We start from the raw sequence: 72,089 nt of genomic DNA, 5'->3' as shown, positions 1-72,089 counted from the left end.
CAATGACTGGATGTGCCTAATGAATAAATGTCTCTACTTTCCAAGTACTTTCCAAGATAAAAGCTTTTGAGATTTGATAAAGGGAGGTTTGACTCTTGAAAGCTCATACTTTGGAAATCTAGTTGGTCTTTAAGGTGCTATTGATATTACATATATAATACCCCATATAGAATTTTAATACGGTCTCGAATATAATATTCAGTGGAGTCAGTTCACATATCTAGCTACCCATCATCAAGTGTGACTGAGCTGTGAATCCTCTTGTAGGGATCCTACTAAAGCCAAAATCTGAGAAACACCTTTTCTCATATTTAGATCCACCAGAGAGTAAGTAGGCAGCAACCTCTGCTTCCATATCAATGTGCCCATTTTTTAAACCCTGCAATTTTCTGGGTGTCCATGCTTTCAGGGATAAGATTGATAGCTACCAGAGCAGGATCTTTTCAGCCATGGTGACCTGCTGGCGGATGACCTTCTCAGGATGTTGGCATAATGATTACATTACTGAAGTATCTGCTTCAGGTTGAAGTGGTTTTATATACCAGAGCTTTTAATGAATGTTAGTCTTTCTCTGCATTTACTTGTTTAATACATTTTAATTGCTGCTCGTTGGTATTTTTACTGTTTGAATGTGGATATTTGTCTTAGAGCAGTTTTATGGGGTTTTTTTTGTTGATTCTGTGAAGCTATTTTGTATGTTTCTTTGGAAGCCACCTTGGAAACATGGTTGGGTTCAAATATACAGGAAAGTGGTTGTCAGTAGCCTCTGTCCAGGTTGGCTGCTATTATGCTCATGTAACTTTCGAGAAAACCAGAAGCATGAGCTAATATCAGTTTGGCTTTCTAGGCAGCCTGAGGAACAGAGGCTTCCATTAGCTGTTAGAAACCCTCTACAATTGTGTGTGTTTTTAAGGGCTCTATACCTTATTCGAACCACATTCACAACGCACTCATTTTTATCGTGTGAACATACAGAAACAGTGAGGTAAAGATACGTTGAATAGATCAGTAATGATTGTCTGAAGATGATCTTTAAAAGGTGAAGGTTGCACATATGTATCCTTTATCTATTATTTATTACACTATCTTCCATTCTGTTCATTACACTATTTATTACATTATCTTCCAAGTAGCTCAGAGTGGTATTCACAGTGTTATCTTTAAAGGTCTGTGATGTATTTTAGGTTGAGAAACAGTGACTGGCTCACCCAAGTTACTTCACATCAGAACAAGCATCTTAATTTACATCTGCCTGATTCATGTTCAACAGGCCAACTCCCCTGATTCTTCCTGATTTGTTTTTATCAATGAAACACAGAAAGACAAAAGTGAAATGAATGTTGATTTTTGTGGCTTGAAATATAGTTGGTAAAGTCAAAAGAATGTCAATCTTTGCTATTCATATCAAGAACAGTTTACTTGGAGTTTATGCATTTACAGTTAGTTCCTTTAGAACACAAAACACTAACCCAATCGGTTCATTGTAAGGCAGACATGACATCATTGCAAATATGGCTCACTACTGCTTTACTAGGTTCAGGATCCCACTCTGCTATTTTATTACTTCAATTTATAAGCCACCCATCCTCAGGGGCTCTGAGTTTGCACTGAACGAAAGTATTATCCTATGCCCTTGGGGGGTATTTCAGGTAGAAGATTGTAATGAAACATGGATGATTATAAACACTTCTCATTTTTTCCTCTCTCCAGAAGCCACAGTGAAATAATAAAGTCGTTTTTGTTTTTACTATGTACAAACCTCTGAGAGATTTTAACCCCACAAAGCAATCAAAACAATTAAGAAAACAGTTTGAAATGTATAGCATAATTAAGAAATTGAAAAGATGTTCTGTGAGAGACTGGCTGGGTTGGGTGGGGCAGAATATTTATTTTAGAGACATAAGACTTCATGAGAAACAGGTTTTGATAAATGTGTCGGCAGCCAGTCAGATATTGCAAGCCACACCAAACAGTATTTCTTCCTTTTTAAAAAGTTATCTAAACTGCCACTGTTAGTTCTGAAACAATTATTCTACGAATTGCTGAGGGCCAGTATGTATGTAGGAAATATATGAATCATGCCAGGGTCTCCCATATACAATGAACAGCTCCTCAAAACCTTTCCAAGCCTAGCCATTGTGGAACTGGAGCCCATCATACGTTGGGCCGTTCAGGTGGCTATGTACAATCACACATCTCCCACCATATTGAAACCTAAACTTTTTTATATGAGGGAAGAAAAAGTGATACCACAGATTAGTGTGTAGCATTATAACAAACAAGTAACTAACTATGATTAAAACTCACTGGGTTTGCTCTTACTGTCCAATGATACTACTTTCATGGTTCTGATGGAATCTGGTTAGCACTGAAGCAGACAAAATACTGTGTCACTATAGTTAATGCCAACTATAGGAGCAACATTTTGCACAGGACAGAGGGGGGAGAGATTGCACCATGGTGATAGTTCAGGCAGGTAGTCTTGTTGATCTGCACTAGAACAGCAGAATTTGAGTTAGGTGGCACTTTAGAGACCATCAAGATTTTCAGGGTATAAGTTTTCCAGAGTCAGAGCTCACTTTGTATCTGAAGAAGGTAGTTCTGACTCCCAAAAACCTATACCCTGAAAATCTTGTTGGTCTCTAGGGAATGGGATTAAAGCAGACTCTGATCCTCTAACCAAAACAAAGAGCCTGGAAATGTTGAATATGCAATGGCCATATTATATTCTTTTCTAGTTAAACTTTATACACAGCCATGCATAAACCGTACAAAATCATAGCACAGAACAAAAACTTTCTGTTAGTAAACTTGCTTATATTCTGGAAAAGAGTTTCCATTGGGGATATTAGCTGGGTCTTGCTTACTTCCATTTGGGGTGGGTGGGTTAAAATCTTCTCTACCAGCTGATGGTCTTGCTTGCCTGACAATTCATACAATTGTTATTTATACTGAACAATATTCAAAAGGCAGATTCTGATTTTATGTTCTCTTCCCAGCCTCTTTAAGACACATGTAAAGAAACTGCAAGAAAGTCTTTGTAGTGTCAGAAACACACAGCCAAAAATCAGCTGCTGGTAAAATTCCTTTATATGGAACCATTCACTGAGTATCACAGATTTGCTCTGACCATTTTGATATTACTGAGAAACCATTTCCTTCCCATTTCTTCCCACACGTCTTAAATAATTGATTGAATCAGATTATAAAGTTCTGTCCCCCGCCCCCCCCCCCCCATTATTTAGCCTGCTGCATCCTTTTCCTCAATAAGGTATGCTGGATTCAAAGCAGTTTGCATAATAAATAACTACTAAAATCAATACAATTAAAATAACGAGATGAAATCTGCGACAGAGGAACAAAATTTAGTTTTAAGAAAAACTGTGTTCACTTGATGCTTCTGTACAGGCCGATCTGCAAGTCTCTTTTCGCCATATTGTTCAGTGATAGGCCATTGCACTCATATGCCACCTGGAGGAGATCTGATATAATGCCATAGAAGTATTGATGAATGAAGTCATCATGGGAGCTAGTAAAAGTTGAATATATTTTCAACCATTAATCTCCCAGAATTGCAACTGAACTCCAGACTATAGATAACAGTTTCCCTGGAAAAAATGACTGTTTGTAGAGTCTCCAGGAATTTCCTGATATGGATTTGGCAACCCTAGTATATTGAGTCGCATTTTACTTCAACAGTTGATAAAGCTGGTCCACATGTGCTTATCATCATCTTAAACACCAGAAGGTTGCTTAGAACAACTGCTCTAGGAAGACTTGTAATATATATGCTCAGCATTAGCTTGAAGTCACTCTCTGAAGTTAGGAGAGAAGAAAGTGGGAGGAGGAGACCAGCTGTCAGGGAGGAGACAGGTTCACCTTTTTGCTTCAGCCACTGAAAAGCTTAAAACTGGCCGATATGAAGCTGCCTTATACTGAATTAGATCGTCTATTCTTTTTTTAAAATATTTTTTATTAAAGGTTATCAAGCACATAGTCCAATTCAAGTCTTACTTTTACATTAGATCATCTATTCTGATAGGCAGAAGCTTCCAGAGTCTTTGCCAGAGAAGGATATTTCCCGTTTTCAATAGTCAGCCAATGTAAGTCTTTTGATAATGCCCTTCTTATAGAAATTAAGCCCAATATAAAAGCATGGTGAGACAGATCTGCTTCTTAGCTACAGAATTCTCTACCCTGGAAATGTATAAGGGGTTAAGCCTCTTTCAGAAATGTGATATCCTTATCTCTTGGACAGGGTTATTATTATTGGTGAAGAAGAATGTGTTTTTAAAATTGTCATTTACAGCATCAACTCACAGATCTCCATGTGTGACAGGTGGTTGACGCTGGAAATTTGTACAGTGGTAATTATCGGAGGTGAAAAATATAGATGTGGCTTCACTTTGAGGGAAGATGAGGCGGCTACAACATTCACTTACCAAGGGTTGGTTTATTTGCTAGGGCCTTCACATGAAGCCAATTTGAAAGGAAGTCATTTGGGTGCAGCATGTCAGTTTATGGTGACAGTCATTACACTGATATAGTTTATAGCAGCTTCTGAGTAGCAGTCCAAATCTACTTGTGGACACTATTTTAAGCCACACCATCTTGGCTGTTACATGACCACAAGCTGGCAACCCTATTAGGTTCCCCCAGAGTGTGGGAGCCCTCTGGATTTGGCTGGATTTGGGCCAAATCAGCTCCTGTGCTCCTGAATTGGGCTGCTGCGGCATGCAGGAACTTGCTGCACCACCTGGGAGCATGCCCCACCAGCCAGGTAAGCGGGGGCAGGGGGGGTGAGAGCAGGGGATCCCCCACCCTCAGTGGGGGACTGGCAACTCTAGACCCTACACCCCCAGTCTTTTGTAGGTGAACAATTTGAAGCTAATTTACTCGTTTCTGTCTAGTTTTTGGTTTTAATTCAGTGTTGTCTGTTGGCCAGGCTTTTTTGTAAACTACCCTAAGGAAAACAATTCGGAAATAAATATTTTAATAATAAATAAATAAATAAATATGGAAAATCTCCCCTTGGAGACTTTTGGAAATCTAAGCATCTTCCAGGAACCTATTTAAGGATTTCTTTTTTGTATTTCAGATTATATTTGACAGCTGGGTTTAAGATGGCAATGGACAGATGCATGTGCTATGATGCATTTACACAGATGCTGGATGATTTTAGCCAGGTTAACACAGTTCTCCATGTGAAGGAGATTCATTATGGTTCTACTGAGTCCCACATCAGATTCTCTGCCCTCTTCATACCCATGAACTTATGCAATGCATATTTAACATGATCTTATCTCAACCGTGCTGCAAAATTAATGTGGAAATGGAGCCTAAATACTTCTCTTGCCTCTCCTTTCATTCCTGCATTGATCATAGCATGGGACACAGGGAATATCCACTGTGAACTACTGAAAAGGTAGGGGAAGGCAGCACCCCTAGCAGCCAATGACAGGAAGTGATGACAATGGCACACTTCCTGATATATCTCCTGGTGCTTGCCCTATGTTTTCTGTCCCTCTTATGATCTGCTTTCGTTTAGCTGGCCTTTGGAGCTCATAACTCTGGCTCCCACTCTTCCTGTCCGAAATCTCTGTCACTTGACTTCCTGTTTCATGTTTGCATCTCAGTGCATTATAAGTCTGGAAAGACTGAAGACCACTGCTTTAGGCCATTCTTCAAAAACCGTTTCTTCAGCAAAGTTGGGTAAAAAAAGAACTCTCTGCAGATGGGCACATTCAGTACACAGGCTTTTCAAGATTCCCATTTATAAACTCAAATTGCCCACTGGATGGCAGTAAAGAGTAGCAAAATAAAATGGTGAGCTTTTAATTAACACAACAGAATGATTAAATTTTCTTTGAGCTGGTTTATATTATCTCTAAACAGAGATTATAGGTAGAGATATGAAAGCAAACATGTATTAGCATGTAATGGTAGGGAAGATACTGTGGGAAAAGGAAAGAAATGGGATTTCCATTCCTATCTCCATAGACAATTCTAACTTTAACAACTGCATGACAAGTAGAAATTCAGCAGTGAAGCTTTCTCTATCACTGCCTGTAATGCCATGAAATGCTTCACTTGCTGGATTGCTTTTGCCAGACAGCTAACAGTCCCAGGACCAAGAGCAGAAGGAAAATTGACAGACCTAGAAAGAAAGTAGTACATAAACTGTTGCTATAATTAAAACTGTGGTGATATATGGAATCTCTGAGGCAATGAGGGTTTTAATTGTTGTGATGCATTAAGTAAGCTTTAATCTACAATCAAAATGTATACCTTGATGGTGGAATTCTCAGGAACAGTGTAGTTGGCAATTCTTTTCTTCTTTTTCTAATGACTTTTTTCAATGACCTTTTCAAGTCATTTTTCGGTATATAGTCAATAGATTTCTTCTGAGGAAAACTTACAAGCACTTGCTCAGCAGCTTGGGAAGGTCTTTTTTGCGGTGAGAAATCCACCTGTGGCAAAAGAGTTCTTTCTTTAGGTAGGGTGCCAGCCCCTGACTGGTAATTCCCAGGAGAAAATTGGGATCAGAAACTTCCAGTTTTAGAACAGGATGTGACATCTCAGCATTGAACAACGCTCTGGGAATTTCCCAAATCTCTATGATTTTTATCATAGAGATTTGGGAAATTCGCAGAGTGTTGTGTGATATCACAGCATCTCCAACACCATTGTTTCACCCCCACCACAGTTTTTCTATGACTGCTCCATAGAGCAGCAGTAGGAGCATGGATCTTCAGGTGGGAGGTTGCCCACTATAGCAGGCAACATGGCAGACCTGCTCCACTGGTATATGATTGTCTTTAATCACAGCCCTTGCCATTTTCCTGCTTGAAATTGCCACTTAAATTGTATTTATTCCTGCAGGATAAAGCTGACAAGCACATGCATTACAAATGCTCATAATTTTTTCTCTGTTATGTAAAAGCAGCATGGGTGGTGGTGGCTATTTTGGATAGGAAAATAATCTAAAGGAGTAAGTTAAAAAGCCCTTTCTCCTTTCCTCTAAATTACAGTAGAGGCTCTATTCTTTTTAAAATTGTTGGGGAAAAACCCAAAGAGTAGTTCTCGCCTGCAGATGTGACGGTCCGGGAGAAAACCAGAAGTCTGAGAGGAGGGAAGGGATGCTTTTTCTGAGAACCCTTTTCAGTTTTTCCTGCAGAAAAGTTGGAAATTTGGGGAAGAACTGGAAAAAATTATTAAATAATTTTCTACTTAGGAAAGAGTGAGATGCTAAGACAAGATTTTATTCAATCAGAAGGTGCAATAATGACAAATGAGGAGTTCAGGGCCCATGAAAAACTCACGGGGAAATGCCCCGACTTTCCTCTGGCTTTTGACACCCATCCCCAGCCATTCTTTATGCTCCTGTTATACCCTTCCATCTCCCCTTGCCTCAACACTGGTCCCCACCTTCTCCTTGCCCCCTGACTGCCTCCTCTTTCCTCCGTCTGGCCCCCATCACTTCTTCACTACTCTACCCATCTATCCTGCCCCTGCTACTTTCCCTAGCCACCCATTTTCCTCCTTGCTGTTCTGTCACCCTGCCTACCCCCTTCTCACAGCTCTGCCTGCCCACTTGTCCCCCTGCTTGCAGCTCTGCCAATCCACACCCCACCCTCCACATTCCTTTGACTGCCTGTCCATCTCCCCTTGTCAATGCTCTGACAGTCTGTCTTCCCAATGCCCTCCCTGTCACTCTGCTCACCCCATCCTGTCCCCTTCAAGTTGCTCAGCGGGGCAGCCATTTGCCAGCAAGCCTGCCTGGCCACCACCACCTATCTTCCAGTGGACAAATGGGCAGGCTTGAATAAGATGTGATTTAACATGGGTAAGTGCCAAGTTCTCCACTTAGCTAACAAAAATGCCAAGCATGCATACCGAATGAGAGAGACACTTCTGGGTAGCAGTGTGTGTGAACAAGATCTTGGTATATGGGTGGATGGGAAGCAAAATATGAGCAGTCAGTGTGATGCAGCAGCAAAAAAGGCAAACACCATCTTGGGGTGTATCAACAAAGATATAACATCCAAATCACAGGATGTCATTGTCCTACTATATACCATGTTGGTTAAGTTCCACCTGGAGTATTGTGTGCAGTTCTGGAGGCCTCAGTTCAAAAATGATGTGGGCAAACTGGAACAGGTGCACAGGATAGCAACCAGGATGATCAGGGGGGCCTGGAGACCAAGTCCTATGAAGAAGTCTTAGGAATGTTCAGTTTGGAGAAGAGGAGGTTGAGGGGAGACATGATTACTCTCTTTGAGCGTTTAAAAGGCTGTCACTTAGGGGAGGGGAGGGAGCTGTTATTGTCGGCAATGAGGATAGGACTTGCAATAATGGGTTTAAAATACAGGAGGGAAGGTATCAGATGGACATTAGGAAAAACTTCTTCACGTTAAAAGTAATTCGACAGGAACAGGATTTTGGACTGCTGCAGGAAGGGCAAAGCAGGGAAATCGCACTCCATGAGCAGAAATCCTTGTACCCATGGGAGCATTAGACTGGATCGAACCCCTAGGCAGTTACTGTTGGAATATAGCAATGTCTAATATACAAAGAAGAGAAGATGCAAGATCTAGAAAGACAGTACTGTAGGGGGAGTGCTTTCTTTCTTAAGGACCTTTCCCCCTTGCCTGTTTGCAAAATGCTATTCTTAGGTGGTTCTTCTAGAACTCTTCACACACTTCACTCTCTCTCAAACCAGCAAAGCAATTTTTCTCTTTCCTTCCCAGTTTTTTAGTTTCACAACTAAACTTTTGGTTAATCTTTAATCAGTTCAGTGCCCTGACTGATACAAAGACGTTCTGCCAACAGTTACACTTTTTAAAGGCTGTTGCACTGCAAAGCATTTATATTTTACAAGTATGCCAAATAATACAATGGTATATGCTAAATTGTAAGTTATGCATTTTATGTTATTAAAGCAGAAAAATAATTTTAGATTTGAAAAGGAAGTACTTGATTCATTTCAGTTTCCCCCAATATTTTAAATTTTTTTTCTCTGAAAAAAATGGGGACAAAAAATATTTTTCTATGGCTTCAAAATGTCAAGAAATGTTATAACTACATTTCTGCCCTCATTCTGTTTAATGAAATGGTTTATGAAGGTTAAGAAGCTATGTAAGTTTAGGTCCCATGGCAGCTTAAAGTTTATAGCGCATCTCTTCAGTGTACAACCAAACACACGCGAAATGCTTCTTCTAGGAATGTATTTTGCCTTTGCTTCCTGGCAAGGCTGTTAACAGCAGCATGTAAGATAGAACTTTAACCTGATATTTCTGCCTTCACTGTGTTTGCATACTAAGGAAAGCACAGAAGCATCGCCTAGGGTTGCCAACTCTGTGTTGGGAAATTCCTCAAGATTTTGGGGTGGAGCATGGGGAGGACAGGGCTTGGGGAGGGGAGGGCCTTCAGTGGGCTAAACTGCCATAGAGCTCACCCTCCAAAGCAGCCATTTTTCTCCAAGGTTTTAACTGGAGATCTCTTGTAATTCTGAGAATCTCCAGGCCCCGCCTGGAGGTTGGCAGCCTTAGCATTGCCAGAAAATTTTGTTATCCTTGTTTTCTCTAAGTACAAATGGAACATGGTCAAAATGGGAAGCCAACTACAAAGAGTTTACAATTTATGATGATCTCTTTCAGGCATAGAACTTTTCAACGTTTCATTTTTATTTACTAGAATGGGGGTGACAATTCATTCACAGTGTGATATGGGAAGCTTGTGATGGTAAATCAAATTTTAAAAAGGGAGCAGGATGAGAGCATTTGTCCTTTGATTAAAATCAGGGTAACTCAAATCAGTGTGCCTTTCAGATGATGTAAACTGAAAGTTACAATTATCTTCAAGTGTTCTAGGGAATTTTCACAGGCATAAAAGCAATTTTGTTTTTAATAACACTTTGTATCTTTACTGCTGACTACCAGTAAATTCAAGGGAAGGAAAATACTAAAAATGAATATTTTCATGGTAAGGTATTTTATTTAGTCTTCCACTGTTAATAAAGAAAGGAGCACTATGCAAATATTTTTTTTGTTCAGTTACAGTTGTAAGGAAAAGAAGCAATGAGTCTCCCTGGGTATTCCATATACTTTATTTACCTGAAAGGAAGATAACCCTGTTTGTAAGACAATACTACTACTACTACTACTACTACTACTACTACTACTACTACTAGACTTATATATCACCCATTAGGACAGTCATAGGGTTGGAGGGTATCGCTAGGGTCATCTAGTCCAACCTCTGCACAATGCAGGAAATTCACAAATACCTCCCTACCCCCCCTCATAACCAATGACCCTTACTCCATGCCCAGAAGATGGCAAAATACCATCAGGATCCCTAGCCAAACTAGCCTGGGGAAAATTGCTATTGGACCCCAAGGTGGCGATCAGTAAGAAGGTGCATGTAAGAAGGTGCCACGAGAACTAAGCACAGATGTAACCCTTCCTGCCCTCCCTCTCATGATCTGCCTAGGTTCACAGAATAAGCACTGCTGTCAGATGACCATCCAGCCTCTGCTTTAAAACCTCCAAAGACGGAGAGCCCATCACCTCCCAAGGAAGCTTGTTCCACTGGGGGACCACTCTAACTGTCAGAGAGTTCTTCCTAATGTTTAGCCAAAAACTCTTTTGATTTAATTTCAACCCGTTGGTTCTGGTCTGACCTTCTGGGACAACAGAAAATAACTCTGCATCACCTCTCCGTCATCTCCTCTCCAAGCTAAACATACTGAGCTCCTTCAACCTTTCCTCATAGGACTTTGTCTCCAGACCCCTTGCCATCTTCATCGCCCTCCTCTGGACACATTCCAGCTTTCTATATCTTTCTGAAATTGCGGTGCCCAAAACTGAACACAACACTCTAGGTGAGGTCTAACCTGAGCAGAGCGATACCATCACTTCGTGTGATTTGAACACTGTTTTTTTGATACAGCCCAAAATTGCAAATGGCTTTTTAGCTACCACATCACACTGCGCTGACTCATGTTCAGTGTATGGTCTACTAAAACCCTGAGATCCTTTTCGCACATACTACTGCCAAGAGAAATATCCCCCATCCTATAATTATGCGTTTGATTTTTCCTACCTAAATGCAGAACTTTCCATTTATCTCTACTGAAATTCATTTTATTTGTTTTAGCCCAGTTTACCAGCCTGTCAAGATTATCCTATATCCTGCTCTGTCTTCTACCATATTTGCCACGTCTCCCAATTTAGTAGCATCTGCAAATTTAATAAGCATTCCCTCTATTTCTTCATCCAAATCATTTATAAAAATGTTGAAAAAAAAACGGTCCCAGGACCAATCCCTGAGGCACTCCATTTGTCTCTCTGCTCTGAAAGGATGAGGAACCACTAACAAGCAGTCTCTGGGCACGATCTGTCAACCAATTACAGATCCACCTAACAATAACAGGATCCAAACCACATTTTACCAACTTGTTGACAAGGATATTATGTGGAACCTTATCAAAAGCCTTACTGAAATTGAGATAAACTATGTCTACAGCATTCCCCTGATCCAGCAAGGTAGCAAGTTTCTCAAAAAAAGAAATAAGGTTAGTCTGACATAACTTGTTCTTGAGAAATGCATGCTGGCTCTTAGTAATCACAGCCATCCTTTCTAAATGCTCAAAGACTGGCTCTTAGCAATCACAGCTGTCTTTTCTAAATCCACAAGGACTGACAGACTGTGACACTGAGAGATCTCTGTCGTTTGGTGCTACACCTCTGAAGATGCCAGCCACAGCTGCTGGCGAAACGTCAGGAACTACAATGCCAAGACCACGGCTATACAGCCCGGAAAATCCACAACAACCATCGTTCTCCGGCTGTGAAAGCCTTCGACAATATATCGACTGACAGACTGATTATTTTTTCCAAAACCTTTCCAAGTATGAATGTTAAGTTGATGGGTCTGTAGTTACCTAGATCCTTCTTTTCCCCTTTCTTGAAGATGGGGACATATTCTCAAATATTATAGACAGATATTTTGCAATTACCTTAGCAAGTTCCTTTAGTAACATAGGACTTGATTTAGGCCCCGAGGACTTGATTTCATTTAAAGAAGGTAGGTGTTTACATACCACCCCTATATCTATCCTAGGCTGTAATTCCCTCTCTTCATCATGTGTTTCCTTTTTGCCAGACTGAGCACAGTTTGCCTTGCAAGAGAAGACTGAGGTGAAGTAGGAATTCAGCAGTTCTGCCCTCTCTTTATCCCCTGTAAAAATGTCACTTTCCTCTCCCTGCACTGGGCTTATCACTTCCTTATTATTTTTCTTGCTCCGAACATAATGAAAGAGCATACCTATGGAACTGCATCTCACCATATGTGTCCCAGAAAGTGCTGAGATCAGGCACTCTGGCTCTGGTTGAGGCCAGTTTTGCACTCCCTGGGGATGCAAGGGAGGGAAAACTGGCCTCAGCCAGAGCTTTTTCAGTCCTGGCTGCAACCTGGTGGAACTCTCTATCAAAGGATACATTGGCCTGCTAGGACCTCTTACCATTCCGGTGGGCCTGCAAGACCAAGATGTTCTGCCAGGCATATGGTTGAGGCCAGATCAGCAGTCATCCAGAAAGCCTCTCAACCAGCCTCCTGGTAGGCGGCCATGTGATCATCTGCCTTCCTCATGAGTTATTGCTCTCATATGAGTTTCCATCTGATCAAAAAGGTTTGTTCTGCCTCTTTTTACCCACCCCTTTGTGTTTTACTGGCAGGGGGTGGTTTGCCAGGCCACTCTCTGTGGGTGGTGTCATTGGGAATTCTGCTGTTTTATTGATGTTTTTAAATGTATGTTTTAATATTAACCTGCCTTGAACCCAGTCGCGGGGAGGGCAGGAGAGAAGTCCAACCAACCAACCAACCAAACCAACCAACCAACCAATAAAATTGTTGTGTTGTTTAACAACTCTCACTAGTCTAAATTCATATTGAGCTTTAGCTTTTCTAACACACTCTCTGCAAGCGCTGGCAATTTATTTATATTCATCCTTGGTTATGCAGTCCTCTACCATTTCTTAAATGTGTCTTTTTAAATTTTCAGGTCTTTAGAAAGCTTTTTATGGAGCCACCCTGGCTTCTTTAGGTTCCTCTTATTTTTCTTCTCATTGGAATCATTTGTGATTGTGCCTTCAATATCTCACTTTTTAAAAATTCCCACCCATCTTGAACACTCTTCTCCTTGAGTATTTCTGACCATGAGATTCTACCCAGCATAACTTGGAGCTTGTTAAAATTAGCTTTTCTAAAATGCAACCTATATGCCTGACTTCATCCAGCTTTTCCTTTACCCAAGATCTTAAATTGCAAAATCACTACTATCCAGGGTGCCCACCACTTTCACCTCACCAACCAGCTCTTTCCTATTTGTGAGGATCAGGTTCAAGATAGCAGGCCCCCTTGTTTCCTTCTCCATCTTCTGGGAAATTAAATTGTCAGCAAGACAAGTTAGGAATTTATTAGCCTTTACTTTTTTAAGCAGAGTTCTACTTCCAACAGATATGAGGATAATTGAAATTTCCCATGACCACTATGTCCAGTTTCTTTTAAAATTTTGTAATCTGATCTAGGTGTGTACCATCCAAGTCCTCTGCCTGGCTTGGTGGTCTATAGCAGATCCCCACCATAAAATCACTATTATTTCTTTCTCCTTTAATTTTTACCCAGAGGTTCTCAACTGAACTTCCATGCTCAGATTCAAGTATTTCCTCACAAGTATATACATCCTTGACTTGTAATGCTACTCCTCCCTCCTTCTTTATTATTCTATATCTTTTAAGCACTTTTTACCCCTCAATCCTAATATTATCATTGTGCATCTTATCCCACCAAGTTTCAGTAATGCCTGTTCGGTTATAGTCCCCTTCCTGTATTAAGACTTCCAGTATTAAGACACTCTGAGCATTAGCATAGAAACATTGGAATCCATGGTTTATGTGCCCCATATGCTTCATATTTGTCCTTATGGGCAAATTAATAGGTCCCTGCACATGTGCCCCTCTTTGTTCATCATTTGTGCTCTTATCACCAGTTACTGGTATCATGTTAATTTTTATGTTTTTGTCTCCCTCCCCCACAGGATTTAGTTTAAAGATCTCCTTAGGAGAAGGCTCTTGCCAAACACATTTTTCCTACCCTCGCGAAGTGCAAACCATCTCCTCCTGACAGAAGTGCTTCATCCCGAAAGCTTCGTCCATGGTCCAGGAAACCAAAGCTTTCATGATTACACCATCTTCATAGCCAGTTGTTTATTTCTAGCATTCTTCTCTCTCCTAAGCTATGACCCTCAACAAGAAGAAGTGACAAAATCTCAACTTCTGCTCCCAGGTCCTTCAGCTTTTTACCCAGAATTTCATAGTTTCTTTTAATACATTCTGGACTGTAGTATCATTTGTTCCTTCCTACTTGGATGAGCAAGATGAGCAAGAAGGGATAACAATCTGTTGGCTTGATGAGTCTTTCCCACCTTTCTGTCACATCCTGGATGCATGCAGCTGGTAGACAACATACTTCTCAAGATGACAGGTTTGGCTGGCACACTTTCTTCAGTCACCGCCACATATCTCTTCCTGTTTTGGGGGGCAGAAGCAAAAGTCCTCTCATTCACAGAGGCCTGAGAAACTTCCTTTGAATTCTGTGGAGAATGGGGTGGTAGTCCTTGTTCCAGTAGATCAGCTCACTGGTCCAGAGGGTCTGAGAAACTGGGAGGTAAAACCCAGAGAATCCCTGCACCCAGCGAGGGTAGTTAGGCTGCCACTCTTTAGCCCAACTAAGCCCTAGCACAGAGACTGGGGTAAACAAGCCTCAGGCTTTACTGGACTTTACCTGAGAGTTAGCTGTGCTGAATCTCTCCAAAGGAGTTACAAAGGTAGCTTGACCAAACCAGGTCTACGCACTGGGTTAGAGGGAAGCCAGAAACCAATGAACAACACACATCTATGAAAAATATTTTCTTTTACTAAAATTGTGCATAAAAGATTGTATTTGGAAAGTGTGCAAAAAGAATAGGTAAAACAATAAAGCTAACTAAAACCTACACTCTGCTGGCAGAGACTTTGCCAATGTAATCCCTGATAGGCAAGCTAAATTAGCTAGGGCACTTTGGTCTTGCCTCCCCCAGCCTTGAAGACTTTTCCTTCATTACCAGCACCTGTGCTGGAAAACTGTGGAGTCATTCTCACACTGGCAGGGTTTATCCATAATGTCCGGGTTGGCCTTAATTCTTATGACTAAAGATACCAGTTTCTCTACAGTAGTGTGTTAGTTTCTTGAAGCAAAATCAATCAGGAGTCTGGAGGCAGTGTAAAGACTAACATAATTTATTCTATCATGAACTTTTGTGTGTCAGAAGTTCGAACGTACTTATTCAGATGCAAGTGATAAACATAATTACACAATATATTCTCCATCACATAATTAACCAAAGATTTTACAGTTACACAAAGTCTTGGGAATGTCTTCAACCACATCTAAGAAATAAAGGACTTATAGTGAAAACATAAAACAAAGTTATGGTAGTCTTCAAAATCCATTGAAGTCAATGGGCTTAGAAGGGTGAATTGTATGCAAATCTATTGTAAATTTTTTTACAGCTTTTGTTTCCTTAAGATACCTGCCCTCTGGTAATTTTCAAGCCAGTTCTGATTTAGAAGAGGGGAAGGCATCATTTAATCAGGGGAACTACCTCCTGCATTCCATAGATCGATCTGCCCCAGGGAACAGAGGAACTTGTAGGAATATCCTGAGGTAAGCGGCATGCATTATGAGAACATGTCTACATTCCAGTGACATTCCTGAGACAAGATCCAAAATAAGGGGCCACATTTTAAATAAGATTTTCAAATGTGGCCTGAATGCATCTAACATGGCAATGTGACAATTGTGACTGTATTAACATGCTTAGGAAAAAACGGAACATGGATACTTAGAAAAGCTAACTTACTGTTTTTACTGTGATGCCTTAGGACAAAGCTATACATTCCATGACCCTTTCAACCATTTTTTAAAAAAAATTATCATCAGATTGAGGTGCCCAGGCTGCAGTTTCAAGTGAGAAATTGACACAAAAAGAGGCTTTTAATAAACTCTTTGCACTTTGGGCCATTCCCGGATGAAAAGACCACCCTCCCTCCCGCAACTGATGTTGATTGTCTAAGAATTACTTTTACCCATTGGAGTAAAGGTGGCTTGGGTCAAGGAATGTCCATGAAGTGCTTTGCAGATCTTACAAGGGACAGCCAAGGAGGATTGGACTACCACACCTTTAACAGTTGAGCAAAAGATGAAATTGCAGCAGCTGTTCTCACCTTTTTATGAGATTTGCTCATGCTGAAATTTCCTGTTTTACATGGGTTAAATGTGCAGGAGCCCAATCCTACGCCAAATCATGGGATTAGATAAAATGGTCATTTTAAATGACATTTTATAATGCAAAAATAGGAGTGGCTTAGTTGAGAAAAGAGAACATTCCTAATGAAATTCTGATCCACCAAATGCCAATTGGGAAGCTTCAAACTGATAAGAAAACTGCAAAGACTTGCGCATGCCACTGTGTGTATTAACCAGAACAAGAAGTGTGAGATTTGTGACTGGTTATTCAGGTAGCTTTAATTCCCTCCAAATCAACAGCTGGGTCCCTGATTTGGATCCAGGCCATAGTACTGGAGGAGGAGGATTTTAACCTTCCCTCCCATATGCCATTTCCTTTGGAGAAACTGGCACTCCTGAGTTGCCTTAAACTTTGGTAGGGGGGGGGAAGACAGGCAACCTAAGGCACAAACTAGGTGTGATGCTTGAGTTCCATGACTGGAACTTTTTTCTGATGTGTCTGTCTTTTAGTACCATAAAACAGCTGGGCTAATATGGACTGGACATTCTGTCACTGCAAAAGAGAGGGGTTAACCTCCCCCCTCCACAACATTTCTCCAATTGACAATGGGCCAGCTTAAGTCTCAGTATGGAAAAATGCAGGTACTTATATTACATCTATCATTTTGCCCCTTGCTGAGACATAAAGAAGACTGGCATCAGAGGCATTTTCTATCAGAGAAATGTTGCAGGAGCAAAGGAAGGGTTAACCCTTTCCCTTCCTTTCCCCCTCTGTGCAGCTGCTTTTTTGGCTCAAAAGGTGCATCAGGCATATGAACTCCAATGGCATATAGTCTGGCCATGAGAGAAAAATTCAGAGAAGAACAAAATGAGCTAGGCCAAATCCACACTTCCCTACCTTCCGCTTTTCATGTGCATTATCGTGCTGGATTCTATCCCGCATTGTCCCGGTCTGTGTTCACATCCCTTCTCTTACTGCTACTGCCTCGCGCTATACTTCGTCCACATCCCTGGTAGAATCGCGCAATACTGGGCGGGTTTAGATCCGATGTCGCCGATGATGACATCACGTTCATTTTTTCCCCATTTTTTCATCAGATTTCCGCTATAGCATTATTTTGCTAAATTGCTATGGCGAGGCCACGCCCCTATGATGCCTGTGATTGGTTAATGTTATTCTATGCCTTCTTCTTTGAAATCCATTGGACCATTATTCTGGCGGGCTAATTTGAACGGATATTTAAGGTGGGGGTGATCCAAACTCTCCAAACGGGCAGACTAATTATTTGACGCTTGAATGTAATGTTAGAATGACGGATTTCCGCTATAACGGTAATTTCAACGGTTAAAAAAAATTAATTTTAACAGCCACCAATATTTCCGACTGTTTGGCATCCTAAAAAGGATGCAGAAATGAATGACGCCACCCCTTGATGTCTCCACGGGGATTTTGGAGCACCCCGATTAAGATTTATGGCCGGGATTGTGCAACAATGCTGGGGAAGTCCCCTTTAAAAAAGGGGGGGGAAGGGCGGGCAGGCAGGCATGCTGCGGAGAGAGTGGAAAAGCTTGATAATTGCACGGCAAGAGGGATGGTGTTCCGGAAAGGCTGCAAACACAGAAGTGGGGTGGTTTGAAGGAGGCGGTCTCCTTGTGAAACACTTCTGTTTGTCCACATCCACGGTGAGAACCGCGCAAGAGAAGCGTTTGAACGCATGACAAATTCGTCTGAGGCACAACGCGAAAGATGCGAGAGAATGGCGGGATTGAGGTAAGAGTATGTGAACAGCCCTCTGAGAAGCGAATAATGGGCGGTAAAAAAGCAGAAAACATGAGACGTGTGGATTCGGCCCTAGTTGGATACTTATACTGCCAGCAGGTGGCATAAAATATTTTGAGGGCATATGTATCCCACATCCTAAAAGCAGATCCACAAAAGTAAGGTGGGGAGTCAGGAAAGTGACACTGAAGGTGGAGGTAAGGGTTGTGACTTGGATCATGGTTTGTTAGCAGCTGCAGCAGCAGGAATTTTGTGCCATTTCAAGTTGGGCCCAATATTGAGAAAGTCAGTGTTCAACTCAAAAAATAGCACAAGGTTTCCAAGCAGGGAAAATTTTATTTTCACGCTGTTCCACGCAAGGTTAATCAGCATCACTAGATGTAACAATATCTGTGAAGTGCTCTGAAGACTCTCTGAAGTGCTATTGGAATGCTAAGGGGAAGCACAGCCTTGGAAAGTCTATGAGAATAAATCCTGAGATTTCCTGAAACAGTCGCTCACAAAAAGTAACTAACACCCTGCCTTCTTTGTTATTCTGTACTTCTCCAGGATACATATCCCATTCTCTCAGTGAAGTGGGTGAGTATTCTCTTTTCCACCATTCTGTAAATGAGGGTGGGTATACACTTTATCATCATCATCATCATCATCATCATTATTATTAACAACAACAACAACAACAACAACAACAAGTCAAAAACAAAAATGCTGATTTGCTGCTGCTGAACCACTTAACCACTGTGCTACAGCAGCTCTCACAGGTACAGTGGCAACAAGTATATGGCTTAAGGCCTTATCCCATTGCTTTAGGTATAAACTTTAATAGATGCCCATTCTGAGGTGAATTGTGTGTGGCTTCCTCCCTGCTTTTGCTCTAGATGCAAACTTCTGTATCTATGAGGGGCCTGTCTCTTGTGCCTGCCACACAACTGAATCTCCAGCCCAGTAGTATCTGAACTGGTATATAACAACAACAACAGTGGCTCTCTGGACAGATTAGTGCCCAATTCATTACTGTGAGCAAAGTTACTGTTATTATTATCCCCACAATACAGCTGGGAGCTAGGGCTGAGGGGAGTGGCTTACCCAAGGCCACCTGCTGAGCTCATGGCAATCATGGGAGTCGAACCAGCAGATTGCGGATTCAAAGCCCAGCCACTTAACCATTATGCTACAGCAGCGTTGTTTGCACTGCCTATGTAAATTATAAGGAAAATTCATGGTGGATTGGTATCTTGGAGGACCACTAGTAGTCAGGAGCAAGCACAGCCAAATCCTAGCAGTTCTGTCAGCACCACAAGTTTTTCAGAGGCAACAATTATGGGTTCCAACTGATCCATTGCCTCTGGTGACAATGCCCACCTGTAGCGTTGCTGACCAGGTCTTAACGGAGTTTCCCCCGCAGCACTGAATCAGCACTGCAGCACTAAATCATAGTGTTATGAGGGAGGGGGGGCACTCAGCTTGGCTTGCTCCTGAGCCATTTTAACATCCCAGCCTGTCCTATGGACCTTGATCATCCATTTGTGTTAGTTTTGTTCTCCAAGGAGGTCTGACCAAAGTTTTCCCCAGAGCAGCTTGCAGTGAGGGGGGCAGCACTGTGAACTGGAGTGAGAGCACAATTTGCTCAAAAATGCCTTCTGAGTTTCATAACTGAGCAGAGATTTTTTTTCACTCCCCTGTCAGTAGAGCCAGCCCAAGGGTCTCTGGCACCCTAGGCCAGCCACTAGCCAATGTCCTGTTGCTGGGCACCCTCCCCCCTGCCTGGGCACATGTAGAGCTGCCATGGCCAGAGCCAAGACTCCATGCCCCAATTGCTGCACCTGAGATAGGCATGCAAAGACTCAGGGTAAGAGAGGGGAGTGTTGCTTTGCTGTTAGCCAAGTGGGTGTGTGAGAGGTGGCAGTGGCAAAATCTGTGGCTGCTTGCTTATCTTCTTCCTTGGGGGTGGGGGCAGGGAAGACAGGCTAAGCTCCTTATCCACTCAAACATCCCTCAGGCTGCTGCACTCAAGGTGGGTATGCCCCCAAGCTGGGCATGCCAGGGCTTGGGCAGAAGAGGAGGTACTGCTGTGCTGCAAGTCAGGTGGGTGGGGATCCTGGTGGTGGTGGCAGAGCTGGTGGTGACTGCTTGGCCTTCCTTCCTCCTTCTCTCCTTCATGGGGTCAGGGGCTAGGAAGACAGGCCCGGTGACAGCTAGCACTAAGTCCAGGGGTGCCACTTGCCCACTCTGGTGCCCTAGGAAACTGTCTATGGCTGCCAAGTGGGTGAACAACTGCTGCCTGTCAGATTCCCAACATTTTCCCCACTATACCCAATAAGGCAAACTGTTAGAGAGCAAAGAACTAATACCATCTGTTTACAGTAAGGCATAGGCCCTTAACCATCCAAAATGAAAACTCCCTCCTCCTCAAAGTTCAGGAAAATACCAACTTATTTAAAATGCTTGATTTGCAGTTCCTTCAAAAGTCTTGCTATTTGCATGAGCTGCTGTGTGACATGGAGACTCTTGTGACTGACAGATATGAGTAACAGCTTTTCAGGGCTTGGGAGACAAGAATAAAGGAGATTTGATGCAATGAACATTCTTTCAGGATTAAATAGCTCTCTTTTTTTATTCAACATCACACGCAAGTGGTGCACTGAATGTATTTGACTGGTGTGTCATTACGTGATAGCTTATGGTTTTCTGGAACTGGATTTTGGTTCTGTTGCTTTACTTTCTTACATTGCATGGCTGGAGTGGTTATTTTCAGCAATGGGTTAGAAAAACAGAATTCTATAGAAGACTGTGTTCAAGACAACCTATAAATAAATAAATAAATAAATAAATAAATAAATAAATAAATAAATAAATAAATAAATAAAGCTGCCTCTAAGAGTTTACACAAGGTGCCTGGACACGTGTTCGTCAAGTGCTGGGAGATGCAATGTTAGCCGGGAAGTATAGTTTAAAAAGACAGAGCTGGTGGAGATTGCTCCGGAGGGGATGGATTCTCTCACGGCCCTACTCTGCCTCTGGCGCGCTGGACTGTCTCCCCTTCCAGAGCCTTTACCCTGCCACCGTCATTGCTTAAAAGTTTGTATTAACTGAGCCTCGGCAGGAAAAAGGCTCCAGGAGAGACAGTCCGGCATGCCAGAGGTGGTGGAGGGCTGTTAGAGAATCCATCCCCTCCAGAGCGATCTCTGCTGGCTCTGTCTTTTAAAACTACGCTTCCCAGCTGACATTGCATCTCCTGACACGTGAAGAACATGTCAGGTTTTGTGTAGACAGATTCTCAGTGTTTGCATAAGTGCTTGATAAGACCATTGGTGCCACTTTAGTGGCTAGGTATAGTTCAGACATAAAACTAAGCTCAGTTTAAAAACCACTATTTAGCCATGTTTGTCCTTACGTTTGAATCATCCATCTATGGTTTGAAGGCAGAAGCCAAGCCAGCATCTCAAGTGATTTTAAAGTGGTTTGCAAACCACAGTTTGGAGAAACTGTCCCTTGCACTTATGTCCTAATTATCAAACCATGGTGTGTGACTCTGCTCTGCCCCTGAAAGCTGCCTGACTGCAGAGAAGGCAATTTAGACCAAGTAGAAAACTGCTTTAGCAGCTCTTGCAAGCACTTCTCAAAGAAAGGCTGTACAGTCTGAACTTAATCAAGATGCACTTGGTACCATACAAATTCTTCAACATCACAAATGCTCTAAACCAGACAGAATTATTTTTGACATTGTGAACAACGGAAAAAATGTGTCAGTTATTTTGGCACCATGCTACCTGGCTTCAGTTTCTTTAGTAGTGGGAGAAGCAGCAAGAGGAGTGATTTGCCTCTGAACCATGCTACAAGTGACGCCTGACACAGGTTGGACACTTGTCAGCTTCCCTCAAGTTTTGAATGGAAATGTAGGCGTCGTGGTCTTGCAGCTTGACTCTCTGACTGCTGTCCAATGGACTTTTCAACTGTCACTTGTCCAACATTCCGCCAAGCTGCCTACATTTCCCATCAAAACTTGAGGGAAGCTGACAAGTGTCCAACCTGTGTCAGGCATCACTTGTAGTTTGGCTCTCAGAGATTCTATTCTCTGGGGCTTGGGCCTGTCTGCTAAACTGGGGCAAAGGTGTTGCTTGTATGGATTGGCCTAGGAGGAGGGATGGGATTACACACCCCTTGAAAAGTCAGGTTCACAGCTTAGAAGTACCGCTTGATACAGCAGTCACTTTCAAAAGCCAGTTTCAGGTAGGTGGCTGTATCGGTCTGCAGTAGAACAGCAGGATTTGAGACCAGTGGCACCTTAGAGACCAACCAGATTTTCAGGCTATAAGCGTTTTAAGAGTCAAAGCTCTCATTCAGGTATCTGAAGAAGGGAACTTTTGACTCTCAGAAGCTTATACCTTGAAAATCTCGTTGGTCTCCCCAGAAAGCCAGGTGGCTGCAGTGAAGCTGCAGCTAGTGCAGAATGCTGCAGCTAGATTGCTGGTTGGGATCAGCTATCAGGAACATGTGGCCCAGATATTACAGCAACTACACTGGCTACCAATCTGCTCCCAAGCCCAATTCAAGGTGCTGGTTCTATCCTTTAAAGCCCTACATGGCTTGGGACTGGGGTATCTGAAAGACTGTCTTCTCCTGTACGTTCCTGCCTATAGGAGTTAAGATCACAGGGGGACGTTCTCTTGACTGTCCCATCACCAAGAAGCTCAATTGGTGGGTACATGAGAGAGGACTTCTTTCAGTGGCAGCCCCTGATTACAGAACCATCTCCCCAAGGAAGTACAACTGGTCCCCTCACTCTCTAGCTTCAGGAGGCAGCTGAACTTCTTTATTGAGGGTGGCTTTCGTTTAGCCACTTTTTAACATGTTTTTGTTTTATATTGTAAGCTGCTGAGCTTCTCTATGTGGAAAAGTGGCAAATAAATAAATAAATGAGCTCAAAGCAAACATGACTTATTGCCACACCAATATTCCATAACTTAAGAACACTTTAATTGTAAGTTCTGTACTTAGAGCAAGTATATGGTCCCAGGCTGTTCTGTATCTTAAGGCATTTAAAATGTAGCCTCTCTCACAAAGCAGCTGAAACCATCAGGAGTGTGGAAGTACAACCTCCCCACATCCGCTTGTTCTGTTCCCACAGTATAACACTGTCCTGTTCTACCCTTCCAGCATCCCTATTTGCTTCAGCCAACAGATACACTAAATTTCAAGTGCTTAAAAGCTCATTCATGCTCATTAAAAGAAAGACATTTTTGGCCCATATATATGTGGAAACCCCTGGATCCATTCTTTGTTGGTAGACTCAGGTGAATTCCCTCTCAATGAAATAAACTAGAGAATATGGCTATTTGTATACCCTACTTCTCATCCCTAGGTTGTTCTATTGGTTCCAAGTGTTTTGCGAAGCAGATGATATTCCAGTGTGTGCAGGATAGTCCCAATGCTGGCAGGAGCACATCACCACTTCTCTACCCTAGGAATCTCCTGTAGGAAGGGCCCAATGGACTAGAGTTCTAAGCTTTAACCACTATAGTCAATTTGGTTCCGCCAGCACTTGAGACTGATCCAGAATGTTTTGAAATAAAGAAATTCAGATTGATCATAGAGGTTAAAGTATTCTGGAACACAATTCTCTTTTTATATTTTAGTCTTTTTTTTTTAAAGATACTGAAGAAATATGATTGAAAGGAGATACCACTTAAAGCATTGAATAGGATTAATGGGAGAACTGTGAGGCACAGACTTCATTTTCCATTTTAAAATTTAGAACAAGGTTTATAAAAGCATTGTTCTGAGAAGTGGGCCAGGCCCTATCCTCATCTCTTGTCATGTAGTCTTGTTGCCACAATCACTGCTTCTTCTAGGCACATACTCTTGCTTCTAGGTTGGCAATCAGGGAGAAGGAGCTGGTATTCTTGAGGGGAACAAATCTGGCTTAAGTCCTCCACTTGCTAATCTTGACTTCAGAGCCTAAATGAGGGAGAATCACTACATAACTGAAAAAGGAATATATTTTCAATTGCAAACCCGTGGTCTTAATCCAGAGGCACAAAGAAGGCTTCATGGTTACTGCTACTACGAACTCACACATACCTCACCTAATATGAGCAACCCTACAATCTCGGGCAGGTCAGAGAAAACAAACAAGGTGCTTCAACTAAATCCTTTACCGGTTTAACCCCTCTCCCTTCTGCCACAGGTGAATGAAACTTTTAGACCCAGCGTTATCAACAGCCTCTTGAGTGGTGGTCCTGCTGTGTGCTCGGTGCCATGTTCTGCTTCCCGGGCTGGTCAGCTGCTTGATCAGAAACATGCAGTCATTTGCTGGATGTAGCTAATTGTTCTTTCATCACAATTGTAAAAATAAAATAAAATATATCTTAAAATAATTTATTTTCAGTACTGGAAAATTCTCCTACTTATATACACTTACAGAATTTCGGGCGGGGGGAATGAAATAAGTCTAAATTATTATACTAAAAACCTTTAAAATGTGCAAAGTTCAAATCATACTGTTGAAATAATATAAATATTTTAACCTGTTCACATTTGATAAAATTTCATGATGTTATATTATTTAAAGTCCAACAATTGTGGGATTTAAGAACTATTTCATAGACAGCTAATAATGAATTATATATAAGATCTGACTTGTGTGTGTTGTTTTCTGCAAGCCATTCTCCTAGAGGAAAGGAGGTGGGGATTACAAGGAGCAGAGGAGAAGGGAGGATTTTTAGAGAAGGGCTCATAATATCGATTCTTCTGTTATCTAACACAGGAAGAGGTGCATCGATCTGATAGATAATACAGTCTGAGATAAATGGGGACCACCTCTAATGAATGCTGAGCACAAATATCAGTGAAGTGGAGGGAGTTTGTGCAGAGCTTTGCAAACTGCACTCAAAAGCTCTAATCAGAAACAATTTTGTGCCAGGAAGTCACGGCCATTCACATCCCAACATCAACACACAACTCTTTATGAAGGACAAAGCGTCTGCATGAAAGAAAACAGAAGAGAAGACTGGACTCACCGAACACACTAGGAAAGTAAAAATTAAACAGTGAAAACTGAAGACTTTGGCCAAATATTTTCTAAGCAAAAACAAATCCTTAAACACAAAGGGAATTCACTTTAAAGGCTCCACCTCTACACTCAAGTTTAACTTTCACAACATTGGAGAAGAGTTCAGCATTTCGAGAGGCAGCAGCCTTCCTGCTACAAGACAGTTGTCATGCAACAAGCTCTTCGTCCTGAACAATCCATCAAGTTTCTTTGCACTCGGATGGGCTGAAAGAGCTACCAGTGAAAAGGGTGCACAAGGAATGCCATCTCCATTCATCTCTTAAGACGGCATGTTCTGCACACAGCCAATGTCTGCAAGGGGACTGGAGACTGTAGTCAAGTATTCAGTAAAAACTTCCTGTAGTTCTGAACTGCTCTGAAAGCACACTGCTTTTCTGTTCCAGGATTCTGGAGCACACAAGTATTTATTCTGTGTGCCCGAGTGTATCTACATATTATGTTATATATCTACATATCTGTACAAAGGCAGCTTATCGTTTTCCCCACAAAGGCCCATGTCTTTTTCACACCTAGTGAAAAGACCATAGCATGGTAGGGCTAGTTGAGTGTTTTGGATATAGCACCATTTCCCTTCTTTTTCTCGCAAGGGCTTTTATTCTGTTTTCACTCTTGCTAACCATAGATCTGTTTGAACTGGTAGCATTCGTTGCAGTAGCCACTGCACTTGTTGTTGCCATAGTGATCACAGGCAGGGGCTCGGCAGCGCTGTTTTGGAAGCTCCTCGGAAGAAGGTTCTCTTCGAGGATGGCCAGATCGCACACGCTGACTGGCCTGCAGGCATTCTCGACACAGTTCCCCAGTCCTGGAGGCTAAGTTGTTCCTACATGAAGGTGCGGCACATTTTCGCTTCTGAGAGCTGGCAGCTGGCTGGGATGATTCTCTGTGTTGTCCTGTTTGCTGAAAATGTTAAAAGACTTGTCAGTTCTAAATCTGGAAATAGACCTTATCTTTAGTGACTCTGGCTGAACTTTTGCTAGCGCCACATCAATACTGGGAAGTTTCTAAGCTAAAGCAAGCAAGAGACCCACGTAGCTGCAGTTTTCTGATCCTTTTAGTTAGAAAGCAGCCATGTGGGGCTTCTGCCCACACTATGTTACACAAAGCAGAACTCTTACAAGACCTGCATAAAACTAAATGATAGATTATTCTTTTTCACTGCAAATGGAAAAAATACGTATCTAGAAATACGCTGGATGTTGAAATTCCTTATGGCTGCAAAATGAAGGGGAAGAACAAACATATCACACGGGCTAGGTTTTCCAAAGGAATTCTGCAACAAACTCAACAATTCAGGCTTTCCAGTATCTGCTATAAATTAGGTCTTCCCACCTGCATAAGGCATAAATTTATATTTTTCTATCCCACTGTATAGTGACAGACCTATACCAAAAAATGGGGCAATTCATGATTACTAAGTTGTAACATTAAAAGGACTAAGCCGTTGTGATGATTACCGAACATGTCCCTATACACTTTGGTCAGATTTTTTTGATGTTGTAGCCATCACATTACATCATCCTTATGACTCCTAGGCATTGCTCTGTTGACATGACCGGCATTGCAATATTAACTCGTTTTTAAAAGTTAATGATTTTCTAGGAAGAAAGACGTATGGTTAAATTTTGGTGAATTTTACTGACTTCTGGTTGTCTCACTAGTTGGTCTTCAGTTCTTCTGACTTCACGAAAACGCTTGTTCTGTGCTTCAATAAAACAATTTGGACAGTATCCCTCAAGCATTGTGCTCCCGGTGGTGCCACACTCTTGACCAAGGCAGAAAACAGTGTTCTGGTACACAGCAGCCAAGGTTCCAGAATGCTCAGAGGTAGGGGAGTTCTGCTGGGACCTTCTGCGATGGAGCAATGAAGCATCTATTGTCACAGAAGAAGAAGAAAATGGTCATAAGCAGTCAAGGCAACTATGAAGACAAAGACTCCAGAAGACACAAGGCATATTCTTCTCTTCTGCTCTCCATGCTGCAAGTATCACCAATGTACAGTGTTACCTGAACAGCAGTAGCCAAAAAGAATTTCATTTTGAGACATAATAGTGTTGCCACCTTTTAAAAATCTGAGCATTTTAATATATGCATGACAAGCAGATATGTTCAGCTGATTATGCTCTTCTTTGTAAGGACTTGTCATGAGGGAAAACGTTCTACCTCCTGAATTTGCCTTCGTCACGCAGCTGCTAAAAGCAGGTTTCAGCTTCTGAAAAGTGTGACCAATTCTTTTTCAAAGCAGCATTGAACAAAGCCACTAAGCTAATAGTTACTATCTACCTATCTGTCACCCACAACCAGTATTCCCTATTCCCTTACTACCTATGTAGCATCAGAGGGTCAGATCAGTAATAAAAATCCACACAAGGCAGTCTAGAATACATGTGGGATTCCTTCATATCCAAGCCAGGCTTACGTGTTTACTAGTAATTTACATTATAACATTTGAGCCAGAAGTAATTTTTATCCTTCCTGTGCAGCAACTTACTAGAGAAGGGAAATGTGGACTGCCCGCCCCCTCCAGCACGTTCAATGCTTGTTGCTTTCTGAATTATGCCTGAGTGTTTAAGTAATTAGGTTGCTCCTCTGGAAAACTGCACAGGACATTACTATGGTAGGTCTCTGGACTAGTCACATCTTGAGCTCTAGCAACATTTTAAAAGCTAGAATCTCTTTCAAAATGTACATCCAGTCCCACAGGTGTGTCCCCATTGGTTTGGTTCTTTCTCTTGGATACATCAGCAAACTCTGATAGGGGCACTGGAATTGCTGACGTGATGATTAAATCACTAATGCAGCTTGAAATAAACCGGCCAGTTTCCAGCACCTTTGCATTCCTCCTTGTGATGCAGAATCATAAATGCTCCAGAATTTAGACTTTGCCCCACTGTTTCATTCTGTCTGCACTTGCACTTTTGGACTGAGCAGAAACTACCTTTAGTTCTCTTGAGTCCGATGGCAGAATAATCCCCTTACTCACCTTTATTTTCCCTGTAGTCAAAATAACATATTGTACAAAAGCCTTCATTCTGGGGAGTGCCAAAAAAGCTGCAGCCAGGTTTCCTGCATTTACTGCTTCCCTTCCGTTCTTCAGTCCTCTGAGGTGTGTGTGGCACCTCCACCACATTGCTGCTGCTTGTTGCGTGGCAGGAATGCTGATGGAGGCTCTGACATAGGTGGGACGGATCAGAGGATGATCTCTGATGGCCCGAACTGGTGTGTGGCAAACGGTCTCTTGCTCTTTTGAAACAAGCACTGCACATGCCGTTGAAGGTCCTATTGGTATCATTAAGGCAGAACGTACACGTCACACAGTCCGAATGTTGGGGCTCGTCTGGGTTCCTGCAAGGGCTGACATCTCTGGAGTTGTAGCAGCGTTCACAGAGTCCATTGTATTGCACATTCATTGTAAAAGGACAGTCTGGGGTCCTGCATTTCATTGCAGTGGTTTCACTGTACAGAAAAAGGCTTGGAGCTGTAGGGGGCGCGGAGTGAGGCCCTGTCACTGGGTCTACCGATGTCCGTACAGCAGGGTTACACGGTTCACCCTTAGCTGAACTGGATCCAGTTGCCTGGAATTTCTCAGAGCCTGCTCGGAAGTTCTGCCTCCTTAGCTTATTTCCTTTCTTCTTCTGTTCAAAGCATTCATGGCAATAGGGCTGGGTACTCACAGACATGTAGAATGGGCAGTTTGGTGTCTCACATTTCACTTCCACAAGAGAAAGCTGAGAGAGGGACATCTCCAGCCTGTTCCTTGCACACGTTTCCCTCCCAAAAGGTTCCACATTTTCTTGCCATTTCTTGTATTCATGCTGTACCAGCCGAAAGTAATCTTCTACTAGATTGATGTTTTTAGGCAAGTTGCCTTCATCCAACCTTTAAGACAAGAAAATAAGGAAATGGCATCACTTGCTGACAGGAAATCAACAAACAGATATAGAGAGGAAACCAGCAAGCAGGAATAGCCTCTACAGTGCATCATCAGAAGCGTATCACTAAAAGCAGCACTGCCTACATCATATTTAAAACAGGGTACTGAGCAATGCTGTGTGACATTTGAAACAGAATGGGAAAGGGTGTGGCTAGGAGAGGAGAACTGTCTCCAAGCTTGTGGGAAAAGAAAGCAATTGACGTCAGTCTTTATTATCTCTTTGAGCAATTCCTATAGGAATATTTACTGATAATGTTTATAAATTCCAGTGGATATCTTGGAAAACCCATGAAAACAAAACTCTTTTGGTTCCTTTACACATGCCTTTCAATGGTACATAACTCAAAGAGGTCCTGAGAATGAAACAGGAACTAAATAGTCTGTTTCTGGTCTGCTCATTCAAGAATTGTTTTTCAAAACCGTTTTAGCCTAGAATTGGCAGTATTACAATCAGTACCAGTATACAATCAATATCACTGCTCTGTGCGTTGCTACTTTAAGAGGAGACCAAAGACAGGGAGCCTTTTCAAAGGTGGTGTTTCATCAGGAACTTTCTTCCCACAGTTGCTAATCTGGTGCCTCTCTTAACTAGTTTTAGGCACCTATCAAAGACTTCTTTATTCACCCAGGCTTTAGGTTGGCTTTTTTCTGACCTGGAACTGATTGTTTTAAATGCTGGCTGTTTGTGATTTTGTGATATTTCTAATGTTTCTAATGTTTTACTGTAGATTATTATTGCATTAAACTGCTTCAAAAAAGTATATCTAAAAAGCACATGGAAAGCATATTGCTAACTCTCTGAAATAATAGGTGGCTTCCAAAAAAAGCCATGAAAACAATGAAATAGTAATTATAAGGTCCATGAAACAACATTAATATAACCACCAACTAAAATACCAACATACATAACTAAAATAAGGCAGTACATAGATCAGGCAATACATAGATACAGAGATCAGGGTCAAATCCTTAGTCAGTCATTAAAATCATCAGGTGGCTGACTGATTTTGTGAAATTGTGGATTCTCAGCCTGATCACCCTGCTCCCTCCCCCTGTCTTTTACTGACAGAAACCAAACCTGGAATACTGGCTGAACTCTTATGGTTGCTTAGCAACAGCGACTGAGAGCATCTGGTTAAAGCTACAGACATTCCTTTTATCATTATGGGTTTTTTAAAACTCTCAATGTATTTTTTTTTGCTTTTTTGGCAAACCTGGGGTATTTTTAGGTATACAGGAAGATCTTTGTCTGCTCATGGCTCTAATCTCTGGATTTAAGTATCTTCAGATATTTGCCACTTGGCTATTAGTTTATAAGATAAAACAGAGATCATACAACTGGAAATGAGAAACTCAATAAGATTTAACAATATCAGATGATGTTGGAGAAAAAGAAAAGTCTGACTCACTTTGCAGCATTTATAAGATGCGTTGTCCCTGGGTCCCAGCCTTGCACAGGAATTTCTATCACCAGTAAGTATTCTCTTAACAGCTTTTCTTTCTCCCTTTCTTCAGAGTCAGTTAGAAAGTGGACCTTCACGTCTTCAAACCTGCCTCTTTCACAACTAACCAATGGGACTGCCCGGATCTCTGTGGAAAGGAAAACAGATTGTTACCATAAATCAAATTGGAACTTACATACATGACCAAATCCCAAGGACCATTGACAACAATGGACTGGAATTAGAGCAGAGAAGGCTAAGGGCTGTACAGAATATATTCTGAGACATACCAGGGCCACTGTCCTTCAAAACAATCAGCGGTGTGAAGTGCATGCTATCATAGCCAAGGACGATGGGATAACGGTAACACTCTTCTGCGGGCCAATGGAGGGGCAAGTAAATTCCACCAATATTTAGAGGGGAAAAACTTGAGCCTGATTCCAAACTTCGAAGCACCTTGTCTATTTAAGAAAAAAATAAGAAAAAGGTTTAGCCAAGGATAAGATTTCTATCTATAACAAATAATTATTGTTTTAATTTCTTTAACTACCACTTAACTATAGGGACCATGCCTCATTGCTAAAGAATCTGCTTGGCATGTAGAAGGTCCCATGTTCAACACCTGGCACCTCCAATAAAAACATCAGGTAGTAGGTGATGTGAAAGACCTCCATTTGAGACCCTGGAGAGCTACTGCCAGTCAAAGCAGGCAATACTGACCTTAGCAGACCAATGATACAGACTTGGTACAAGGCAGCTTCATGTGTTTTCAAAAACAGCAACAATTTTTGACAATGAAACCAAAAGGCTCTTACTGTGCCGAATACAGTTTTATTTTTCTATCTTATGGATACAGGTAACCCAGGAGATGACTGCCACTTCCAGTACCTATAGAGCCATAGCAATAAGGCCAAATGATCTGAGACACACCCAGTGATCAGCCAGGCTCATCAAGCTGGGATTTGCTTACTTCAGTGTTCCCAAGGCATGACCCTTGTCATGAGAGAACATAGGAGTTCAGACCACTGGGTTGCCTAGCTCTTGTTGTCTACTCTTCTAGCAATTCTCTATGATCTCAAGCAAATAAAAGTTTTCTGCAACACCTGTTCCCTCAGATCACTTAACCAGAGATGCCATGCACTGAACAAGCAAACTTCTGCATGCTCAGAATGTGTTCTACCACTAAGCCATGCCTTCTCCACACCCCCACAATTTTGGTTATCCATAATTCAGGTACACCTGTGTAAGATCATCATGCAGATGATGTGGGAGACAGAAAAAACATAATATATTTGTGTCTGTTAAAAACATGGCTTAAGTGTTTATCTCCAAATCTACAAGTGCCTACCTGCAACAATGATGATTGGCCTTCTTAGGATGTTAACAAGGACAAAGATGTGGATTTCTTCTAATGATTTATACTGAAGCCCATTTGGGGCAACTGATGTTTCTGCAGATGCCATTTTGATGAGGTTGTCCCATTCATCGTCCCAGTTCTAATGGAATACAAAAAAAGAAGACTGATGTGAACAATTATCAGTTACTATGCTGGACCAAAACCTGGATGCAGCCAAAACTTTCCCTTAAAAGTATTTTTCTTTACTGCTTCTGAATAAGTGAATTCACATTATAAACATTCTAACTGTATAGCACTTGAAGGACTAACCGATGAGGGAGATGACTGCAGATGGCTCAAAGCTGTATTTTTAATCAGAGCAAACCACTTGGACTTTCCCACCACCTTTGTAATAGCCTTACAAAATAAGCTTACAATTATTACTGACAGGCCCACAATTCTTTTTCCTAGTCTGCCTGCCCACTTGTATCTCTGTTAGTCATTTGTGGCATACTGATGGCTTGAATAGGAAAAAGACTCCAATCTTCTCCAATCTGCAAAACTGGAAGCTTGGGGGTGACTCTTACGCCTCTCAGGAAAGTCGTTATTTGCAAGGCTGCACTATTGTGATCTATGAAACCAGTCCATCATTTGATCCTCATTCCCTCTTTCTTTAAAAGTCTGCCAGATGAGAAAGTTTACCGTTTGCTTTGGTTACTGTTTTGAGGCAGGCAGTTAAGCTAGTGAGATCAGAAGGCTAAACACAAAGAGGCGGATTTTCCTTGCATCCTCCAGTACGGAAAAGACAAAAATTGGAAAAAGCCACAGGCTGTGTGGATTTCTTGATCAGAAATCTGCACCTATCCATATATGTTTAAATAAGAACATGATTCCGCCCCCCCCCCCCCCATATTTTCTGGAAGGAGTTTTCCTAACAGTTCCCCTCCTCTTTTTTTCTAACAGGAAGGGATATACCAACTTCGGGAGATGTGGGTGGTCTGTGGAAATAACCCATCTCAGGGGAGGTTACTTAATTTGGAAACTCCACAGTAGTAAAGCTCTTTGTTACTAAATTGGGCAATCCAGTATAGTTAATGGACTAAAATGTTTTAATTGGGTGACAGCCCTGCAATTTTACTTTCTTAAGCTTGTTTCCATAATTGCCTCCCATCCTGTAATTATACACAGGAAATCATAATCAACCCAACCATACCAAAGTTTGAAGCATTCTTTGGAACATAAATCAGACTGACTTACCCTGGTATCATAGCAGAGCCCTGTTGCCACAAACTCCTGTGATTTAAGAGTCTCCCGTTGCCAGCGCAGTTTAAAGTTGCGTGTGTCGACTTCCCGAAGTGCACTAAACAGGGTTTTTCTTAGTACTAGATCAACATCTTGGATGCCCCACATATACTGGGATGCTGCATGCATGAGGCAATTTCCATCACCTGCAAAAATGAAAGAAGGTCAGGGCGGGTTAAAGATAAATTCAATAATAAAAATATTTCAAGTGAGGAATGTCAACAGTTCTGTATAGACTGCCCATACCCTTGGAGCTCCCCAAGGAACAAATTAAAAATTGTTCGGAAAACCCTCACATGGAACAGATTACAAGGTTATCTATTTTAACTTCTCTGGCACTCTGGTGCTGGTGGATATATATCTTCCACCTGCATGTCACAAACTGAACACAGGCTTGAGCAATTCACAATTATGAAAAGCCACTAGATGGTTTCAATCTAATGCTCTCATCCGAATGAAGCAGTGATCTTGCACAAGTGAAACTGTTCTACACGCATCATCCCAATGGGATCCTGCTATATGTAGCAACCCATGGGGAGCACTGGAACATGGGTGATAAAGGACTCCCATGCCGTTGGCAGAACAGATACAGAAATGGGCACAATAAGATAGCTGGATTGCTTTTCTCAGACTGGCTTTCTTCATCTTAATGAATAAGTACCCGCCTATTAATGCAGACACAAATGCCCATTTTGTTCATTCATATATTTGTACCTATGGAGCAGGCACAACCAGTTTAATTTCCCAATGGCTAATATGCTGCTTACTTTGTATTCACTGGGGAAAAACACCTAAGCTTTGAGCACAACTACAAAGCTTAGGACAATCTACCCCTCTTATGACAGATCTAGGGGGATTTCCCTATTCAATTGCCGTTTACACTTGTTTAAGATCTTACGCAGCAGGTAAGAACTGAAAATATTCTAGTCCAATTTGGAGGGGGGGGGTGTTACCAAAAAGTTATAGCTCTTTCCAAAGCATTCAAAGTCAATGTCAATCAACACCATTAGCACTGAAGTTTACAGGCATGGCATTTTTTCTTTCTGGAACAGATTCTTATGGTACAGCAAAAGAAAGTGATTTATAAGAAACTGTAATTTAGGAATTTTCTTGGATGTATGTTAGCCGCTACAAATATGAAAAACAAAATTATCTGGGAGAAACATGGGCCTATACATTTTTTTAAAGGAACAAACTTACAAATATTCTTTCCTGATAGTCTCAAAAATTGATATTTTTCTTCTTGATAGTTAAGGTTAGTGTACGGGAATTTGACAATTTCAGTGTTCTCTTTCTAATATAACACACTAGCCCTTATTACTGCAGAGAAAATGGCCCAAATAATACTGCAATGTGTATCCTAAGTGACGTTCAGATATGATGTCAAGCCACCATTGAGCCTGTATGTATATGAGTTGGCTTGTTCCCAAGCTTCAGAGCCTTTCACAGAGCGTGATGAAGGCCCCCTGCTTTAAAAACCTGCTCTGGTTACCCATGATGTAGGCAGGGCCGGCACGCCCATTGCAGCTGGGCCAGCAGCTGCCTCAAGTGCTAAGGCGCCAAGGGGGCACTGGGGGTGGGGGCGTGCACCACGGAGCTCAATTGCCCCATACTGCTGCTACTGCCGCCACCTTCGGCACACAGCTGCAGGCCAGGCGTGCGGCAGGTGGCCGGGGCAGTGCGTGGAGCAACTGAGCCAGAGGGAGGATGCACACGAGCCACCCTGGCTGCCTGCCACGCCTGGCCTGCAGCTGCTGCGCCCGGCCAGGACCGCGTGCTGGCGGTGGCAGCATTGGGCAGCTGAGTGGGCAGCCTCCCAGCCATCCGCTCAGTTGCTCTGTGCTGCTGCCGCCACCGCCGCCAGCTGCGGTCCAGGTGCAGCAGGTGGCCAGGGTGGCATGAGGCAACTGAACGGGAGGGCTGGGAGGCCACCCATGCACTGCCCCTGCCCCGTGTGATGTCACACGCAGTGACGTCATCACACAGTCCAGGTGTGTGCACGTGCACACCAACACCCCTGAAGCTGCCAGAAACACTGGCGCCCCTCCTGGATGTAGGAATGCAAAGATATGGAGTCAGTTTTAATTCGGGATTCCTTCATTAAGCTTTACGCAAAGAGGGAGGCCCACAAACATGTTGACAGGCTAGGCTCCTGCACATTTAGGCTTCATGTCAGGTTGTTATGGTACGTGAATGCATACTGTTGCAGCACTGTGTGCTCATTCTAGAGTTCCAAAGAAACCCCGCCAAAGAGTTCCAAACACAATAGTTTGCACTTCTGTCACAAAACTTCTCCAAGAAAGGATTGTCTGGAAAGTGATGGGATAGGCACAGGGAACTGGGATTTCAGAAAGCAACAAGCCTACAGAAAGACTTATAGAGAAGATGCTTTGGAGGAGGAGCAGGCCCATATATAGGGTTTCCAACTATGGGCTGGGAAATTCCTGGAGAGTTTGAGGGTGGGGCCTAGGGAGGGTGGGGTTTGGGAGGGGAGGGATGTCAAGCAGATATAATGCCATACAGTCCACCCTCTAAAGCAGTCCTGTTTTCTGCAGGGGAACTGATCTCTGTTGCTTGGAGATCATTTGGGATCCCAGGAGATCTCCAAGCCCCATCTGGAGGTTGGTAACCCTACCAACATAAGGGTCAAGAACAGAAAGGGTCTTTGTTTCGATTTCTAGGTCTAGGATGGCCAAGAACAGGGAAGATTCATTTTTTTGATTTTTAAAAGTCATTTTGTTCCACACACACCCTAAATACTACACTAACAAAGCTTCATACATCTGATGTGTGTGTTATGTACCATAAAGTTGCCTCTGCTCTATGGCGACCCTATGAATGAAAGATCTCTAAAACATCCTATCATTAACAGACTTGCTCAGATCTTGCAAAGTGGAGGGTGTTGCCTCCTTTATTGAGTCCAGTCATCTTCTCTTTTCCTAGCATTATTGACTTTTCCAGAGAATCTTGCCTTCTCATGGTGTGATCAAAGTATGATAGCCCCAGTTAGCTTCTAGGGAGAATTAGGGCTTGATTTGATCTAGAAACCACTTATTTGTCTTTTTGGCCGTCCATGGTATCTGCAAAACTCTCCTCCAGCATCACATTTCAAATGAATCAATTTTCTTCCTGTCAACTTTCTTCATTGTCCAATGTTTACATCCATACATAGTAATGGGGAATATCATCATTAGGATTATCTTGATCTTGGTCCCCAGAGAGAGATCTTTATCTTTAAGGATCTTTGATAAGACAGTGCATTTTCTTCTTCATCTGGCCAAATGTCTGAACAGCAACCCTTCCTTCTCTCCAGCAACACCAAAGAACCATCTAGCCCAGAATCAAGACCAAAACATATCCTGTAATGGGTCAGATCCCTGCTGTACCGAAACAATATGCAAGCCTACCACACTTGAGCGCCTGCCCTTACAAAATCATCTCTAAGCAATCACTTAAAACAAAACCAGTAAATAAAATAAATGCAAGGATTTTTTAAAAAGTTTATGACATTGACTCCAGTGCTGAATTAGAGCCCCCTGGAACAGCAAGAAAAAAATTAGGACAATTATTACATCCTGTTAAAATTTTCCCTTTGCAGAATCTAGAGCAAAGATAAGAGGGTTTTTTTCCTTCTTGTGTGCACTTGCTTTCAGTTCTTTATTGAGAACCACCAGTTCAAAATTCCCTAAGCAACACTTGGAATTCCCCAGTGTTAAGATATTTGACTAGCAATTGAGTAACAGCTATTGTACTTCTTGTTCTGATACAGACATTTGAACTGTAAAGTACACACTGCTGGACTTTCCAAGTGGGTGTGGTTAGGCCAAGCTGGAATGTCTATTCATTACAGAAGCGAAATCGCTTGTCAGTGGATATTGGAATTTTTTTAAATGACATGGTTTCAATCTTTTTTTTTTTTTAATCAACAACAGTGTTCCCTCCTTGTATCCTCAAACTTATGTTCAGGACATGAATCACTCTGATTTCTACAATTGCCTGTAATCTTTTCTATACCTTTGTTCAAATTCTTTAGATTGAACTCATAGAAACATTTATTTCTTGCCTCTCAAAAATGCCAATCAAATACATCTCCTCTAACAATACATTTCTGACTGCAAGAATAGCCAATGGCAAGCATATTGACTAAGTGAGAATTGTTTTTGCAAGTTCTCCTATTTTATCATTTCTTCACGGCACAAGCTATTCCCTCCCATATGTGCAGAACCCTCTGACACATTTCTGCTTGTATAGTGGGGATCTCCTATATCTCAACACTTCCCCCCTCCTTCCCGGCTCTCAGCTGAGCTGGGCACACTGCCACTGTGCCAAAGATACTGCAACAAGCTCATCCATTTCCCATTATGTGAGACTCTCCTTTTAGCACTCAGAGAGGAGTCAATCGGGAAGGAGCTGGTCTATGTAAAATGCCTAGAAAGATACCCTCTGTGCTCACCCAGCTGCACACACTGAGCAATTTATATGCACAAAGGGAGGAGTCAGGGTGTTCTCTGGAGTGGCATTCTATATGTCACAAGGTGTTGCTGCTAGAATGAAATCCTCCGCCCCACCCACCAAAAAAGCAGGTTACATCAGTTGGACCATCTGTGATCACTACCCTGTACTGTACACTACTGCACTATTTAACAGATTAACAATGCAATTCTAAGAACACTTTTCTAGCAGTAAGCTTAGGAGTGCACTGTAAGATTGATAAAGTCTGTTCATGCAATTACAGTAGAATACATTCATGCTCGAAAAAGATATGGTCCAAGGTTTTGAAAGGAACTCAGAAGCATTACAACTGAGAACTGTTAAACTGGCATCAAGATCTGACATAGAACAAAATAGGGTTGTCCCAGATAGAGAATGATGACTCCCACCCATTTAAATAAGGCAAACCATTAAAAAAAGTTCTGCCTTTGTTTGGGACCCCTATGGCAGTTCTAACCACTGACATGGAAGTCCTCTGAACTCCTTGTGCTCCATTCTCCTTGACAACAAGTGACCCTATCATAATGCTTCCACAGTCCAATGAGAAGGTCCTGATCCACTACTTGAGAACTAATGATGGGTGCCTATGCATTCTCTTCCCTTCATGCTTTATGACAGTGCGCTCATTTAACTTTGTTTTTTGGTAAAATTTAGCTCATATTAAATACAAGTTACAATTTTTATTATTAGGATTCTTGAGAATTTGGGACATAAGAAAACACAATAAACTACACTGAGGACTGTACTTGTGAGTGACTACAAGAATGTAAAAATGGGATATGCAAGTGATTTCCACACCATCTTTCCATGCTTCCAACATTATGCCTGAAGCAGGAACTTGTACATGTGCATTCCAGATGTGCATTTATCTCATGTGTCTTCCCAAAGAGATGTATGAATTACTGTTTCAGAAACTGGAAATTACTACAGCATTGGAAATAAAGTTCAAGTTTTGAAATCAGTTCAGAACAGATATTGTGAACTTTGTCCTGCAGGAATCCAGGGAAATATCAATGAAGGGAAGAAAACATGGGTATAACATTTACTGTGGCTAAAAACTATATTAAAATTCAATTTTTATTGGAATAGATTCCAAAAACTTGTATATACCCAGGAAATACTCCACAGCAAGTATTTGCTGATAAACATACAGCTTTACAGGAGTTATCTAACAACCTGAATAATATCTGTATTAAAAAAATTATACAATATTTGCAAATAAGTTGTAACATCCTCTGCAAGGCTCTTCAATAATGACACTTTCAAAAGCAGTTCTAGAAGTCACTTCCAATCTGTTTAAATCTACCTCAAAACTAGCCGGCATAATATATGCCTGGTGGGATTTCTGCTTTTAAACACCAAAGCCTAGTGCCACATTACAAACTGCTCCTGAAACTCCCATCTCTCTAAACAGTGATTTACCATAAAGCATGGTTAATTGCTGATTGAAAAACACCAGCCTGAAGTCTCCTTGTCCCCAGATCCTATGAACTTAGGCTATTTTTGGATCACCAGGATTTACCTATTCTAGGCTACTGGCTATGAATGACCCAGTTTTCCCATTTACTGTGTCCATCTGTAAACTGCCTAGGCAGGGGCCTTGTCCTTTTTGTGATCTGCATAGTTCTGAGCACAATTAATATTCAAAAGCAGTGATAATAGAAATACTTTGCCTTTAATCATAATTGTTGGAAAATCATGCATCTTGATAAATGCATCAAATTGTCTTTGACGGACTGGACTGATTTAATTGGAGGCTATTTTAACAAGCAGAGGCTGGAGAGAAGAGGGAAGCCTTAAGTACCATAACAGAAACCCACATATCTGGATAAACAACCTAGTTATACCATAAATTCCTAACAAATGGAAACAAGTATGTTCTAGCATTACAATATATCTATATGAACCCATTTTTTGCACACTTCTAAAACTGCTATGAGAAACTGTCCTATCTGGATAGCTATAATGATAGCATTTACTACTTGAAATTTGAGATTGACTCTTCTCTGCCAATCTGAGATCCATCTAATATAAAAAAAAACTCCAAAACACATCTACCCAATGCATTTCAAGAGGAAGCTCGTTCCAATTCATATTTATATGACTCATCTATTTTTTCAAAAAATCTTCTTTGGGCGTCTCCATTTATTTGTGTTAAATTTTATATTTTGCCTTCCAAACATTTACTGTCAAGCTTGTTTAAGCAAATCCAAATATGCAAGTATACATGAAGGGTTGTGCAAGGTCAGCTGTTTGTGTGGTATGGATCCACATACAGTCATGGTGATTTACTTCCCCTTAGCAAAAGCCACTTGTATCTACGACCCACCTCATGTAAGCAGCTAATCACACAACAACTGCTACCATGTAGAGTAATTTAAAGTGGCCTTCATAGGGTGTGATAAAGTGCAGGTGAGCTCTTGGTTTTTATGCTGGTTTTAAAAGTTGCTCTTTGGAAAATAGGCTCAAATTAATTTTAATAGCTCTCCAAAATGAGATAATCCCCATGTACTGATATCCTTGGAGGATGAGCAGAGTACATAACATAAATTCAATAATAATGGACTAAACGTAATGCTAACAACCCGCTGATTCCTGTTTTCAGTTAGACTATCTGGGCAGTTTTGGATAGGGAAATGCCATGAATGGCCATGGAGAATAAACCAAAGATGTCAATCCAGACACTGCACCAGAAGTACAAAAAGAGGAAGCTGAAGTCACTTCCTCTCTGTATGCGTCACTGCAATATTCACAGCTCAGCTGGGAACTCATAAAGACATTGCACTTTTCTGCACAGCTGTTCAAATTTCCAAGAAACAGCCCCTTCTTAATTCTAAAGGTGGGAGAAAAGAATTTTATCTAAACAAAATCCACACAAATTCCATTACTCACCATCAGAATGTTCTGGGAATGGTGGGGAGGGGAAGACATTTAGTTTGCATTTTAAAGTGAGGATCTTATGGTCAAAATGCGAGTGATAAATCTAAGAAATTAAATAAGAAAAACTGTTATCTATCAAATAGCATAATAGGCTCACTTACCATTGGTCTTCAATGGCACAAGTTTCTTAACCTCTCGACACCAGTTCAGCTTCCTCTGTCGTTCCAATGAGGTCTGGGTCGCTTGGTCAATAAGGGCTTTCTGAAGTATCTTTTGGAACTGAGGGCAAAACTGGCACATCCTGAACAACTCTACAGTATACCTGTGCATACTCTTAAAATGAATGATTATTCCATTGGTGCACTTGATGAGGTCTTCAGGCATGCTCTCCCTTATCTTCACAGCTTTCAACATGTTGCTCAAGTATAAAGCCTGAGGAATGGTTTGCGGACCAGCCATTTTGCAAGGAGGAACCTATGAGCAGCAATTGAAAGAATGCAAGTAAGAGAAGGATTTTTAAAACCCTCATTATCCCTACACAGCAAATAATACAAGATTTTTTCATTCACAGTTTTACTTTACAGTAGGAAGCTTGTTCTCTTAGTGCTTTTTTCAGTGCAAGTTCTAGAAAAGGACAGTTCCTATGAAACAGTAGTCACTGAACTGTTATAAGCATCAGTCACATTTGATAATGGCTTGTAATAAATGCTAACCAAACAGGCTCCTACTTCTACAAGAGAAATCTGTGTCTGAGGAGCACCCTTTAGAATATGACAGTCTAGAGATATTACACCAGGGTGTGTGCCCAGCAATGCAGAACAGGAGACCCAGTATTACTCAGCTGTAAATCTATCTAGATGACAAAGAATTTCCTCAGCTTAGAATCCCCCCAATATGTTTCCATTCCATATTTCCCGTGTGATCAAACTGAGAGGTAACTCTGGGGATTTTTTTTGTCTTTTTACATGGTATAGCTTGCTTGCTTCAGCCATGTGCACTTAACTACTGCAGTTTACAATATGCAGCACAAAGCACCTTCTTTGATCTGTCTCTAATTTTGAGGGCATGGATAATATGCTAGTGCTTGGGTGTTTAACTGAATCAGATATTCTCCAAGAACATTCCAGTTTATAGTTTTGCAGGCCAGGCTTCTAGTTTGTGGATTAAGAAGGAAATCCAATGAAAATAAGAAGATCTATGATCTTACACTTGATGTATCTGCATTTCCTGGACTAAATTATCCCACCCCACACTCACACCAAGTGTACAAGTAAAACTGCTTCAACATGAAGCTGCATTATACTGAGTCTATCAAGGTTAGTGTTGGCTACTCTGGTAGCAGCTCTTCAGGATCTCAGGGCAGGCTTTATCTAAGCAAAAATGTAGCAGCAATCAACTTATTAATGTTTTCAAAATATATATCTTGTTTTCGCAGTGTATGCAACCACTAATTAACAATAATAATAAAACATTTACTAGGTTGTGTGTCTGTGGTGCCCTCAAGTCATAGCTGACTTATGGTAACCACTGATGGGGTTTTCATGGCAAGAGACTAGCAGAGGTGGTTTGCCATTGCCTGCTTCTGCAACCCTGGTCTTCATTGGAAGTCTCCCATCCAATTACTAACCAAGGCCAACTCTGCTTAGCTTCTGAGATCTGATGAAATCAGGCTCACTTGGGCTATCCAGGTCAGGGCACTAGGTTATATAGCATAGTACAATTCCAAGAGGGATACCTGCGTTGATTCTCATTGGCAGATGGTACCAAAGCTTTTCTGCCACTTATGCTTACCAGACCGTCTCCATGTAAGAATTGAATACAAACCGGATTTTAAAAATAAAAGAAACTAGTGCAGAGTTCAATCTTTCTGGACACCTGGCAACAAACTTGAAAGCTGCCATACTCCATCCAAAAAGTTTCAAAGGGAGGCTCAGTTGGAAAGCTATTCCAATGGAATTAATGGGCAGATTTGAAGCTATCTGATTTGGGTTCAACAGAGACTGGGCATGGCTAAGATCTTCTGAATTTTTCGATTGGATCTCGTTTCCTTCCCTGCTCTTCTGAATGATGTGACAAACCTATCTTTTGGATCGCAGAGCCCTTGGCTGACTTTGTAATAACATCGCCTCTCTCCGAATTTTCTTCATGCATCTAGCTTATACAATAAATTTAAAGTGCCACTATAATTTTTGCTACAATTCCAATGTTACTTCTCTTTCCAGGAACATTTTCTTCCAGGAACAGTCATGGTTTTTCAGTATTCCATGAACATTTAGGCCTGCCAAACTGCAGAAGTGAGCACATATATGTGATCTGAAAAGATCTGTACGTAGGTCCCTGTCTTCAAAGCAGAGGTCTGATCGTCTAAGCTTTTAGTCTGGAGCCAGTGGGAAAATTCATATGAATTTAGCGTAATTGCATCAATGAGAAAAGCATGCTAAGGCCTACAACGGGTTGTTTCCAGTATTAAGTAACAATGGAATATCCATTGTTAAACTCAATCAGAATGCCAATTAAAACTCCTGCTCTGCCAACAGCAACCGTTCAGTTCCACACTTCAACAGTCATATGAGAATAATTACACTTACTCTGGAGTAAATCCCATGGATTTCAGCTGAAACAACCTCCCAGAAAAGTATGTTTAAGATTACAACTGGTGAATTCTCCATACATGCATTTGGCTACCAATGTTTTTGTTAAGGAAGTCAACCAGAATTAAATTTTGGTTAACTTATTTAAATCTTCATTTGTTGTCTCTCACCTTAGTAGATATCCTCCTGCCTTGCACTAAACTGCCTCCACTGCCTATGGCTGTCATGCTGACGACCTACATAGATCTTGACCCCACAGTTTAAGAATTACTGCACCGAATCTATCACCATGAGGAAGATGCTCTGGTTTTGATGCAATTGTTCACATTAGACAAAAATGTATACCTTACAACCTCATCCTATGAAAGTTTACCTGGACTTGTATCTATGTAGGTGTTCCTAGAAGCACACAGCCGATTGGCTTACAAGTGTTTTATGAATGGGAGCTCCAGATGGAATTGTTTTAGGAGCAATTCTGAAGGTTGCTTCCAGCATGGCATTTCTAGGCCCATGACATGAAAAGTATGTATTGAGCAACAATGTACTTCTCTGTAAAACTGAAATACATGACTGGTTCATGTCATACTTGTATCTGACCCCACTGCAAACGCATATGGGCCATTTCAAAGAAATACAATTAGGGAAATGTAAAAGCTCCCATTTCCCACATTTAACATAGTTTAAATTTCTTTGAACTGCAGGCCCCTAAGGCTTAGTTCCTGCTGTAGCCCACCATCCAGGAATCACTGATGCAGGATCAAGAGAATCTTGACTTTCTTGAATGAAGAACTGGATATTCATTCATGTAATCCTTGCTGGTAGGTATTAAATAATAATAAACTGGAGAGAACAGTTGATGTTAGGGAATTGCTTCATGAAATGTATGACGTGTCCAGATAAAGAATTCTTAACTGACAAGTCAACAATCCAGTGTACATCTATCTCAAAAGGCATTTTACCAGCAATCTGATATGAGTGTTGATGCTTTTCTTCCAATGTTCATTTGCTGTGGAATAATCAATCATTCTTAATGAGCTCTTGGCTTTACTTAGCATTTGCTGTTGTGTGTGGCATCACACATTCCTCCAAATATCTTACGCAAACTTCTGTTTTAAAAATTTGGAATAATACATATTTCATAACTACTTGTACCAGATGACATATAGTTATGCAACTTTAAGCAACAAACAAGTATTACTTGTGTGCATGTGTGTATCTAGGGTTTATTGCTTGGAATTAATTTGTGACTGAGTTCAGCCCTGGAATCTGTTTTCAGAAGCAGATCTAAATCCTGGGCTGCTTCCCCACTGTGCAGACATTTGCAGTGACAACAGGACCTTTCAGGAAATATCATAGAAAAAAGCATTTTGAGGAAAAAATTGAGCAAAGCAAGAGGAAACCCAGAAAAATGGATGAAACGAGGACAACATCACTTGGATGGTAATAAGGTAAAATAAAAAACCTATTCCAGTTTAGTCATCAAACCAAAGTAAAAGCTCCATGTGGAAGCTACCTTGCAGTGTGTGAAATAATAAAGACTAAAGAAACGTGCGTGTGTAGCTTGTCCAGTATTCAGTGAAAGGTGTTAAAGGGTAAGATGGAGAAGAATCATCCCGGACCTGAGTATATTGTATAGCTATGAAGACAACATCTTGCAACTTTCTTATAGGAAATTAAGCATTGCATTTTTCCTTTCTGAACTCCCAATCGGTAAAGCCTAAAGCGTACATTCAGTTAAACGTTGTAGGCTGAAGACCTACAGCCTTTTCCACTGTGCCTGATGAAAGGTTATGTGTGACTCCAAACGTGCAAGCTTCTTCACAAGTTCAGAGGGGAAACGAACTCAAAGTGTTTTCTATTTCCTGCCTATCTTCGACCCGTTTCTCTGCTCTCCGAGCCCCTTTCTCTCTTCAGCGCAATTCAGTGTTAAACTGGGAACTGCCTGAACTTCAGCGCCCGGTCAACTTGGCGCCTGAAAGACCTCACAGGGCTGTTGTGAGGATGAAGGAGACAAGGGTCATAAACAGCACTTTTACGCTGTGGAGAAAGACCAAAGTTTTGAGAACCGACAGCATTTTTCAACGGAAAACAACGTCTGGGGCAACGACTGAGCCGAGCAAGGAAACGATTGCAGCATCGCTTCCCGTCAACCGGAACAAAATCGGATTTTTTAAAATAAAAATCGCCTTTCACACCCGGCGATCCCGACCAGGAAAGTACAAGTTGGCATGCACGTCCCTTTTGGGACTGGTATCTGCAATCCAGACAAGGCCCGAGGCAGCCATCGCGAGTAAGCCAAAACTGCAAAGCGCCAAAACACGGGAGCAAATTACTTACTTGGCGACAAGGCACGTCGAGTCCGCTGACTCTGCTAATAATCCTTCTTCGTACGAGCGCTCCAAGCTTCAACGAACGCGACGCGAGGCTCCATGGACGCCCCCCTCGGTCTGAAGACCACCGCTGGCTTTCGCTGCAGTCTCCTCTCCCGGTCGCCGGGAACCTTTGGCTGGCTTTCCCTTTCTTAGCGCCCCCCACGCCGTTCCTTCTCCTGCCGCTGGCTAGTGTGCGTGTGTGTTTTTTTCCCCTTCCCTGTTTTAGTACGCGGAAAAAAAAAGAGAGACCGGCTATGGGGATTTCCATGTACACATATACACAAGGGCTAGGGACTTTCCGACATGTGACACCGGCTGCACCCAGCACCGCCGAGGCTTAAAGCCGCGCACGCCGCTGGAGGGCGGCACAGGCCCTCCAGGTGGCGCTGTGCGAGCGGACAGCCTGGCGAGGAGCGTGGGAGCACGTGACGGCAGGAGTCCCCTCCCTCCTCCCTGGCTGCATCAGCATCCTGCAGAGATGACCTTCAGAAATCTCTCTTGCCTTTTCGGACTGGGGCCTCCTGTGAATCACCGTCAGCCCTCGTAGAGAGGACTGACATCCCCCTTTCAATATTTCTTTCCATTCAGCTGATTGACAGGAAGGGATCTTTCCCTAGGCAGAGTGGGAAAAGGAGAGAATTCTTTTGTTTTCCTGATCCAAATAACATCCACGTCACACCCAATATATATGAAACATGTTATTAAATACTCATATAGGGCTATTTGTAATCATATGTAGCTTCTATGAAGCTGTAATGCTTGTAAGTTTCTGAGAAAATGTTCAGAATAAGAATAGCATTGGGAAGGTGGGGGTGGGGATTCATTAGGAAGGCAAGATTTCTGTCATCATGATTCAATGGCTTCATATTGTACCTCTTTTAGATTACAGTGTGAAATGGGTATGGATGTCCACTACATGGGGCTCCTTTGAGAGTTTATTACAGTAGTTGTTCAGTATGTAAGGCCAACCAATTGGCTGGCGGCAAGGGGGGGGGGTGGTTCTGGTGAATGTTCATGGCCCTTTTTAGATTCTCTGAATGGGATAAAAAAATTAGTTTTTTAATTAAAACATTTATACCCACTTTCGTTGTTGGGTCAAGGCAGTTTATAAGTATCTATTAAAATTACTTTTTAAAACCAAATAAACCTCCCAAACATTTCCCTAAAGGTGCCTTCTGTTCCTACCCACCAAAATATGCAAAGAGGGTGAGATGACAGTACTATGCACACAGTGTACAACTATGTACACACACTTGGACCTACATGGTTCAGTGTCACCAAGAACCCTGCTTCTAACCTCTAACTGGTATGCAGGCTAGTTTTCCATTGCTCTTTTCTGCAGGTTAATTCCATAAGGTATCTATTGTGTACTGAGCCTGGAGCTCAGAATGATTGCAGCCCAGAGTGATTTCAGCCAAAACGATGCTCTTTATTGTAAGCCAGACCAGACAGACAACAGCAGACACTACTCACTAGACACACACACAACAAGCTGAACAGAAGCCCTCATTATATACACAGAAACCCCGCCCCAATAATAGCCAGCAACCAATAAGAACACGTATTTTAGAATGTCATCATTTGTATAAACTATATACAATGTAGTGTGCAGACAGGCCACTGATTGGTCTTTATTTGAGAGGACCAATTGGCTGCTGCCCCCGGAAAGTGACCAATGAAGATGTATATGAATGTACCCAATGAGGGTTAAGTGCAGGCAATGTAACCAATGAGAATGAAGTGTGTTAGGAACCTTGACATAACCTGAAGCTAACAGTGCATAACATTCAATACAGTAATTATCTTAGAGGCCTTGTTTGGCTTAACAGCCCAATACACAACAGTATCCATTTTGTTTGGCACAGCTATCCCTTAGCTCTCCTTATGAAGAGCTAGGATAAACAAAATGCAAAATAGTCTGATCTGGAGATTACAACTGGTTCAAAATGCAGCTGCCATAGTGGAGCGCATATAACACCTGTATTGCACCAGCTGCGTTGGTTGCCAGTGGAGTACCAGATCAGGTTCAAGATTCTGGTATTAACCTATAAAGCCCTATGCGGACTGGGACCAGTGTATCTGCGGGACCACCTCTCCTCATATGTGCACCAAAGGACACTCCAATCGGGAGAGAAATATCTATTGGTGGTCCCTGGCCCCAGGGAGGCCTGCCTGGCCTCAACCAGAGCCAGGGCGTTTTCGATCCTGGGTCCAGCCTGGTGGAATTCTCTGTCCATTGAGACCAGGGCCCGGCAGGATTTGTTATAATTTCTCCAGACCTGTAAGACAGAGATGTTCCACCAGGCATATAGTTGAGGATGGGCTTGGCCTCTGCCGGCCGATAAAATGCAGAAGAATGTAAGATCTGAACCCTCCCTACTAAGGTTGTCCACCACCTTGCTTTCTTGAGTAGCATTTACTGATTGCTGCCATCTGGCTATTATGCTATTGAATATTGTATGATTTAATGTTTTTAAATTTTCTATGGTCTTATATTGTATACATTAATTTTAATATGTTTTAAATTGTTGTAATCTGCCCTGAGCCCTTTGTGGGGAGGGCAGAATAAAAATCCAAAGTAAATAAATAAATAAATAAATGGTGGATTCCGGGTAAGTACAAGTATCCTGAGCAGAATTACTCCCTTCTAAATTTGATAAAGTCTGTGGAGGAGTTAGAAAGGTTTAATTATGCTTAAGATTGCACTGTTATATTCTTAGTCAGGAGGAACTTATTTTGCTCTAAGCTTTGTTTCAACAGTTTAAACTCTTAGATATAATGATTACACTTTGGTTATCTGTTGTCTGTTTTCTGCATGTATTCTATATTGGCCTATTTTGCGCAGGTGATCTCCGCTGCTTTTGACCCTGTGCCTCTTTGGGATTTCTTCTGAATTCTGGACACTTAACTCTCCCTTCAGATTTCAATGCTGCGTTTCAAGGGTTCTCTTCCAAATTTTCTGCCTGAAGGGGGAGTTAAGCTTCCGGAATTTGGAAGAAAACTCAAGGAAGTACGGGGCCAAAAGCGGCAAAAATCGCCCATGCAAAAAAGGCCTTCTACAAAGTCTAAGCATTTGTTTCTCTATCTTATGTTCTAATTGATGCTTGAAATAGCTATGGATCATAGTTTAATATGAACTGTGATTAAATGGAACTCAGCTGCTATTACTCTTCTTTTCTGTCAATGAACATTCCCACTTGTTTATAGTGAACCAGTCCTTTGGAGCATCTAGCTCAGTATTATGTCCTCTGACTTGTAGTGGCTGTCTAGGATCTCAGGGAAAGAAATACCTTTCCCATCAACTGCTTAGCTAGAGATGTCAAGGAACATTCTGCATGCAAAGCACATGCCATGTCACCTTCGCATGGTCCTTCTGACTGGGAAAAAAACTTGCTAGCTAGGTAGGCTTGCCTTTTAATTGACTTATCAAATTTAGATACATTTACATATTACTGAACCCTTAGAGTACAAAGATTTGTGCACATACTCATCAGCAAAATCCTTTGGAGACTTCTACTTCCTGAACTGCCCTGGGAAAAGGCAAAAGTATTATTCATTTGTAATGAAAGAGAAAGAAAGGAAATCCCTTCTCACTGCAATAGCGCTGGTCAAGTTTATCTCTCAGTTCAACTGTCTTATCTTCCAGGCATCATCTGGCAACACTTGCTGCTTTTCCTGGCCGAGGATGATTACTGAAGCGAATGACCCGGCTTTTTCCAGGGGATATAAGGAAAATTCCCTAAAATACCAGTATTTACCATTTTTACTGTATATGATTCTTAACTTTTTGCTGAGGAGTATCCATGAGGGAAATCGTTGAAACAATAAAATATAAAATATGATATATAGTACATATACTAGCCTTCTTCAAATGGCTATTGCCATTTTATAATATCCCAAATTTGGAAATGTATAAAACAATCTGTCAGCCAGATAACCAAACCCAGCTCCCTTCCCCTTTATTCATTTAACATTTTTTCGTAAGCGTCTATAAATGCTTGGAAAGAATAAGAAATTGTCAACAGTTTAATGCCTAGAGTGCTTAATTCAATTCATTTTAGAATAAACTTCCTGATTAGATTTTCCAAAGTGCTCATATATATACATGACAAGATACGCAGAAGGGGAGTGGAATGAGTGAACTGGTCTGCCGCTACCAACATGCATTCCTTTGAAACTTGGATTGTTTGAATCCTTAGAGATTTTCTTGCTATTTCGTAAATTCTTATTCTTGTTTCTTTACTTTTGTTTCCTGGAACCACTTGGAAATGTTCTTAGATCTCTGTAACAAATGGAACTATGACCCCAATCCCATGCAGTAAAAAGTTTTTAAAATATTTTTGTATTGGATCTGGTTTCTTAGTACTAAACCTGTTCTTTGACCATTGAACTGATTAGCCTTAGGATTTTTCTGTGCCTACCTAGGCATTTAAATGCTGAATTGTGTTCACAAATGCGGGAGTAAGTTGAGTTAGTCTTTAAAGATCCATTGAACTTCTGTTTTATAACACAGAATCAGTGATCTTCACATCTACACCGGTATGTCAGTCCCTCTGCTGTTTGCTGCTAGCCCCAATGAACAAATAGGACAATGTGGGGGTGGCACAACAGCTGCTATTCAAAAATAGCAATGGTAGCATTAATGCCATGTGGCAGTTGCTACCTCTTCCACTTCCTGTTTGATATGGCTATTGCTGTGGGAAAGCAGTCATCTGGAAGTATACTTAGAACTTATGTTTAGCTATGGCTTAAATGTACAAAAACAGGAGGTGTGTATGGATCTTTCTTGATGAAGAAGGAAATCACCAGCAGAACCACAAAGGGAACTGAGAGGAAAGTGTAACTGGGAAAGTCAATGTTTATTGCTGTCACCTCTTTCTCTGACAGCTATTAGACATGTATCCTATCACTCCTGAAAGGGCCATGGCGAGAGATCTATCAGACTTTTTAACTGACAGCAATCAAGGCAGTGGTAGAATGCAGCCAATCAGGACTGATTTTATGCACAAATGAGCAGGATGGATGAAATCAATTGAATACATCAAGAATGGTCAAGAAATAAAGCATTTTTAGAGCTTACTCAAGAAGAAAAGACCTTGACAACATATGCTGACTTGTTTTTTTATAGGATTTTGCCATAACTGAATAATACATCTTAAAGGTTGATCTCATAGTCCCATAATGTTGGCAGTAGTTTGCCAGGGTTAATATAACCTCTTTTCTGTATTGGTTCTATGGGGCTAAATTAGGAATCAAACTGGGAAGACTCATGTAAATTAAGAAATTCCTTTAAATCAAAACCTTTCAATAGTCAGACCAATACAAGTAGATTTTCACAACCAAACACATAGGTACAACAAAGAACAGAAACTTGCAGCCAGTAATGTTTTTAAGTTAAGCGAAGTAGTTGTCTCATGGCACTGTTTTAGGGTCCACCAAGTGCCCAAATCCTTTGCTATAGTCCTCTTATTATGGAAACAAACTGAAATCCAATTTTCAGTCTTCATCTTAAGAATTACAGCCCTTATTCAAGGTGATAAAAGTGCATAAAATTTTACCTAGCTCCCCAGCAACCAGCCTCTTCTTTAGCTGCCTGACTGCAGATACAGTCTCCGCCATACTGGGCTAAACTATCTAGCTCACAGGGGTTACGCTAACACTTCTTATGACTTTAGGATCCTATGCTCCCTTCTCAGCAAAGTCAAAAGCACTATAGATATGGAACTGAAAGCTAATGAAGCAACATTGAAAGTCACTTCCACAGCATTCCAAGAAACTCCATTGCCACCCACCAATCACAATGTTGCTTGTCGCTAATGCCCCACATTAATGCTAAACGGAAAGCAGCAGTCAATAAATACTAGGATAGTGGGGTGGATCTTACCCATCCTCCCACTCCGCTGAGTAAAGTTTTAGTCTTTCCTCCAACCTAAGGAAACTTCTTCCAACTTAAGTGAAGATCAGCTATAATTCTAGAAGAATGCTTGGGCCCACCTGGAGACTGGCAACCTTAACCACACCAGCACTAAGCAAAGGGTGGCTTCCATGTTGGGGGATGGCAGCCATAGCTTCTACAAGCTATGAAATAACACAATGAATTTGTTCCAGAATGGGTGCAAGAAAAAAACTCACAAGAAAATGTCTCCAAAATGGGCACAAAGATAAAAATTAGTTATCTTTTGAACAATTTTTCGTTTGCTGAACAAAATTATCATTCACTACCATTTTGTATGTTTATAGGAAAGCTATATTAGGAAATACTAGTTTTGCTTTACAGCACTTGAGAGTTATCACCTACTAACAGGGCGCATAAAGCTGAACCTCCCAAACTAATTTTGCAGCTTCTGTATCCAGTGGAATTATTCTTTATTTTTACTGGTAAATATGAAGAAAATGAGGATATATTGGTAAATGTGAGGAAAACATATAAATAGTACTTTCACATTTAGCTTGGGGGAGCAAGTCAACGCATCAGGCACTAAGAGATGAGGGTGTTTGTTACAGGAGACATGATGGGCTATCCTGTTCATACTGTCTCTCTCTCACTCACTCACACTCACACACACACACGCACACATCACAGGGAGCTTTCTGATCTTCCAAGACCTTTTGCTTTATCTTGACACGGAATCAATATGAAGGTTTGTTGTTTCTCAATAATTTATGGTTACCAACTGCAAGCTGGTGCCTAGAGTTTCCCCAGAATTACCACTGATCTTCAGACTACAGAGATTAGTTCCCCTGGAAGAAACAGCAAATCATCAGATGGAGACTATTGTATCATATCTCCACGGAGCCCCCTCCTTTCCCTAAACACCATCCTCCAGAGGCACAGCCTCCAAATCTCTAGGAATTCCCCCAATCAGAGATGGCAACCCGAAATATTATCCCTAAATATTATATTGCCACTGAACTAGCTGCCGCGTCACAGTGACCTTGTTGTTGCAAACTCTATTATTCTTTATTTGTGCAGTTCCAGACTGTCTCCCTTACAAATATCAATTATATAGAGTCATATGACATAGTTTTATGAATGTTGCCTGTGGGATCATCACAATGGGACCTGAATCCTTCTCCTGGGCAGACTGTCACTTGTGAGCTATGCAGGCAAACAGCCTAACCACTGAACTATGGTGATCTGTTCCGGAGGAACCATGAGTGTGCTGTCTGGTATCTTGTGTGCATGTGAATGTAGGAGGGAAGAATGGCAGCTTTGGAGGGTAGATTCTATGGAATCACAGCCCTGCAGAGCTCCCTCCCCTTTCCAAACTCTGCCCTACCCAGACCCCATTCCCAAATCTCTAGGCTTCGCAGGTAATTAGCCAACAAGACTTCTCCTAGTGGCTTTAATAGCCAATTTTTCCCTGGGACAGACTCTCTTTCCATTAGGGTTGCCAACAACTTTATGAGACAAAATATGACCAGTAGCATTATTTAACACCAGCAGTATCATCCTCTGTGTCAGCCTTCTTTGTTGCTTTGCTGCCTTCAGCAATTGTTGCCAGTATTGGGTTGCACCCTTGATATGCTAGGAAGAAGAAACAAAACGTGGAAACCATCCGTGTGTGTCCATTAGCACTCAGAGCATTAAAGATAAAAAAAGAAACTTAGATAGCTACACGTCATTCTACTGTAAGACAAAAAATCTCAGTTTATGGTAGCTTGTTACAGCACTATAGCAACATTAAAGTTTTTTTTTTAAGTGGGTAGTGCCAGAAAAAATAGCAGCAGCTCAGGAAATAAAGGAGGTGGCTAGGAAGGGTGTGTGGAAGTGGTTAGATGTAGGTAGGACCTTTCCAAGAACAGCTAAATGTACAGACTTCACACACACAAAAAGAAGTATGTTCAGGGCTTTTTTTCAGCAGGAACGCGGGGGAACGGAGTTCCGGCACCTCTTAAAAATGGTCACATGGCCGGTGGTCCCGCCCCCCCGATCTCCAGACAGAAGGGAGTTTAGATTGCCCTCCGTGCCGCTGAGCGGTGTGGAGGACAATCTAAACTCCCCTCTGTCTGGAGATCAGGGGGCGGGGCCACCAGCCATGTGACCATTTTCTCTGAGGGCAATTTAAACTTTAAAAAACTTCCCCTTGTTCCAGCTCACCCAAAGTGACATCATTGTGTGGTCTTGAGTTCCACCACTGAGTCCCACCACCTCTTTTCCCAGAAAAAAAGCCCTGGGTATGTTCATTCCAGAAACATTGGCACAAGGAGAGGGGCCATGGCTCAGTGGTAGAGTAGCTGCTTGTCATGCGGAAGGTCTCAGGTTCAGTCCCTGGCCTCTCCATTTGAAAGGACCAGGCAACGATGTGAAAGACCGCTGCTTGAAGTCCTGGAAACCCTCTGCCAGATTTAGTGGACAATTCTGTCTGTGATGGACTGATGAGGCAGCTTCATGTGTTCAAAGATGATCTGAAAAAAATCAGGGAAAAGTTGGGAGAAAATTAGCAGAGCGGCAACTGGCAGACAATACTTGATGTAAAGATGGGGAAAAACTGATACAATTAAGAAGCAAAGCTGCAGCAAAAACTCAGTGCAGAAATGCTCAAAATATTTTTGTCAGTTGCTATGAATTGGGTTATTAATGTGTGTGTATATGGGGGGGAGACATGGCTGGGAGGAGTAATTTTACACATGAGAAGCCAGTCGAATAACTAGAGAGGTTTCAAAGATTGCACTGTGCATTTAACTCAGGGGTCCCCTCCCTCACCTTTGTTGATATTTGGGCTAATTGTCAAAGCCAACAATTCTGCTTTCAGATATGGCTGGAGCTCCAAATGGGGCTGAAGCAATATATATGTCATTGTCATTGACATATATATGTCCCTGTCATCTATATGTATAGAGTCAAAAGAATTTGATAATGAAGTAACCCTGACATTAAAAAGTGTATCCAATCTAATTCACTCCTTTGCTCACTTCAGAGATAGAAGAGGATCATCAACTACTAAAGTTTTCCTCATAGAAAATAACTGGGAGATGTGCAAACTCTAACTAAAGCCTTTCTTTTACCTATCCTCTGCTTCCTCCCACCCCAGCTTAAAGGGTAATGAATGGTTGATTGTGTTCAAGAAGACACTTTTCCTCCAGATATCAAACTCTTTGTCATGTCTGTGAATCAGATATCGTTTAGGAGCCATTTCTGGATAGTTTTCCTTTGTCCTGTGCTAATCCCATGATGACAATTGTCACATAAGGATTGATAATGATTTAAACAATTTGAACACTGTGTCCTTTCTTAACAGGTGCATGCAACAGAAATGAGCTTCACTGGGACCATAAAGGAAGATAAGACTGTGTGTTTTTGCTGTTGCACTGAACGATCCCTGCAAGTGGTAACTGCCTAGCAAAATTCTCAGTCCACTAAAGGAGGTAGCTATCACTTCTTGTGTGTGTATGTTCACATGTACGTGTGTGTCAAAAGGACTATTACTTGGCTGAAGAAATCTTGTTTGAGGTTTAATCAATTAATTTGCATACATTTTAATATTAATAGAGTATTTCTGAAGAATAAAAACTTTTTGTTTTCAGGTAATACTCAACAGGCATAACATTAAGAGGCATTAACATTATGTGAGAGAAGGACACAGCTGATTCTGTATAAAGGCAGAAAAACTTGCAGGTTTGCAGAAAAGGCTTCAGTTAAAAAAATTAGAAGGTAAAAGAAATGTGAAAACCTTTTAAATGCTGATATTTACAGAAATTATCTTAAGAGATCTCAGCAGCTATTTTGGATCACCTAGGCAACTGTTGTTGGCTATGTGATCCAAAACGGCTTCTGCAGTGCACTTTGAAACTGAAGGTAAGATGGGGGGAGAAGGTATGGGCAGAGGGACAAGCAGGAAGAGGTGAGTGAAGAAAAAGCAGAGGGGAGAAGAAAAGAAAAATAAATAAAGGGAGAAATAGGAGTTGGAAGGAGGGAAAGAAGCACGGAAAGGGGAGAAGTTGTAAAGGAGAAGAAAGGACTAGCTGAAGATATGGGAAATAGATAATAGATTCTTAGATAGAAATATATTTTTGCATTGGGATATTCCCTATTTATTGTTGGAAATTACTATTTATTATTACTTTTTATTATTGTATTTTGCACTTGAACACAGTACACTTATATAAAAATTATATAAAATTATTTATATACAATAGTTGCTATATATTTCCCCCTAGACCTTGGGTTTCTATTTTGGTTACAGGTTTTTGTTCAGGGTGGCTTTGTTGTGTTAGGCCACTCATAGGCTGGTAACACTCATAGGAGAGACTTTGGGGACTGTGAGGGAGAGGGAAAACAAAGAGGTGTGTAAGATGCTGCAGTCATCCAGGACTAACTTTATTTAGGAGAAATGAATAAAGGAACACAAGGTCTAATGGAGTCCTACATAGCAGATTCTCTAGCCAGCTTACTCAAAAACATGAGTAAAACCTGGGCTGAAACTGCTCCATATTCTAGTGCCCTGGAACATGAAATAGACTATTGAATATTACAAGGTCCAGTGAAGGGTGGAGAAATACCACCTACAAGTTCCTTTTTTTTTTTTAAATAATTTTTTTATTTTTCAGTATACAAAACACTACACAAGACTATCACAAGGGACGGGAAAAGATGGAGAAAAGGGAAAGGGGCGGGGAGAATAGGAAAAAAAGGGGAGGATAACCTACAATCAACACTACACTTCAATGTTTTCCTTTCATACTGCCATAATAAAAAAAAAAGCTCAATAAGATAATGATGGAGTGGTTAATCATACAGAATACACATTCCAAATTCTAATTAAACTTTCCTCCCCCTTCTGGGTCCGGGACGCAATTCTCTCTGAGCAGCCGCAACTGCGGTGCTCGTCTCCTCCCCCCCCCCTCAGACTTCTCCCTTTCTTCCTGCTTGGTGCACTGGAATTCCGGGTTTTTCTCCTCAAAATCCCTTAGTTGATCTTCTGATAATATCTTATAGGCTTGATCTTTATGTCCAAACCATATTCCTTCCGGAAGTAACCATTTGTACTTTATTCCGCGGTCCCTCAGAAGAGCTACGAACTTTTTGTACTTAAAACGTCTTTTCCGGACTAGAAATGGAACGTCCTTCAAAATCTTGACTTTATTGCCCATAAAGTCCAAATCCGCATTGTATGAGTTATATAGGATAGTATCCCGAATCTTTTTAAATGAAAAGTCAATGATGATCTCACGAGGCAGCTGTCGCTTTATTGCATATTTTGAAGAAGCCCGACGGACCTCCAAAATGGCGCTTTTGACCTCTTCTTTAGTTGTCCTCGCGGGTGTCGCCAGTAGTTCCGAGACCAAACCCCACAGATCCTCATTTTCCTCCTCTTTCACGTTTTGGAGGCGCAAAATTGTCTGCGTTCGTTCCACCTGTAGCCCGATCAGCTGGTTCTCCACCAACTTGAGCTCTTTTTTCGTAGCCTTCACAAGTGACGCACTTTCCAGAGCAGACTTCTCTGCCCCCCCCCGCTGCTTCCTTAATGGTTTTCACTTCGCTTTCAATTAAGCCCACCCTTTGATCAGTTTCGTTCAGCTTGTCAACAAAGGGTTTTATGGCTTCCACCACCGCCCTGCGCACCAATTCTTCGAGCGACTCTCCCTTCTGCAAGGTAGCCGAGATTGACTTACCCAGAGCGGGACTTTGCTTCTTTGCAGCCATTTTAGGGGGGGGGGGGGCGCCAGCCAAATTCTGGAACTCACCGAAGGGGAAGAGCGAGTCTTCTTCAGATCCACCGCTCCTTCACAAACGCTTGTAAAACAGAAGGGATTCGCTTGTTTACAGGCTTCCGCCTGTTTCTTTTATTTGCCGTTTCTCGTTGCCCGGCGGCACTCAAGGAGCCGCGCACCTCTGCCGGCCTCCATAGGGACAAACGGGCAATTCCCCCCCCCGCATAGATTTCGGGGGGTTCTTCCCGCAGCGTCCCGGACCCTGCCTCCCTAACTGGGAGTCCTGGGGGCTAATCCTTGCAGATCAGCCGCCCGGTCAGGGGGCTCGGGTGCTTCCTCCCGGACCCGCGGAGAGGAGCGTCCGACATGGCTGAGAAAACGAAACTGAATCCACCACCTACAAGTTCCTTACAGGTTCAAAGATGGTTCCCGCAATGTACATTTTTGCAGGTAACAATTTTTTTAGATCTGCTGATCAGTTAATTTGGAGCACTTTTTAAACCAATTAAAAAGCTTTATCTGATTAATCATTGAAATGTTGCAGCCTAATACATACATACACATGTGCTTGAAAGCAGAGGTTGCTACCTATGTGTCTACTAAACTGAGACCTTTACTGTGACACTCATTATTTGCAGATGTCTTCTGTAGTGGCATTAGTTAAATATATAATAGGCAAGCTGTCTTCTCCACTAGAACAGTACACTTTTTCTAGAGGGGAATGCCAGACTTGGGTAACTATCAACACAACCCTAAACAGAGTTACTCTAGTCTAAGCCCATTGATTTCAATGGGTTTAGACTGGAGTAAGTGTGCATAGGATTGCATCATAAGATATGAGCGGTTGACTGTTTCCTGAAAAGGAAGTCACCAGCACATTTAGTAACGGGGAGGGGAAGGGGGAGGAAGAGAGGAGAGAATGTCTAAAATGAACCTCAAATGTTCTTATGGCAAATTTGAATTGCGCAAAAGAACAATTTTAAGCAGAAAATTCATAAGAAACTTAAGCCAACTCAGGCTTCTTTCTTTCCTATGTTTGTTTTATAGCTGTTGAAACTAGGAATCTTTGCTCTAGTAAGATTTTTTTAGCAAATGTTCCTCTAAACTGACTTTGAGGCTGAGCCTACATATTTGACATCCTCTTTCCTGAAGATCAGTTCCAAATGACACTTTGTATCCTTTTCAGCTCCTTTAATTTTTGTTCTGAGTGTCTTTTGCTGCACAATCCAATGCAAATTTTCCCCGAAGTTCCAGGAATCCAGTCAAGGTTGTTGTCATTTAGAGAGAGCATGGGCATTGCCACTCCCTTTTTTATAACACGCAATTTGCCACATTGTAATAAACAATTAAAAGGGACTGAGTATGAAGGACAAAGGCAGAACAATGCAACTTGTCATTTGGTTTGTGTCGATAACACTAGCATAAATTTTACAGGTAATCACAAGGAATGCTTTAGTGAACTTTGGTCTCGAACAAATGCAAACCGAAATTTGTTGAAATCTGAAATACTCCCCTATGTTTAGTAACACTTACTCCCAAGTAATCATGAATAGAATTATAGCCTTAGGCTCAAAATACACATGAAACATGAGTACTTTTTGTTGATTTTTTTTTTACAAAACGCAGTCATGCGAGCTGCATTCTTATTTATTTTATTAAACCAGTAGCATTTACATATAAAAGTAAAGCAACAATAAATAAATAAAAAACATCAACACTTTGATTCAGTAAACAACTTCTCGATACAGCACTCACATTGCACAACCCAGACTTCAAATCCCGCAAGATGGGGGGTGGCAAGTTATTGAGTGGGCAATAAAATCGGGGGGGGGGGAATGTGACTCCAACTTCAGCAGGAGGCCAGCTAGAGAATTTGTCTGCCTCAACCACCATAAACCTCATGGAACATCTCCGTCTTACAGGCCCAGTGGAATGATGACAAGTCCCACTAGGCCCTGGTCTCCACAGACAGAGAGTTCTACCAGGCTGGTGCCAGAGCCGAAAAATACCCTGGCTCTGATTGAGGCAAGGTGAACATCCTTGGGGCCAAGGACCACCAGAAGATGTTTATCTGCTGAATGGAGCACCCTCCCAGGAACATATGGGAAGAGGCAGTCCTGCTGATATGTCAGTTCCAGTCTGCTACGGGCCTTAAAGGTTAGAACCAAAACTTTGAACCTGATTCGTAATTCCACTGGGAGCCAGTGCAGCTGGCATAAAACAGGTGCTTTGTGCAACTAGAACGGGGTCCCCATAAGGATCCATGCAGCTGCATTCTGGACCAGTTGCAACTTCCAGATCAGGCTCAAAGGTAGCCCAGCATGCAGTGAGTTACAGTAATCCAATCTTGAGGTTACTGTTCCCTAGATCAGTGCTGCTAGGTCATGGGTTGAAAGGAAAGTGACAAGTTGCCTGGGCGGTCAAAGGTAGAAAAATGCGGACCTGGCAACTGCTGTTACTTGGGCCTCCGTTGATAAGGAAGCATCCAGGACTACGCCCAGGCTCCTCACCATTGGTACAGGCACAAGTGATGCTCCATTGAGGGCCAGGAGCTGAATTCCCGAACCCAGCAGCCCACAGCCCAGGTGCAGGATCTCTGTCTGCATGGGATTCAGTTTCAGTTGACTCTGTTTTAACCACCCAGTCACAGGCTCTAAGGTCCTGGCCAGATTGTATGGAGTAGAGTCTGATCGGCTGCCCATGAACTGATAAGTTGGGTGTCATCAGCATCAGGGCTCATTTGGAGCCGGAACACACAGGAACAGCGTTCTGGTAGATCGGAAAAGAAGTCACGTGGGTTTTGGCCCTGCCCACGTGATTTCTTTTCCTCCGAGTGCAAGTGGGGCTGGACTTCAAAGAAACAGTAAGCTGCTTGGATTCATTCTGCTCTGCTCCTTTACTTTCATTTGTGACTGGGGTGAGGAGGGGAGGGAGAGATAAAAAATGAGTGAATGAGTGCAAGGCGAGTGGTGCTGAGCTCCAAAGGAACAGTAAGCTGCTTGGATTCATTCTGCTCTCCTCCTTTACTTTCATTTGTGACTCGGGGGGGGGGGCAGAGAGGGAGGGAGAGAGAAAATGAATGAATGAGTGGAAGGCAAGTGGTGCTGAGCTCCAAAGGAACGCAAGCTGTTTGGATTCATTCTGCTCTGCTCCTTTACTTTCATTTGTGACTGGGGTGAGGAGGGGAGGGAGAGAGAAAAAATGAGTGAATGAGTGCAAGGCGAGTGGTGCTGAGCTCCAAAGGAACAGTAAGCTGCTTGGATTCATTCTGCTCTCCTCCTTTACTTTCATTTGTGACTCAGGGGGGGGGGGGCAGAGAGAGAGAGAGAGAGAAAATGAATGAATGAGTGGAAGGCAAGTGGTGCTGAGCTCCAAAGGAATGCAAGCTGTTTGGATTCATTCTGCTCTGCTCCTTTACTTTCATTTGTGACTGGGGGGGGGGGGGTGGAGAGAGAGAGAGAGAAAATGAGTGAATGAGTGCAAGCCGAGTGGGGCAGGGCTCCAAAGGAACGTAAGCTTCTTGGAATTCATGCTGCTTTATTTTCATTTGTGACTTGTAAGAGAGAGTGACTGCGAGGGTGCAAGCAGGGCTGGCTCTCCACAGGAGGGTAAGCTGCTTTGAGTTCATTCTGCTTTAAGGAAATACCTGGAGATTTTTGCGGAAAGGGGCCTGAGGGGTGGATGTTGCCTTCTGACACACTTCCGGTGATGGCAGGGTGTGTGGCATATGCTAATAAGGTATGCTAATGAGTTCCTGCAGTTCTTTTTCTAGGAAATGACCCCTGATCAGCATACTGATAGCAACTCAAACCGAAACTTCACAGCAGCTGGGCAAGGGGATGCATAAACAACATTGGGGAATGTATCACCCCCCTGGGGGATGCTGCATACCAACAGATGACATTGTGACAGCTACTCCCCAAGCATCACCCTCTGTCCCCAACCTTGGAGAAAAGAGACTAGCGATTGTAAGGTGATACCATGTATCCCTACATTCTATGAAGGAATGTTCCTCTTAAACTTTCCATCTAGTATTTTCAAAAGAGTAGCTGTGTTAATCTGTGGTAGCAAGTGTTGCTTATGTTGAAATAAATTTGATTAGTCTTAAAAGGTGCCATTTCATTTCTGTTCTATTTTCCTATCTAGTGTGTTTTCTGTTAAATAATATCTGTCCTACTGCTTCTTACCCTCTCAAGAGAAAGACAATAGTACAACTATTCCTCCTTCCCTCCCCACTGAGAGCCTAGCTACAAGTGACGCCTGACATGAGTTAGACATGTGTCAGTTTCACTCAGTTTTTGATGGGAACTGTAGGTGTCCTTGCAGCTTGGCTCTCCATTTAATTTGAAGTTTACAGAGTGGCAGTCTATGGGAGGGAGAACATGCAGTTGGGAGGGGAGTGCAGGTGTTGGGTTCTTGCTGGGTGCACCCCTCCCCTCCGCTGGGTGGGGGGTTCAGGGCCCCTCTGCTGCCCCCTCCCTCCCTGCAAAGCAGACAGAGTGGGTTGGAGCATCGTTGAATCACACACCCCGCTCACACAGCCCCCTGCAGAGCGACGCAGCATGTGCACCCGGGCCAGCATGGTGGCGGGCCAGAGTGTTGCTGCCTTCCCCCCCCTGCTCACCCAGCCCCCGCCCAAAGCCACGCCGTGCCGACTGGCAGGGCCCATGTGAGCAGCAGCCAGGCCAAGCCACGTCCCGGAGCTGCATCACCCGGCGAGGGCCAGGCAAGCTCAGGGGAAGAGGAAGTGATGCTCTGGCCTGCCACTGCATCACTCTGCAAGGCCCGGGCCCAGGTGGGGGAGGCGGCGACGTTCCAGCCCGCTCTGGTTGAGCAGGCACACCTGTGTGCTGCAGTGGCCAGGATGGGCTGGAGTGTCACCTACCTCCCCCGCCCGGTCTCTGCAGTGTAGCATGGTGTGGTGGCTGCTGGGCCACAGCCTGAGGCCACGGCATGCTGTGGAGGCCAGGCCTGGAGTTGCACCGCCCAGTCAGCATGGCGCAGCTTTGGGCAGGGGCTGGGCGAGCTGGCAGCGACACTCCGTCCCACCACTGCACTGGCCCAGGCACACATGCCGCATCACTCTGCCCAAGTATACCTCAAGGTGCTGACTCATGTGGCTAAGAGCCCACAAGAATGTCAGTCAAAGCTGAGATTTTATCCCACCAAATATAACTTGGGATGGGCTGGTCATGCTAACTACCTCCCTGCTCCCACTCACACTCACACCTTGAGCCACAAGGAAAGGTGAGATATAAATACTGAAATAATTTTTGACTGGCAAGCCAAATGCCTCATCTCCTTGCTGTATTCAAAGAACTTCTTACCACTACCTACTCCCATCCATCCCAGCAACTTTAATGATCTGTCCCCTCCCCACTCCATAACAGCTGCACAGCTCATCAGATGCCAGAAGTGGTCTGGGAGAATGAACACCCTGAGGACCCTTCCATTCTCCCCTGAGAAAGCATAACTCTGCATACATTGGTCCACCCCACAGCCCCTCCTAGTCTGAGCCAGTAAGAAGCAGTGGGTGGAAACTGTTTCTTGTCTATCAAACTTCAGTCAAACAGAGCCACATAGACAACTATCCACACATTTGTTGAATAGCAACAGGAATACTGAATAGGATTGCCAGGACTCTTGTTCCATAACATGCCTTTGCAGGCTGCACTGACAGACTGCATGGTGTCCCTGTCTGGGCCAGACTACAAGGGACAGTGGCCACAAGTCCATCCTGTGGCTGTGAATGCCATTGAAGTTCTTTAAAAATTGCTGCAGGGCCCCAGTCCAGATTGCATGCTCGGCAGCCCCAGGTACTAAAACATCAGTGGCTTTCTGTGCACACACCTGTGACAGGGACAACTGTTCTGGTTGCACAGCAGTCTGCTATACAGCTTGCAATGGTGCAGGATCTAGGCTAGAACAAGAAAGCTGACAACCCCGCAGCAGGACCAGTGTGGAAACACACTGACCATGGATCGTGCAGGATTGCCACGGGGTTGGCATTGTGCCGGGACTGGTGTCCTTTCTGGCCTCTCCTTTGATGCCTACAGAGAATTCAAAGAGACATAAGGACAGCAATTAGTAACATTCTGCTTTAGCAGCAAAGAACAAGTGTGTTCTAAAGGTCTGAGGAGTTGCTCTGAGGAGATGCTATTTGATTAAAAGGCCCCCTCGCTTGTTCCATAGATGAGTCATCTCCAGCCTTGCTACATAATAGCTTTTCAGAGAGATGCCACATGACACACTTAGGAGTAGTGGCAATTGCTAGAATGGCAATGCCAATCCCCATTGTCGTGGCAGGACAACTTCCTGGGTCGGTTTGTGGTGCCAGCGTAAGAGCACAGTTTGTGACACTGCATTAGTTCAGAGGTAAGTGAGCTGATTATTGGCATCCTTTCTCACTCGCCTCTTCTAGACTTTGCCTAATAACAACAGCATTATTGGCCCTATACACATTGAACTATGTACAGATAGGCACCCCCACATCCAATGTAGTTGCCCACAACTAAGCTTTGTGTGATGCATTTTATGTTGTTAAAGCAATAAAATAAGTTTAGGATACATAAGGAAGTAACTATTGCACATATTTCAAGTTTTCTCAATTTTCATTTTTTTCCTGAGAATTTTTTCTTCTTTAGTTTTTCTACAGTCCAGAGAACATAGAGCTACTTTACTTATGACCGATGGCTCGGGTGCACCCAATGGGATTTTAAACATTTCCCTGCTGAAAAGCAGTTCCTTGTAGCATAGCACACCGTGTTTTTGAAAGTCTTTCTATGGTCAAAAAGAGTTTGCTGTACTATATGAATAGCTGCTCTTCAAGACCACTAAACACAAAGTCCCTCAGGCATGGGAGCTAGTCCTGTGGTTCTTTTGACCCCATCCTTAATAATTATATTGAAATAAAGGAGTATTTTGACAAATTGAAATACTATTTTGATCCTATCTGGATCAAAACATTGGGATTGATTGTCCTCAGTAAACTTGTGATTCACTACTAGTCACATAGAAGATTTTACATTTGGTTTCCTTCTGCCTTACACAGTAGAATGGTATTCCAGGCCTCTTCATTTCTCATCATCATGATGGGATTGCAAAAGGTTTAACCAGTATCATGTCTTACATAATGCAGACTGACTCATGTGGTATTGTACACATTTCTCAATTATTGTCATAGTGATATTTCTGGCCATTTTCTACAACACATCAGAGGTGTCACAAGAAAACAGCAAATTGAATTTCTATGGAAAGAACCAGATGAAATTGTTTCTGATTTGCATTTCCTCACAATTACCAGCATATTTGGAAACTGATAACTGTGTAAACAAACACACATTTGAAACATGTTAAAATTTGTAAAAGACAGCAATAGCGAAAGCGAGAGCGAGAGAATATTTGGAGGGGGGGACAAGTCTCTGTGTTAAGGATTTGTCATTTGCATACAGTAGAGATGCTGAAATTTTGTTGTAGCTTCAGCAACTTTTATTTAAATTTGGGAATCCCTTGGGACAGAACTGGTAAAACCAGGACAACCTTTATGTGGTAGATTTTGAGGACCGTGTTGATGTTGCCTTTGGCAGCTGTGATAATGTTCTGTTGACTTCCCAGCTCTTTGACCTGTCTTCATCTGCTTCAGAATCCACCCCCACCCCCACAATACTCTCTAATATTTCATTTATAAAAGTAAGACACATATTTGTAAAACTACTATTTTCACACTAAGGATCACTGTCAGAGCACCTTTCTCTATTTTATGTTGCATGAGCTATCCTGCATGTGTTTCTGCAACTAGTTGTGTTAGTAAGTAGGCTACACTCATTTCCTCTCACTTACAGTTAAGAGTTTTTTAATAGAATGTTTGCAATAGATCTGCTTGTACTTCTAATATAGCTGCAACTATTCAGCAACATTTGCTTTCTAGATAGATAGTTATAGAAAGGGGATGAAAGTAAAGCAGCACACTGTCATTTTGTGTCCACGTGTGCTTTTATGAGTACTAATCAAAAGGCATCCCCTCATTTGGAGATTTATTTTCTAGAGACCTTATGGAGTAAATATAAATTCATGTGCATCTACGGGATCACTATCACATTTTTTTGCATCTCTTCAAACAGGGACAACATCACAAAATGGGGGGAGGGCATGCCTTTGTTTCTGTTACCCCACCACTATGAACGTATGAAACTGCCTTATATTGAGTCATACCATTGGTCCAACTAGCTTGGCATTATCTACTCTGGTTGACAGTTGTGATCCAGCATCTCAGGGAGAGAATGGTATGCGGAGACTGTTTTGACTAGAAATGTCAAAGACTGAATATAGAACATTTATGAACAAAGCTTATACTGTACTACTGCACCACAGCCCTCCCTCAGGATCACCTCTATCTCAGGAAAGGTTCTCTAGGTTAGTGAGTATTGTTTCAAGTGACATGAAAATGGCTTTTATCTGGGAATAGAACATCACAGCTCCAACTGATTAGCATAGCCATGACTAAGGCTTCTTCATTGTCCTCTCCAGAGAGGACATGCTTTAAAGAGTGTATCACACACTTTACTTCTATAATATTTACAACAAGCCTGTGAATAGATTTTTCTTTTGTATATGTGGATGGATAGGGGGAGGATTTTTGTACCTCTCTGTACTAGTACTCTGTATCACTGTGCGGATTTAATGATCGATATTCTGAGTCCCAGTTCGGAATTAGATATAGGATATTGGAGGTGGAAGGCTGACCAAGAATTATTCCTCACTAGTGAACTGTTCCTTTTGTGTGTGTCACACAGCTTTGGACATTCCTTTTGCATCTATTCACATCTGCAACTGGACGTCCTTTTGGTTTTAATCTAGTCCTGTCATTAAGAATAGTGCTATTCGTACTTGTCCTCGGCTCTTCCTCGGTAGCCAATTGAGTGCCATACAACCTGGGGGTCCCATCTTCCAGCACTATATCTTTTTTCATTCTAGATTGTCTCATCATAGGATTTTCAAGGTAAGAGATTAGCAGAAGTGGTTTACCATTGCCTTCTTCTGCTTTGCAGTACTGACCAGAGTTAGTTGAAGTGACACTGCCGTTGTCTGTGAAAGATCCTCCTCCAGTGTCACCTTTCACTACAGCTGCTGCCCAGTAGCTAGCCTTCAAGAATTCCTCCACTCCCATCACCATTAGTACATTCAATTATCTTCTGCTGATGTGACCACTGATTCCTGAAGAGGGTGGCTGCATCTTAGTCTGGTGTCTCAGCTTTGACCATTCTGCCTTGAGTGACTCTTCCAGGAGTTTAGATTCTTGACCAAGCCTGTATGCCTGACAGTGTTGCTCTCAGCTTCACTGACACACTCAAACCCCCTCACTGTGTTAAGGTGTGTATCCAGGAAGGGGAAAAGTCAATAATAGAAAAGTTAATAATGCTAGGAAAAGTAAAAGGCAGCAGGAAAGGAGGAAGACCTAAAACGAGATGGCTTGACTCAATAAAAGAAGCAACATCCTCCAGTTTGCAAGATCTGAGCAAGTCTGTTAATAATAGGACATTTTGGAGGTCTTTCATTCATAGGGTTGCCATAGGTCGGAGGCTCCTTGACGACACATAACACACACACAGTGAATTGTAGTACAGTGACCATCATTTGTACACAGAGTTATAATGGGGGTGGTGGTGGTCTGGTTGTCATCCATCTGCTGTTGTCTTGTTCTTTGAATGCTATGATAATGCCATTTTCACTTAGGAGCTGCTTGTTGCTTTTGTGCAGAATAGTAGCTCAGTCTCAGTGGTGTGTGAGGGTCTTACAGAGACTATTTTACCACATTGTTGGGATGATGTGTTTTTTGGCACAAGTTGGAAGTGTAGTTCCAGTTGTCAACCTCCAACCTTCTTGCTGTGGTCTCCATTTAAAAAAAAATCTGCCATTAGGCAATATTCCTAACGTCATGATGTAATAGCGCTAATCAGCTCAAACTGAAAATAAGTTACCAATATATACTTTGATTAATATCAATAATCATAGGGGGAAGTGGATTCATAACCATAATGGCACAGACCCCTCCTCCCACATGTGGATGGGAAAATTTGAGAGTTAAATGATTTCCAAAGACTGCATGAATATTAAAATGTGAGTGTAAATCCATCTTCTTCCGCAGTTCTCAAACCACATGGTCACAAATACTGAATGAGCCCCTTCAAGTCACTGGCAGTATCTGTAATTAACCCTTTGCCTTTGTACTAAATTTGGTCGAGATGCATTTATAGCTTCAGACGTCCCTGATGTATTGGCTTTATTGACTGTAACCACTGATTTTTCCACTCCAGATGACTGTAATCATAATGATGCTGTATGAAGTGGATGTACTATTGGGTACTCATGAGAAAAAACTTTAAAGGAATAACTGCCTGTACTCTTTGAAAAAGATGTTTTGATACGGGCCTTACCAGGATCTAGACAACCCGTTAGAGGATTCATTAAGGAAGAAATAATATTAAGCAACTACTTGCATAGTAGTTACAGTCATCTGGAATGGAAAACTCTCTAACGACGTTTCTTCCCTGCAAGTTGGACACACGGTGCTCAGGACCTTATAAACTGTTGGAAGAACTAGTGTTCGTATGGTGCTTTACTTGCATTTGCACTTTACATGGTTTGTGCAATATTCATATTGTTAGCACTTAGAGCACTTAAGCACTTTATCAATTGTTGAGGGAGCCTGGTATGTTAGCACCGGTGCAAATGGTTTTCTAACTGTGAGCGGGGTTGGTGTTAAATATTTATACGGTCCAATAATCAATTTCTACATACTGTTATGTGGTTATACATTATTGTTAATAAAACTTTGAATATGTTAGTAAGTTTACGTGGGTAAATTTTTGTTTTGTATTCTTGTATTACCGCGTTTCTCTCTGTTGTTGGTATTGGCTTTTTTGACATTGACAGAATCATCACCCAAAGCACCCAAATCTTTATATGCCTATTGGAAACCTGATTACAACTCTGTAACTGAGGAACTATGGTCGGAAACTCAATATCAAAATTCAAAAAACAATAAATCCAAAAAACACTGTTCAATGATAAACAAAATTCGTTAGGCCTTATATAACAATAAATGCAAAAAAATTACTCTGCAATTATTGGATACCTAGTAAACTGGGATTATAGGTCTTGGATTAGTGTTAAGAGCTAAAAGCAAACTTGACTATGTCCAATTTCGTGCCATTTAGACTAGAAATTAATACTCAAATCAATTTTACATTAGAATATACACTGGATTAAGATCCACTTACCGCAATACGGGGGTATGTTCCTTCTTCCTGGAATCTCTCAAAAATACAAAGCCTTTGGCTCTTACAATCCTTGGTAATAGCTAAATGAATAATTCTTCAAAAGTGAAAAGCAATAGCTATACTACACACTGAAATATAGATTGAAGCAATGTTAGACCTTGCAGTCAAAGAAAAAGCTGCCTCTAATAGACAAGAAATAAATGCAAAATATGACATTTGATCTGACTTTGTGGGTTTATTTGGATATTAACATGCAGGTGTATTAGGTTGTTTATAGAATGGGATTAGCTGTTTGCTTCTAGACTAAGCAGAAATTTGGGGGAACTGACTCTAATAAGATGTGAGAGAATCCTTTTTTTACCTGCTTCATACTGTAAACAAAGAGTGATTCCACACACATTGGATAATGCACTTCCTATCCTCTTTATAGATCATTTAGAATGGATTTTTTTGTGTGCGGAACAAAAAATCCACCTCAAATGATTGATAAAGTGCATTGAAAGTGCATTATCTAACGTGTGCGGAATCAGCCAAAGAGTTTAATTATATTTAAACAGACTTGGTTAGAGTAGACTGGTAAAGTCTTTACTGCATTGAGAGGTATGAAGATAGCCAGTAGTGCTGGTCAAGTTTGGAGCCATGGTGGACTCATTCCAAGATACGGTAGGCCACTTGCTGATGGAAACTTGCACCCAAGTTAGGGTTGTTTATTTGAAAATAAATAAGTAAAAACTTGTGTCTTTCATTAATTAATTATTTTTTAAAAAACAGATAAATAAAAATAAGATGGGCAGGAAATCTTGGCAAGCACCTTGAGGCATCTATTGATGAAGGGAATTTGCTTAAAGCAGCTGCTTGTTAGCTGTATGATAGGGTGCCAGGTCCCCAGGGCCAAACTTGGGGACAGGGGGGCAACAGGTACTTACCTCCTGGACCCACCTGTTGCATCAGAAAGTGATATTTTCTGGCATGATGTGGAAGCTATGGGTTGCACTAGGAGGTGATTTGCTAAAAATCGTCCTCAAACACTAAGTCTGGGGGTGATTTTTAGTGCATTGTCTTTGGGTGACATGTAACTTCTGTGTCACACTGGAAAATTATGTCATTTTTTGACACAATGCAGAAGTGTGCACATGCTTTGCATGCATGCCTCCCCAAGCACCTTTCTCCACTGCTGGCTAGGTGAATGGATGTGGGGTGGCAGAGGCTGGGGACAGGGGATCCCCCCCCCCAGTGGGGAATGGCCTCCCTATTGTACGGCCAGGGAACCATAGGGAGGGAACTCCATTGATTTGGGCAGTATTCAGCTTTACCCTAGCTGTTGTATGGCATGGAGGGATGTCAGTGTGGCCATAGGTTTACAGAAAAATCCGAAATCTAAAAATCCCTACATTATGGGGTTAAAAAAACCTCACCGAATAATAGAAGCAGCACCTGCAGCTTTAATAAACAAATGTCCTCAGTAGCCATTGCTAGGCAACCATAACAGTTTTGCCACCACTCCAGGCTTGGTTTCTGCCAGTAAAGGCAAAAGGAGGGGCTGGGCCTTTTCAATAATTGTTTTGACCTTTGAGGCACGATTCCTTGGGGTCAGACCTGGCAGCAGCCACTGGGCAACTTGATATCACACAACTTGCATGACTCATCCAGTATTGGCTACTTGCTACTGTTCAACAGGAGCCAGTCCGCTAAAGCCACTGTGGTGTAGTGGTTAGACTTTCAGACTAGGATCTGAGAGATCTATGTTTGAATCCTCACTCTTGTGAAAGCCCAGTGGGTGACTTTGGGCCACACCACCTCTCTGACTAACCTACCTTACAGGGTTGTTGCTGTAAGGATAAAATAATAAATATAGGCAAAGATGGAGGGTAGATAGAAGGTAGGTTGGTGTGTGAGTGGGAAGGAAGCAGGGGAAGGTGAGGATACGGGTGTTTCCATGAGGAGGGAAAGAGGAAACAGTGTGAGGAAGGGGATACAAAGGAAAATAAGGTGCTTCCTGCAAGTCTTTGTGGGTTTCTCACCTCACAACTAGACCCTGCCTGGCAGCTGGCAGTGTGCAACTCAGCCATACTTTTTTCAGGGAGGGACTACTAGGGGTAGGGAAGGGGGGGGGACTGAAGATGGGGAGCGGGGAGATAAACATAAGCTGGCTGGTGGGTGGGAAGGAGGCAGGAAATGATGGAGTCTATGAGGGCTGCCAAGGAAGAGAAAGAAGAAATAATGGGGGAGGGGAAATTAGATGCCTTCTGCAAGTCCTTGTGGGCCCCCTGGTTGTGTGTGAGTATGTTTAAAACACCATTTCATAATAGTACTGCCAGTTTTAAAACATTAAAAAGATGCTTCATTTTCATTATTTAGGAAAAATATTAAAAAATCAGAGGTGTCTCCAACATTTTTGAATCAATGTTTTTGACCCTTCCCAAACTTTGTCTTTCCCCTGTATTCAGGTCTTATTTTTCTTCACTGATTTTAAGTCACAGCCATTTTACTGACTCCATCCTGAATGGCTGAGCTCCTTTATCAACTACTGTGTGTGAAAGATAAATGCGCCTCCTGCCAAAATGCAAAGCATCACTATGTGTCATCAGACATGATGGAATTTCCCCTCCTGCCAAGGTATTTTGGTCACGTCAGAGTGGGAGTACTAGAAATTATATATGAAAGAGATGAAATGGGGGAAACACACTGGAGACACTTTCAGTTAACATGAGAGGCCAGTGATTGGTATAGGTTTTCCCCGTAGTTAAACACCGACAAGGTTTTGAGTGGGCTCGATCATGTGTGGTCACAGAAGCATATCTAAAATAACTAGAGAACCATTGGATTGATTAATTGACCATGTGGGGGCAGCAGTGCGGCTGACTGTGAACTTTCCCTTAAAGGCAGCAGTATTGATCAGTAGGTAGCTCAACTTTCTGTTTTATCAACCACCTTTCACATAATGTCTAGAACAGGGGCACATGACCATGTGAAAGGTTTTTGAATAGATGTGATTGATATTGCATTAATATGTAGCCTTATTATTGTTAAAGAAGTAAGCAATCACACACGTAACGTACTTTATTGATACGTTAAAATATCCAGCTCAAGGAAACAGAATGTCACTGATTAGGCAAATTGTACATTTTTTTAAACTGAAATCTTCTGCTGATCAATAAATCACTACTAGCAAACAGGGCAATTACGGGTTAACAGCAACCAACAAAGAACCTAATCCCCGTAATTAACACAATACACAACTGACTTTCTTACAATAGCTTATTGATAATTCTACTAAAGTGCAAGTGCAAATACAAAAATACATTTCACCACTTCATCTTCACAGGAAGTAAACAGGTAAGTACAAATTCATAAATGTTTTTCCACATCTCATCGTAACCAGAGCTCATTTAAAGAGATAGTACACTAATACTGATGGCTATAGCGCAATCCTAAACATATATCAATCAGACAATGATATAGGGTATACAAAATTCAATAAATACACAATGGTACATACAAAAGACCCACAGTTTATATACAATTCCGGAGAGGGGTGGTAGAGGTGAATAATACTCTTCCTCTGTGGCAAATAAATGGTCAAATTAAACTGGTTATTTCATTCTACT

General features: G+C 42.0%; 1 protein-coding gene across 1 annotated transcript; it reads right to left on the bottom strand.

The window, feature by feature from the left end:
• Positions 1-24,529: 24,529 nt before the first annotated feature.
• On the bottom strand, positions 24,530-45,792 carry TNFAIP3 (TNF alpha induced protein 3). The gene is made up of 9 exons (XM_054999097.1): positions 45,513-45,792; positions 40,746-41,058; positions 33,169-33,359; positions 31,924-32,071; positions 30,866-31,036; positions 30,543-30,723; positions 28,183-29,078; positions 26,843-27,072; positions 24,530-26,099 (listed from the first exon to the last, which is right to left on the bottom strand). The coding sequence occupies exons 2-9, from the start codon at positions 41,041-41,043 to the stop codon at positions 25,815-25,817; spliced, it is 2,400 nt and encodes a 799-aa protein (XP_054855072.1). The 5' UTR covers positions 41,044-41,058; positions 45,513-45,792; the 3' UTR covers positions 24,530-25,814.
• Positions 45,793-72,089: the final 26,297 nt, after the last annotated feature.

Source organism: Eublepharis macularius, chromosome 1 (assembly GCF_028583425.1).
Source record: "Eublepharis macularius isolate TG4126 chromosome 1, MPM_Emac_v1.0, whole genome shotgun sequence".
Classification (NCBI taxonomy): Eukaryota; Metazoa; Chordata; class Lepidosauria; order Squamata; family Eublepharidae; genus Eublepharis; species Eublepharis macularius.
Note: the sequence above shows the minus strand (reverse complement) of the source record. Positions and strands in the feature narration are given on the sequence as shown.

Bases quoted from the DNA above. Each gene is read 5' to 3' on its own strand.
- TNFAIP3 (XM_054999097.1), bottom strand. From the start codon at position 41,043: ATGGCTGGTCCGCAAACCATTCCTCAGGCTTTATACTTGAGCAACATG. The intron at 33,360-40,745 runs GTAAGTGAGCCT...TCATTTTTGCAG, and splicing joins TGTGCCATTGAAGACCAATG to GTGATGGAAATTGCCTCATG. The intron at 26,100-26,842 runs GTCAGTAAAATT...TAACATTTTCAG, and splicing joins AACTAGTGAGACAACCAGAA to CAAACAGGACAACACAGAGA.